The following is a 72,089-nucleotide window of genomic DNA, read 5'->3' as shown; positions in this document are numbered from 1 at the left end:
TTCTTTATAAAGTCAGTATAAAAGAAACGACCTCTAATGGTCCTACTCAATACACTCTAAGTGTACTAGTGTAATTATATAGTTAAGATAAACTAATACCTAATTACACTACGACCTTCCAATGGTTTGTTCCTTTCCATTATGGTCGTGAGCTACTGTTTATAATTTATAAGGTACTGATAACATGATCTTCTGTGTGTGACACCACACACCATGTTATCTACAATATAAATTAATTGAACAACTACATTTATCATAAATGTAGACATTTGACCAATGTGATTCTTATTTCTAGATAAATGTTTATATCAAAAGCTAGGCTTTTAGTATACACTCTAACATATCTCCCCTGTACGGGTGACAATCTGAAACTTTTCTACAATGCCCTCTGGGCCACATATACATCAACCAACACAGCCGGAACAATAACAACAATATAAGCACAACACACAGACATCCACGCAGTTTAATAGTTAACAAACTAGCACAGTAATAATAAGACTCAAAAACAACCCTACTCAACTACACCCATAAAGCACAAAACCGATGTCATACTCCACTACACTCATAAAGCTCAAATCTGACGATAAAATCAACTTACCTCTTCTGCCGTCTAGGTAGGCGTGTAGTAAAACAAATCCAATAAAACTCATAGGCAATATCTAAAAATAAACTAATACAAGTCCAGATATCAAAAGCAGAATAAGTCTAAACACAGTCTAAACAAGAAAAACTAAAAGAGCAACACTCGTCTTTGTGGACTGTAGGGGACTAGCGACTGGAACCCTCCGGACAGCATCAACCTGAAAATAACAATGGAGGAGGGTGTGAGTCCAACACTCAGCAGGTATCAACTGATATGCATAATAAAGAAAATAACAGGCAGCACTAATCATGCGTACAATCTCCTGATACAAGAAGGATAAATGCAACTGAAACAAAATAGGAGAAAACTGTACTAACCAGGACAAAGGTATAAGTACAACAGGTCGTCAGACCGAGAGTGTCATAAATCCTGTATGCATGTCAATCATATGCATCCATACAAAATGCAGCAAATAAATGCAGCAAACACAAACAATAAATGCATCATTCATATAATGTAAATATCATGGTCACCCCTGACGCTAGTTAGTCATCTCACACACAATGGTGAAACCGAGTGGGTAAGGTTGTGACAATCGTGCTCTCTGCCATTACTACTCCTGATGAGTGACCGAGTGGACGGGATGCTGTCGGAGTATACCTATCCTCCTACCCCAAATAATAAATGGGGGAGCTCAATGTTCTCATCTCCCGGTACACGATGACGGGGAGGAATCTCTGTCGGCTACCACGCTGCGTCACACTACCCATGAGCGGACCAACGGAGCCAAACAGAGTCCAACCGTCTGTCGGCTACCACGCTGCTACACTAAACCAGCGGAGCCAAACAGAGCAGAACCGTCTGCGGGCTACCACGCTGAGTCACCAGACCAACGGAGCCAAACAGTAGAACTGCCACAGACCTGTCTGATATACCACTAACCCATGAGTGGTGGTGTGTACAGATACATGTAACTGGCGATGTGCTCGATAATAATGGAGCAAACTATCGCACAGCATGCAATCATGCGAGATGATGCATGACACTAAACATGACAATATCCCGAATAGCATAGCAATATGCATACATAAACATAAAATGTGTACCATAAGATAATGAATCAAATCAAGGTACATAGACCAGATAAGGTATTAAAAACCCTAGGTCCTGAACATGATAAATAACATGGTTGTGTCACTACCTCTATAAATATGCATAATCAGGTAAATACTAACATGAGGTGCATAGCAAATAAACAAACAAGCATGTAACAAAATAGGTAGTGATCAATCGAAGCAGATAAGAAAACACAATTGTTGCTATTTGTTAAAGACATTATTATGCATATCAAATGATATAAAGTCAAAGTACCCGCCTCCAAAGAAAAGGTTCAATCCGACGTCGAGATGCTCATCTCACGTCAAAGTCCTGTATCACCAATATATATATACTTTTATTTAGCTAACATTCAATGAACAGCTAAATAAAATCCTTAATCCTAAATTATTCTAAATTTCCATTTTTAGATGTAACTACAGCAAGAATAAAATTCCTCCTCTAGTCAAATCCAAATGGTTATCCCTTCTAAAACTCACCAAGATATAGGGATTCCTCAGTTAGTCAATGTTGAAGGTACACGCTGCGATACCGCTATCCAACACGGTTAAATGCCCGAAAATTAACAATCCATCACTGCATCACCTACTTTAGAGTCTAGGGTTAACGCTTACCTCAACTCACAGCCAAAGCTGGTTGCTGCCGGAAGAAATAGCTGCTGGAAAACCCTCCTCACTGCCCGGATCAAAAGAAATCATAAATCAACCTAGAAATCCATTCACCTCTACAATTCAGCCACAAAAAGAAATGCTTTTCCTTACCCTTCTCTGGATTTGATGAAAACCCAGGGTTCTTTGGTGTGGCAGAGGACGTCGGCTGGAGACCTCACACAAAAGGCGACTGAGGAACTAGGGCAAAAGAAGTCGCGACAACGTCGACTGTGGGTGACGCGAGGAAGGAGGAAAAGAAGGCGCGTTCCTGATCTCAGCGGCGGAGAGGGCTCAGCTGTCGGCGCTAGGGCTGAGGAGTGATCGGCGCTAGGCGGTGGCTCGGCTTCACGGAGAAGAGGAATAAGTAGGAGGTAGGCCGGCGGTGTCGTCGGGTAGAGAAGGCGCGAGTCCGGCGGTGCTAGTTCGGTACTGCTTCGTGCAGTGCCGGCTGTGATAATCTCGACAGCGAGGGCAACTGTCGGAAGAGGAGAGGAGAAGATGAAGAGGAAGAGTAGAAGATGTGTGGCGCGATCAAAGTAAAGGAGGGGAGGAGAAGAACCGCCTTTAACGGTTAGGGCACGAGAGGGCTTCGGCAGGGATCGGCGTCGGCCACGCGCACGGGGAAGGAGAAAAGCAAATTAAAGAAAAGAAGAAAAAGAAATAAAAAGGAAAAGAAAACTTTTCCTCGTTAAAAAATGGGGTAGCCTAAACAGGCTTTCCCGGGCCCTGTTTTCATCCCGTAAACTCGTCCATACGAGCTCCAAAAAAATTCTCAAAAAAATTTCTAAAAATTCCGGAAAATTCTCTTATCATTACCTGCCCTTTTCGGTATTTTACATGTGTTGGAGGAACCGTTTGAAGCTCCAACGGACAAGAAGGGAAAGCGCCTCCGACCTCGATATTGGACCAAGGAGCAAAGTGAGCAATCGGAGATGGACAAGGAGGTAACTAGAATATTGATTAATTTATTACCTCTTAATTTGGTATTGAATGTAGGTGAATACAAGAACACAAGTGACCTTTGGAAAAAGGTAATTGTGCTCCATGTGGATCTTACAAAACTCCAAGTATTGGAGGAGCCCAAGGAGAAGGGATCATTGGTTCAAAAGGAGAAGGATCAATCGGTTGTTGACACGTGCTCAACATCCGAGGAGGAGAAGGAAGATGAGGAGGTATCATCTACATCTTCAAGGGAGGAAGAAGTAGAACCGTCCACATCATCAAGTGAAGAGGAAGAAGTGGAATCTAAGGAAGAGGAGATCTTGGAAGCTCAACCCTCCATCTCAACTACCGAGAAGAGCACAAAGGACCACATCAAATGCTTTGAGTGTAGTAAGATGGGACACAACAAGAATAGGTGTCCAATGCTCCAAAAGGTAAGAGAGGTAAAGCCTAAACTCAAAAAGGTTGATTTAACTAATGTGAGTTGTAGGAAGGAGAAGAAACACATTAGGTGTTTCACGAGTGGTGAGTGGGTGTTAGGATCTCTTCGTACTCGGCTAGAGAGGGGGGTGTGAATAGCCGCCCCAAATCGATCGCGTTTCTTCCTACGATTAGGTTAGTGCAGCGGAAATACAAATAGAAACGAAAGGAGAAGAAAATCAAACCTTAACACAGCGATGTAACGAGGTTCGGAGATGATACTCCTACTCCTCGGCGTGTCCGTAAGGTGGACGAGCCCTATCAATCCGTCGGTGGATGAGTCCCCGGAGAACCGGCTAATGTCGAACTCCTTGTGGGTGGAGAAACCTCGCCACAAAGTCTCTTGCAACAGCAAGATAAGTGTACAAGAAATACAACAAGAAGCAAGAACAATAAGAATGTAAAAACACACACTATCTTGCCTTCGACTGGTTTCCGTTGACGAAGCAGCAACTTCACGCAGCATGACCAGCCGGGAAGCTCACACGAAGCTTCACGCAGAAGAGCTCAAGAAAGCTCAAGCACGCAGAAGCCAAAGAGAAGAAGAAAAGGAGTTCACAGTAGCTTCTCAACCTCTTTATAACTGCGAAGAAGATGAAGAAACTAGTGTTGTATCAGGCTGACCTGATCGGTCCGTGGACCGATCGTGAAGAGGCCTGCTTGGTCCCCGATTGGTCCACGCATCGATCAGAACTTCTGATCGATGCGGGGACCGATCGAAGAAGCTTTGCTTGTTCCGTCCCGATCGGTCCATGGACCGATCAGAATCTCTGATCGGTCCATAGACCGATCAGGGCTCTGCGAGGGCCGATCAGCGTAGGGCCTGATCGGTCCCTTGACCGATCAGCCTCGCGCCCGCCTGCTCGGCTTCGATCGACTCGATCGGTCACCGACCTATCGCTTATCACACAAGATGCTATCGATAAGTACGATCGGTCACCGACCGATCGAATATTCATGATCACCGGATCGATCACGATCGATCCGGCTCATGGTTTTCGCCCAAACCAAGTTCAAACCAACATCCGGTCAATCTTGACCTGTTGGTACATCATGCTTAGCATCCGGCCACTCCTTGACCTGCTAAGACTCTCCACCAAGTGTCCGGTCAACCTTTGACCCACTTGGACTTTCCTCTTCGTGCAAGTATCCGATCACTCTTTAATCACTTGGATTTTCCCACCTAGCTTCACTCACTAGGATTTCATCACTGCCCAGCTTCACTCATTAGGACTTTTCACTAACTAGCTTCACTCATCGGGACTTTCCAACTACTTGGCTTCACTCACCAAAAATTTCTATCTACATGGTTTCACTCACTAAGACTTTCTATCTGCCAGACTTTACTCATCAGGACTTTCCATCTGCCTGGCTTCACTCACTAAGATTTTCTCATTGCCTAACTTCACTCACTAAGGCTTCCCAATTGTCTAATGTCACTCACCAGGACTTTCTCACTATTCGGCTTCACTCACCGTGACTTTTCACACCAAGTGTCTGATCACTATTGACCCATTAGGCTTTTCTCTTCTGCCAACTTCTCACTCATCAGGACTTTCCACCTGCCTAACATCCCAGTTAGGACTTTCCCTCGTGCCAAGCTCCCTGCTTGGACTTCTCCGTGCCAAGTCTCCATACTTGGACTTTTCCAGTGCCAAGTCTCCATACTTGGACTTTTCCCGTGCCAAGTCTCCATACTTGGACTTTTCGCATGCCAAGCTCCCTGCTTGGACCTTTCCAGTGCCAAGTCTCCATACTTGGACTTTTCAGGTCAACCAGGTCAACCTTGACCTACGGTTACACCAATAATCTCCCAAACATCTATTCTTGTCCCATATCAAGAATAGAACTCCCTCACGAGTGTCAAACATCAACATGCAACTCAACTAGGTCAACCTTGACCTAAAGTTGCATCAACAATCTTCCCAAGTCAAACATCAAAATACAACTCGAGTCAAGTCAACTTGAGTCGGGTCAACCAGGTCAACCTTGACCTAAGGTTGCACCAACAATCTCCCCCTTTTTGATGTTTGACAAAATCATAATCAAGTTAGGTTAACCCGATAACCTAACTTAGGTTTTCCAACCATCTTCCAATGTCCAATGTTCTTTCCTTGAACATTCTCCCCTTAGGTTAACCCGATAACCTAACTTGGGTTCTCCAATAATTCTCCCCCTTTTTGACACACATCAAAAAGAATTCCAATGTTCTTCCTCGAACATTCCTTGACATTCTTCCCCTAGCTTAGGTTAAACCGATAACCTAACTTGGGTTCTCCAATAACTCTCCAATGAGCACTCTCCCCTTTTTGACACACATCAAAAAGAAAAAGGAGGGTATCAAGGTCAAGAGTTTCTTCCTAATGAAAGTCCCATACCTTTCATTGAAACTCTTAATTTCCCCCTTGATACTAAACTCAACAATCAACTTAGTGATAATCCCATATCACTAATCCTTAAAAATCTTAAGGAGTAAAAACTCCCCCTAAAAGCCAACTCCCCCTTGACCATTGCACCAACAATGTCTCGGCGAGTTTCAAACCTTTAGAAATCCACAAAACCCAACTTCCAGCTGAAATTTCAGACCAACAGCTGAAATCAGAAACTGGCACGCTCTGATCGGTCCCCAGACCGATCAGAAACCCCATGGATCGGTCCCCAGACCGATCAGGCCTTCACCAGATCGCACCCGTGCTACTGGAACCTACTGGATCGGTCTGCAGACCGATCCATGCTTCACTGGATCGGTCCGCAGACCGATCAGGACTTACCTGGATCGGTCCCCAGACCGATCCAGACTCTGATAGGCAGATTTCTGAAATTTCCTTCCCGAAATTCAGAAACTCCTAGAAAATTCCAGAAAATTCGAAAAATTGTGAAATTCTGAGGATACATTCCTCATAACATATACTACCATGGAAAAATAGTTTTCTATGAAAGTAGTTTCCATTTTTCAATCTTGATACAAAGTTCAAAAACTTTGAAAAAGTTCAAGTTTAACTCAACTTTGTATCACAATGTTCAATGATGAATGCTATCACTAGGAAAGCTTCATCAAGGTTTTTCAAATCAATTTTAAAATGCTTTTAAAACCATTTGAATTTAGGACCATAATCTTAGGGCTATATGCACATAACTTGTACACAAGCTTTCCCTATGATCCTCCATATCTTGAATTAGGCTCATCTAGGTACAAGAACTATGCACCTTGATCCTAATTCATGATCCTAATATCTCACACACATCTAAAGTGTATCAAGCACATCCATGTCAATTTTGATGTGAGATATGGGTTTAGGTATCTTAGGCTAAGGTCTCATGCATTTTCTAAACACAAATTTGATCTCAATATCAAAATATGTTTTTCATCCTTAAATCAATTCAATTGATTATTAATGCAAGAGATGATGACATGGCATAAAATGGTATCATAAATGAGAACATGTGCCAATGTCATGATGTCATGGCATAAAGTTTGAAACTAAACTAACACATGACATATAAACTAGCCTAAGTATTATCATGACATTTCAAATGATAATAAAATAAATATGATGTCATGGCATGGCATATGGCAACCAATCATGGCAAGTTAGCTCAAATAAAATACCTAAATCCGTATCTAAGTATCCTTAGCCTTAGCTAACTTAAAATCTAACCCTAGATTGCCCATATATCCCTAAGAGAAACCAAAATCCCAATTATGGTATTTCTCTAGGTTTTCCTCAAATTGTGCCAATTAAAATCATTCTTTTCCATAATGGCACATTTTACTCTTTAAGGAGTAAATAATAATTCTTTTTCATTTCCAAAGGTTATCAAGACCTTGAAAATGCTCCTTGAGTGTCAATTTCCTCAAAGTTGGGTTAACTACCCTTCTAATTGAGTTGACACTCTCTAACCCATCTATGGGGTAGAGAAGATGCTCCTAGGAACCCAATACCTATTAGAGCTCATTGGGTTCACTAAATATTCACTAGGGATGACTTCCAGCAACTCTCCTAATGACCCTCTTAGGCTTTAAAGCCTTGGTCATTTGGGACTCATCAAGATCAACTCTAGGGTGACTCCTTGTGACCTTGGTGGTGGTCTTCCTAGCCCTAGGTTTTGTTCCATAATTGAATGGAACATTATGATAAGTGGGCTTGACCACTTGGGACTTAGGTTTGTGACCCAAACCCTTTTTGTCCTTGGACATTGGTTTTTGACCCTTAAACCCTAGAGATGACTTCTCCAAGTTCTTAAGAGCCTTTTCCAAAGTATCAAGTCTTGACCTCAAGACTTGATTCTCCTTCTCTAATACCTCAATATTTAATTTGTCATTTTTCTTTGAGGCATTCCTAGGCATGTGTCTAGTTGATTTGGGATTCCTACCTAGGTTCTCCTTAACCTTAGATGAGGTAATTCTAGGGTTGGCTTTCCTAGGGTTATCCTTATCTAGGCTCACATGTTTGGCACCTAAGCATGTGTATTGATTTCTAATGTTATCATGCTTATCATTATTGACTAGTGCAATAAAATTTCTAGCATGTATCTTACTAGTATTGCACGAATGAGACTTAAATGATACCTTAGGGTTTGCCTTAGCTCCCCTATAGAAGTGCTCGGTTTCTTGCCCTTGTGAGGTTGCCTCCCCTGGACAATGACTCCGATAATGTCCCCTTCGCTTGCATTGGAAGCACACCACGTGCTCCTTGCCCTTGCGTGTCGGGACTCCGGCTACCTTGACCTTTGGCGCGGTGGAGTCTTCCTTACCCTCTTTGGACACTTACTCTTGTAGTGCCCAAATTCCCTACACTCAAAGCATATTATATGTAACTTATTTGAAATTGAAATGCTTGAGTTACCTAGGTTTGGGGATGGGTGTGAGCTCTCTTCCTCATCCCTTCCGGAGGTAGATGTCTCTTCTTCTTGCTCGAACTTGAACAAGAGGAACTCTCCTCCTCTTCTTCCTTGGATGTTGAGTAGCCCTCAACTCCCAATTCGCTCCCTCCATGATGTGAGCTACTTGGCTCACTAGGCTCCTCTTCATGGCTTGAAGTGGAACTCTCCTCATGGTACTTGGCCAAGTTATCCCACAACTCCTTGGCATTGTTGTATTCACCTATCTTACGCAAAATATTAGTAGGTAATGAAAATTCAATTGTTTTAGTTACCTCATTGTTGATCGTGGATTGATGGACTTGTTCCTTTGTCCACTTGTTCTTCTCTAGAGGCTCTCCTTCTTTATCCATTGGAGGAGTAAACCCTTCTTGTACACAAAACCAGTTCCACATATTAGTCCTAAGAAAATACATCATCCTTACCTTCCAATATGCGAAGTTGTCATTGTAGAAGGGTGGAATGGTGATGTCTTCTCCGAATTGATCCATCTCTAGCTTTGCTCCCACGGGTGTTAATCCGATGAAGAGCGACCTCGCTCTGATACCACTTGTTAGGATCTCTTCGTACTCGGCTAGAGAGGGGGGTGTGAATAGCCGCCCCAAATCGATCGCGTTTCTTCCTACGATTAGGTTAGTGCAGCGGAAATACAAATAGAAACGAAAGGAGAAGAAAATCAAACCTTAACACAGCGATGTAACGAGGTTCGGAGATGATACTCCTACTCCTCGGCGTGTCCGTAAGGTGGACGAGCCCTATCAATCCGTCGGTGGATGAGTCCCCGGAGAACCGGCTAATGTCGAACTCCTTGTGGGTGGAGAAACCTCGCCACAAAGTCTCTTGCAACAGCAAGATAAGTGTACAAGAAATACAACAAGAAGCAAGAACAATAAGAATGTAAAAACACACACTATCTTGCCTTCGACTGGTTTCCGTTGACGAAGCAGCAACTTCACGGAACGATAGCAGCAGGCGGGGGAAGCTCACACGAAGCTTCACGAGGTAGAGAGCTCAGCAAAGCGGATGCAAGCGGGGCAAAGAGAAGAAGAAAAGGAGTTCAACAGTAGCTTCTCAACCTCTTTTATAACTGCGAAGAAGAAAGAAACTAGCCGTTGCGTCAGCTAGAACTCTGATCGGCGTGGACCGATCGGGAAGAGGCCTTTGCTCACGATTGGTCCGCCGATCGGAACTTCTGATCGGCGGGGACCGATCGGTGAAGAAGCTTTGCCGTCCCCGATCGGTCCATGGACCGATCAGGAACCTCTGATCGGTCCATAGACCGATCAGAACTCTGATCGGCCCGGGACCGATCGAGCTTGATCGGTCCTTGACCGATCAGCCCCTCGCGCCCGCCTCGCTCGCTTCGATCGACTCGATCGGTCACCGGACCTATCGGTTATCACACGATATGCTCGATGTTTCTGATCGGTCACCGACCGATCGAATATTCAGATCACCGGATCGATCACCGATCGATCCACTCATGGTTTTCGCCCAAACCAAGTTCAAACCAACATCCGGTCAATCTTGACTGTTGGTACATCATGCTTAGCATCCGGTCAGTCCCTTGACCGCTAAGACTCTCCACCAAGTGTCCGGTCAATCCTTTGACCCACTTGGACTTTCCTCTTCGTGCAAGTATCCGATCACTCCTTGATCTACTTGGACTTCCCAACACCGGATGTCCGATCACCCTTGATCCATCTGGATTTTCCTGCCTAGCTTCACTCACGGGACTTTCACCTAGCTTCACTCACTAGGGTTTCACCGGCTTCACTCACCAGAATTTCATCTAGCTTCACTCACGGGACTTCCAAACTGCCTGGCTTCACTCACCAGGACTTTCCCGAATGCCTGGCTTCACTCACCAGGACTTCCACTTTCACCTAGCTTCACTCACTAGGATTTTCACCTGGCTTCACTCACCAGGATTTCCCGACTGCCTGGCTTCACTCACCAGGACTTCTCCGACTGCCTGGCTTCACTCACCAGGACTTTCCCGACTGCCTGGCTTCACTCACCAGGACTTCTCCGACTGCCTGGCTTCACTCACCAGGACTTTCCACACTGCCTAACATCCCAGTTAGGACTTTCCCACTGCCTGGCTTCACTCACCAGGACTTTCCCTCGTGCCAAGCTCCCTGCTTGGACTTCTCCGTGCCAAGTCTCCATACTTGGACTTTTCCAGTGCCAAGTCTCCATACTTGGACTTTTCCCGTGCCAAGTCTCCATACTTGGACTTTTCGCATGCCAAGCTCCCTGCTTGGACCTTTCCAGTGCCAAGTCTCCATACTTGGACTTTTCAGGTCAACCAGGTCAACCTTGACCTACGGTTACACCAATAATCTCCCAAACATCTATTCTTGTCCCATATCAAGAATAGAACTCCCTCACGAGTGTCAAACATCAACATGCAACTCAACTAGGTCAACCTTGACCTAAAGTTGCATCAACAATCTTCCCAAGTCAAACATCAAAATACAACTCGAGTCAAGTCAACTTGAGTCGGGTCAACCAGGTCAACCTTGACCTAAGGTTGCACCAACAGTGGGGACACTACCACACAAAGTGCCCAAGGAGAGGAGAGCTCAAGAAATTGGTGCACTTGAAGAAGTGGGAGAAGAAGAGAGCTTCAAGGGTAAGGGAGGTAAACCCTAACTTGAATTCAAATTCAAATTCAAATTCAAATTCAAATTCAAATTCTTCCATGCATGTTAGAAATAATATGAATTATTTGTCCATGCATATTTATGGTTTTAGATATAATGATAGGAATAGAGTTAATATAGGTGATAATCCTAGGAAATCATTTTCAAATGATAAATCTAAAAGGAAACAACCTATCTTGGCTAAGGAGAAGAAGGTGGTTGAAACCCTAGGCATTAATTCCAAGAAGGGGAGACACATGCCTAGGAAGGGTAGATCTAGGAATGTTCATGATGGACATGTTGATTCTAGGGTTAGAATCCTAGAATTGGAAAATCAAGCCATGAAGGTAAAGCTTGAGGAAATAGAGAAAGTCCTAGAGAGGTTCATTATTAGACCTAAAGGACTTGACATGTATTTGGGTGGTTAAAGATCCAAAAATGTCAAATTGGGTCCCTCCAAGACCAAAAGGAGGTCAAGTGCTAAGATGACACATGACATTGGTAAGGGAGGAGTGACCAAGGACAAGGGAAAGTCATCCAAGGCCAATAAAAAGAAATATGCTAGGGTGACATATAATTATGGCAAGGATGAGGTGTCCAAAGTTAAGGACAAGAAGAAATTAACCAAAGACAATGTGTCTAATGTTAATATGGTGAGTTTTGTAGGCCAAGTGTCACCTGAGGTGCACCAAAGTGGCCTAGCCATAGTGGATGAGTCATCAAGAGAGGTGACTAAGGTTAAAATTCCTAAGGTTAGGAAGAGCCTTTTTGACTCATGGTAGATAGGTTATCAAATGTGCCAAGTGGTTAGGAGACGGACTTGAATATCTAACCTAGTGACTTGACACAATTAGGATGGTGTCATGCATGAAAATTTGACATTGGGGTCATATTGGATGAAAAATTAGTTTTTGATATATATATTTCATATAAACCCATGCTAGGGAAGTATTGTGGTTTAGTATGGGCAGATACATCAAGAGGAAGCCAAAACTAAGACTTTAGGTCAAGGTTCAATTGAACTATTTAGATAATTTTGAAATTTGTGTCATTCTTAGGATCTGTGATAAATATATATATATATATATATATTTCCCAAGTAGACAAGGATAAAATAGACCTCTCCACAAAATTTGAGATTTTTTTGGAAGTCTGTGAAATTTTTGGTGTATTTCTGAAAGTGGGTCAGAAAGGCTGATTTTTGCCAACGTAGAGTACAAGTCACTTGACGGGTGGAAAATTCTGGGTGCTCAACCTATAGTAAAGGTGGGTACTTCTTGTTGGATCGAGAGTTTCGCTAGGGGGGAGGGGGGGAGGGTAAATAGCGATTGGAAAAAATTTAGAGTACGCAGCGGAAAGGAATAAACGAAAAGACATAGCAACGCTAACACAAGTTGTTTTACTTGGTTCGGAGCCTTCGGCAACTCTTACTCCAAGGCCCACACTCGTTGAATGTTTTCGTTGGGCAATCACTAATAATTCGAAGAATAATTACAGAATTGAAGTATAGGAATTATGTATAGAAAACAAAATTGACAATAAAAAAGACAGAAAAAAGAAGCAGCACTTTGTCGGAGAGTTTTTGCAGCGTCGCAGGAGCACAGGAGAGCAGATTGTAAGTTGTTGTCGCGAATCCAGCCTTTACCCTCCTTATATAGGATGTTTGGGGCGCATGGATCCCTTCGGGTGCCCCGAATATGACGTAACCGAGCCAACCAGGGATCTCCACGTGGTGAGGTGACTTTTGTGGATAAAAATTACCTCCGGGCGCCTGGACCCTTGTTTTCCGGCAGCTTCCTACCTGCACGAAAACGTTAGTCTGAGGCAATTATATATCCTACAAAACAGAGTATTAGCACAGTTTATGATTAAATAAAATATTAATTAGATGTCGTCTCCTCGAGACCGGAATTTAGTCACAATCTCTACTTAGATATCCGAAATGGATCTAAGCCAGATCGACGCCTAATGTTCCCTACCCGGGAACGCGTCCTCACATCAAACTCCCCTCCAGTGACTTACCTTCACTTACCTGTCAGATGCTCGGTCAGCCCTTCGACCCGTCTGGACTTCGTGCCAGCTACTTGGTCAGCCCGTCGACCTAGCTGAGCTTCCCTGCAACACTGAGTTAGCACAATAGATAAAAACAGTGTTAACAGAACTCAAGTATAACCTAGGGTTACCTCCTAGGGTTGTCTAGCTTCACTCACTAAGACTTCCATTGTTTGGCTTCACTCACCAAGACTTCCTCCACATAGCTTCACTCACTAGGGTCTGGCTTCACTCACCATAACTTCCTCCACCTAGCTTCACTCACTAGGGCCCGACTTCATTCACCGGGACTTCCACCACCTAGCTTCAATCACTAGGCCCCGGCTTCACTCACCGAGACTTCCACCACTTAGCTTCACTCACTAGAACCCGGCTTTACTCACAGGGACTTCCACCACCTAGCTTCACTCACTAGGACCCGACTTCACTCACCGGGACTTCCACTTTGTCTAACCTTTGGTTAAGACTTACCTTTGCTAGTCATCTAGTTCTGACTAGACTTCTCTCTCCCAAACATCAGGTTCTGTTTGGGTTAACCCTTGGTCATATTGTCAAACATCGAAACCTTAGAGGTCGATTACACCAACAATCTCCCCTTTTTTATGTTTGACAATTTTCTTAAGTTAGGCTTGAGTCTTTTAAGGGTTAATTCTCAAGATTTGAGAAATTTGAAAAAGTTTGAGATAGGTTAGGAATGTTTTAACTTTTCTAACTTAAAATTTTTCTAACTTTAGATATCACTCTCCCCCTTTGGCACACATCAAAAGAATATGAACTCGAGGTTAGTTTCTATTAGGTTTTGCACCAACAATGTGCGAAAAAAACTTTCCAAAGTGTTTGTAAAAACACCTTTCAATGTATATTTTAACATATTTAATCACTTTTGAAAGTCTAAGTATATATTTTTTTTCAAAATATTTTTCAATGTGTTTTCTCGAAAAATTATAAAGTAAAGAGAGATTTCGTAAAAGATTATGAAAATAATTTTTCAAACTTAGTTTCAAAGATATGCCAAAGTAATTTTTAAAGATTACTTTTAGTCTTTCAATCAGGGCTCCCCCTTAACTTGACACATTCTTAGGACTTCTTTTTAACCACAAGTAAAGCTTCCTATGTGTCTAAGGGGTTAATCCAAATTAAAAGAACATAAAATTTAAAGGTGAGTTTTCAAAACATTTTTTTAAAAAATTTGAAAGTGATTGTGCACCAAAACCTTTTAAAAAGACCTTGTCAACTTAAGTTTTAAAATGTTTACTAAGTAACACAATAATTTTTCAAAATATGTTAAGCCGTAATGATTTTTCAAAAACATAGAGTTTATATATATATATATATATATATATATATATAAACTAAATTTGTAAAATAGTTTTCAAAAATGATTAAAAAATTTTGAAAATATTTTTAGAATATTTTTCAAATAAAGTGTGAGAAGGTTATTCAAAATATTTTTGTATTTATAGATTTTTCAAATTTTTTTACAAAAATAATTTTTCAAAAGATTTTACAAACATAATTCTCAAGAACATCTCCCCTGACGTCAACACTCCCCTTGAAGTCAACACTCTCCCTGAAGTCAACATTGAGGTTTGAGTACCTAAGTATTCTAGGGGATTTAGGGTTAGCAATATTTTCTAATACTTGGTATAATTGTTCATTATTAAGCAACTAGTCTAAAAGATAATTAATTTTATATTTAGATATATTAAAATAATTTGTTACTAATTTAATACATATTTGTTTAAAATAGCTTAAATTTTGCATTAATTGATTGAGTTAATTTAATGACAATCTTAGTTATAATATTTATTTTATTTCTTGTTTTAAATTTAATTTAAGAAGGATTAATTAAGTTTATAGTCACTATTAATTTGAAGATGAGTAAATTACTAGATTAATTAATATGTTTATTTTTTTAAAAAATAAGATTAGGAATTAAGTATATTAAATAAATTGTTAATTTCAAGTTGTTAAATTACATTTAAGTAACATAGACTTAGAATTAATTTTAAGTTAAAATAATTTTTAAGCTAAAATAATATTTTTTAAAATAATTTTTAAACAATTTTTAATATCATTTTAATAATTTTTTAAAAATTAAAAGATTTTTTAAAATCATTTTTAAATAATTTAAAATGATTTTTAAATATTTTTTTAAAAGATTTTTAAAGTGATCTTAAAATAATTTTTAAAATATTTTTTAAATAATTTAGAAAATAATGTTTAAATAATTCTTAAAAGATTTTCAAAGAATTTTTTAAAATGATTTTTAAAAGAATTTTTGAATAATTTTTAAAACAATTTTTAAATAACTTTTAAAGAGTTTTTAAAATAATTTTTTAAAAGAATTTTTAAAAAGCTTAAAATAATTTTTAAAGAGTTTTTCTGAAATAATTTTTATCGAATTTTTAAAATATTTTTTAAAGAATTTTTAAAATAATTTTTAAAGAGTTTTTAATCTAATTTTTAAAGATTTTTTAAAATAATTTTTAAAGAGTTTAAAATAATATTTAAACTGTTTTTAAAGAGTTTTTAAATAAATTTTAAAATAAATTTTAAAGAGTTTTTAAAGATTTTTTTTAAAGAGTTTAAACAAATTTTTAAAGAGTTTAAAATAATTGTTAAACCGTTTTAAAAATAATTTTTAAAGAGTTTAAAATAACTTTTAAAGAGTTTTTAAAGAATTTTCAAAATAATTTTTAAAGAGTTTTAAAAAAATAAAATAATTTTGAAAGAGTTTTTAAAAAATTATAAAATAAATTTTAAAGAATTTTTGAAATAATTTTTTTAAAGAGTTTAAAATATTTTTTTAAAAAAATTAAAATAATTTTTAAAGAGTTTTTAAAATAATTTTTAAAGAGTTTCTAAAAGAGTTAAAAATAATTTTAAAAGAGTTTTTAGACAATTTTTAAAATAATTTTTAAAGAGTTTAAAATAATTTTTAAAGATTTTGTAAAATAATTTTTAAAGAGTTTTTTAAAAAATTAAAATAATTTCTAAAGAGTTTTTTTTTAAAAAAATAATTTTTAAAGAATTTTTTTAAAAAAATTAAAATAATTTTTGAAGAGTTTTTAAAAAATTTTAAAATAATTTTTAAAGAGTTTAAAATAATTTTTAAAGAATTTTTAAATAATGTTTTTAAAGAGTTTAAAATAATTTTTAAAATAATTTTTAAAGAGTTTTTAAAATAATTTATAAAGAATTTTTAAAATAATTTTTAAAGGGTTTAAAATAATTTTCAAAGAATTTTGTTTTTAAAATAATATTTAATGAGTTTTAAAAAATATTTTAAAATAATTTTTAAAGAATTTTTAAAATAATTTTTCAAAGATTTTTTAAATAAATTTTTGAAATGATTTTTAGATAATTTTTTAATGAGTTTTTAAATAAAAATTTTAAAATGTTTTTTAAAAGAAATTTTAAATAAATTTTTTAAAATGATTTTCAAATAATTTTTTAAAAGAATTTTTAAATAAATTTTTTAAAATGATTTTTAGATAATTTTCTAAAAGAGTTTTTAAATAATTTTTAAAATAGTTTTGTTTTTATTTTGAAAAAAATAAATTTTAATATAATTTTTAAATAATTTTAAAAAGAATTTTTAAATAAATTTTTAAATTTATTTATCAAATAATTTTTAAAAGAATTTTTAAAAGAATTTTTAAAAGAATTTTGAAATAATTTTTAAAAGAATGTTTAAATAAATTTTTAAAATGATTTTTAAATAAATTTTTTAAAGAGTTATTAAATAAATTTTAAAATAATTTTTTAAAGGCGTTTTAAAAAGAATTTTTAAATAAATTTTTAAAAGATTTTTAAAATAATTTTTTAAAGATTTTTTAAATAAATTTTTAAAATTTTTTTTATATCATTTTTTAAAAGAATTTTTAAATAATTTTTAAAAGTGTTTTTAAAAGAACTTTTAAATAATTTTTTAAAGAATTTTTAAATAAATTTTTAAAATGATTTTTAAATAATTTTTTAAAAGAGTTTTAAAATAATTTTTAAATAATTTTTTAAAGATTTTTCAATTAATTTTAAAAATGATTTTAAAATTATTTTTAAAATAATTTTTTACAGATTTTTTAAATAAATTTGTAAAATGATTTTTAAATAATTTTTTTAATGAGTTTTTAAAAGAATTTTTATTTTTTAAAATAAATTTTTAAAATGATTTTTAAAACAATTTTTTAAAAGTTAATTTACTTTTGTTCAATTTGATTTTAATTCAATTTTTATTTTTATTTTATATTTTTAATTAGATTTAATTTGATTTGGTTCGATTCGAAGTTCTTAGTCATCTCACCCGATCTAGGTTTTCAATCAGGAAATCCTGTAATTTTTGTGAAATGAGTTTGATTCAATTTCAGGGTTTGATTTAACTTTGTGTTAGATTCAGGTTTAGCTTTGGGCTCAACAAATAGGCATTCTCTGGATAAACTTCTGGGTTATGATGAGTCACTTGGATATCATTAAAGTAATCATACATTCGAAGTTTTTCAAATAGTCCTATCCACTGAACTTAATACAAAACCTTGGTCTAACTGGTTAGGATCCGTAAAGGGTAGCTTCGGTAGTTCCACTGAGCCAAATGCACCAAGTCGAAGTCATATCTTTCTAGACATACATAGACACAGTTTCCCTAACGTACTATAATCCAAAACTTCACCAGTACCATAGGTCAAGTTAAACTATTGTCCCTTTTTAACTAGTCCTAATTATCCTGCCAGGTAGGTTGGTTTTGGTTACCCTGATGGGTAGATTAATTTTGGAAGTGTCGGCTATTCTAGAGTCTTCCCCTGAATTATTGGTCTGTTATTTTTAAGTTTTAGTTAAGATTTAATGTTTAATTTTGAATTTAAATTTAAGTTTTAATTTAATTTAAGTTTTAAGTTTTAATTTAATTTTGAATTAATTAAATTGTTTGAATTATATCTTTGATTAATTTCATAATAAAAAAAAACTTGATTATATCTTAGATTTGGTTTAGACTTGTAATTCAAGTATAGACTAAATGATTTAATTATCTGTTCTTATTTATAAATTTTATTTTTCAAAAGATTGATTTATTTTTCTAATTTCCTAAACCTTGAATAAGAGATTAAAGAATTACATTCTAAATTATTGCTTAGATTTTTATTTGTTAATTTATTTGGTTGAGCATGCACATCTAATTGTTGAGGTAAATCCAACCTAGAGCAATGATAATTATCTAATTTACTAACATACGTGGAAAAGATTGGATTGTCATGTATAGTAAACTCACTAACCTTTGCTCCCCTTGGATCCTTGGGTCTTCTTTCTGGGCATTCAAGTTTGTAGTGACTCATCTTTTTGCAATTGAAGCATTGGATATGCTCCTTCCCTTTTTGAACTTTAGGGGTCGGCTTCTCCTTTACCTCTGGTTGTGTGGTTCGAGTCTTATAGGTGGGGCACTTACTTTTGTAGTGTTCTCTTTCATTGCATTCAAAACATATTAAATGATATTTAAATTTTGAATTCACAATTTTACCTTTAGAATCCTTGTTCGAATTCTCCTCCTTGTCCATCGTCATCTCCGATTTGAATTCTAATTCAGATCCTCCTACCTCCTCTTGTGCCATTGAAGCCATAAAGTTGGTTTAGTCCGATTCTGAGGATGATTTTGGAGTTTCGGACTTTGATTCGAGCTCGAATTCGATTGTGACTTGATCGTTTAACTCCAACGGTTCCTCGTGAAGCTTGGTCAGACAAGTCCAAAACTCGTGGACATTCTTGACTTTTCTTATCCTTCAATTAACTTTGTTAGGTAATAAATCTGAAACTGACTTTATTACCTTTTGGTTTGCTTTCGAGTTTTGTGTTGATCTTCTCAGTGCCAAGCCACTATCAAAGTCGTTCATGAAGATGAAGCTTTCCATCTGCATCCTCCACAAATTGAATTCATGTCTCTCGTACATCTCATATAGAGGTGGTTCGTGAATGCTCCGTCTTTCTAGTTGGGCCATTTTTACCTTGCACGCACAAAAAAAATAAGGAATCTCAAGACTTGGTCTTGGATTAGTAGTGCAGGAGATAAGGAAAATATGCGTGTTTTTTTATTAATAAAATATTAAAAAAAATATTATTACAAAATTTTGAAAATACGATATTTTGCTAATATCGACCAATGGTGAAAAGATGAAAATGTATATTTCAAAAATAATTTTGGAAGGAAAAAAATGAAAGGCTTAAGGATATTTTTTAAACCCAAACGATATTTATTTTACTTTGAAAAATAACCCCCATTGCTCGATTAGTTGTTGCACCAATTCAGAGCGGTAGCGACTCTGATACCACTTGTTGGATCGAGAGTTTCGCTAGAGGGGGGTGAATAGCGATTAAAAAAAATTTAGAGTACGCAGCAGGAAGGAATAAACGAAAAGACAGAGCAACGCTAACACAAGTTGTTTGACTTGGTTCGGAGCTTTCGGCGACTCCTACTCCAAGGCCCGCACTCGTTGAGTACTTTCGTTGGGCAATCACTAATAATTCAAAAAATAATTACAGAATTGAAGTACAGAAATTATGTATAGAAAACAAAACCGACAATAAAAAAGACAGAAAAAAGAAGCAGCACTTTGTCGGAGAGTTTTCGCAGCGTCGCAAGAGCACAGGAGAGCAGATTGTAAGTTGTTGTCGTGACTCTAGCCTTTACCCTCCTTATATAGGAGGTTCGGGGCGCCTGGATCCCTTCGAGCGCCCTGAATATGACGTAACCGAGCCAACCAGGGATCTCCACATGGTGAGACGACGCTTGTGGATAAAAATTGCCTCTGGGCGCTCGGATCCCTTCCGGGCGCCCGGGCCCTTGTTTTCCGACAGCTTCCTACTTACACGAAAACATTAGTCAAAGGTAATTATATATCTTGCAAAACAGAGTGTTAGCACAGTTTATGATTAAATAAAATATTAATTAGATTCCGTCTCCTCGAGACCAGAATCTAGTCACAATCTCGACTTAGATATCCGAAATGAATCAGAGTCGGATCAACGCCTAATGTTCCCTTCCCGAGAACACGTCCTCATATCAAACTCCCCTCCAGTGACTTACCTTCACTTACCTGCCAGACGTTCGTTCAACCCTTCAACCCGTCTGGACTTCGTGCCAGCTACTTGGTCAGCCCGTCAACCTAGCTGAGCTTCCCTGCAACACTGAGTTAGCACAATAGATAAAAGCAGTATTAACAGAATTCAAGTATAACCTAGGGTTACCTCCTAGGGTTGTCTAGCTTCACTCACTAGGGCTTCCATTGCCTAGCTTCATTTATCAGAACTTCCTCCACCTAGGTCCGGCTTCACTCACCGGGACTTCCACCACCTAGCTTCACTCACTAGGGCCCGACTTCACTCCCCGGGACTTCCACCACCTAGCTTCACTCACTAGGGCCCGACTTCACTCACCGGGACTTCCACCACCTAGCTTCACTCACTATAGCCCGACTTCACTCATCGGGACTTCCACTTTGCCTAACATTTGGTTAAGACTTACTTTTGCTAGTCATATAGTCCTGACTAGACTTCTCTCTCCCAAACATCAGGTTCTGTTTGGGTCAACCCTTCATTTCTATATCTATACAGTCTCTTGTTGTCATCTATGATATTTAGCAAATATTAGATACCAATTTTGTATGCTTTGTTGTTTATTTATGTACCGTATTGAGCATGTTGACTTCATGTAGCATACCTGATTCTTGTTTATATGTATATGATGACTGTTGTATTTTACGCATCATATCATTGCATGCATGTTGACGACAAATTCTCCCTTGCGGTCGAGAGAGTCGTTGACCAGAGCCGCACGTTCGGCCACTCGAGAGAGTGGTAGCTGAAGCAGATGACGCTTGTCCTATCATGCCCCCACTTGCTCACTCATGAGTAGAGGAAGCTGGAGTTGCGAGCAGCAGGAACCCCCGTCGCAGATGTAGCTAGTTAGCTACTATGCAATTGTCCACTCGCCCACTCGAAAGAGTGGTAGCTGGAGTATTAAACAGTTTGTCACTGACTCGGTCTCTCGACCATACAGAGGTCATGGTGCAGAGGGGTGGGAGGGAGTGACCATCAGCGCATACACTTTTATTATTGTTATACCTGCATATGCTGTTACTTTCTTATGTTTACAATTGTTCATTTTGCCATGTGATACATTTACACTTGTTGCTTTCTTACTGTAACGTTATTATAGCAGTACTGTAGCGTTACTATAGCAGTCGATTGGTGTTTTCATTAGTCGACTGGTGCGGTCGACCGGGCAGTCGACTGGGCACGAACAGAATGCTTCTGTTCGTTCGGTTAGTGTGGAGTAGTCGACTGATGGAATTATCAGTCGATTGGTATATAGCCGTTGGGTTGTAACGGTCAAATCTCCACATAGGACAGTCGACTAATGGTTTTGGTAGTCGACTGGTAGGCGAGATTTTCCAACTCGTGGCCTATATAACCAAGCATTGGAAGGTTGGTTGAAGTTGATGAAATTAGTAGTGGTTAACCCTAATTAGTAGTCAATAAGTGCTCAAAGGTTTTCTTGTGTCCAAGTGTGATTGGCTGAAGTTGTGGTGAGGTTTCTTCACCCACAAGGAGGTTTGAGATAGCCCGAGTTTACCGGGGACTAATCCACCGATGGATCGGGATCGTCCACCTTACGAACAGCCGTGGAGTAGGTGTCACGTCCCGGAGGAGTCCCTGTCCGAAGAAATTTCGGTAACATCTCCCCTGTACGGCGGACAATCTGAAACTTCTACATAACACATATACCTCAGCCATAGGCGGCTGGAATCATAACAATAAATAAAAGCAAACACCACGCAGTTAATATAATTTAATCAGCCTCTGGCTGTTACAACCATGCAGTTAATAATAGTAAACAAAAATAATAGTACTCTGACTCAAATCCACCCTACTCCACTACACTCGTAATGCTCAAACCCGACGAACTCACCTCTTCTGCCGTCCAGGCAGGCATGTAGTAGAATAAAACCAAATCATACCAAAACCATCAACGATAAGAATCCATACCAAAACCATCAACGATAAGAATCCATACAAAATCCATAAGTAAAACCAACATAAGACTAAGGCTAAACATAGTCAAATAAGAAACAAAACAACACCAAAAGACAACTACAGCTGGTGGTCTGCAGGGGACTAGCAACTGGAACTCTCTCCTGACAGCATCATCCTGAAATATAACAACAATGGAGGCGGGGTGAGTCCAACACTCAGCAGGTACAATTGATATACAAAGTAAGGAAATAACACCTAGCACTAATCATGCGTACAGTCTCCTGATGTAATAAAGGTAAATGCAAACTGAAATAAACAGGAGTATACTGTACTAACCAGGACCTGAATATAAGGTCAAACAGTCCGAGAGATAGGGAAATCCTGTATGCATGTCAAACATAGGTATCCAAACAATATGCAGCATATAAATGCAGCAAACACAAACACAAGCAATAAATGCATCATGCATATGATGCCAATGATGCGTCCTGGTCACCCCTGACGTCAGTCGATCATCTCACACAATAGTGAGGCCGAGTGGGTAGGGTTGTGACAACCGTGCACTCTGTCGTCACTACTCCTGATGAGTGACCGAGTGGACGGGATGCTGTCGGAGTACACATATCCTCCTACCCCAAATCATAAATGGGGGAGTGCAATGCTCTCATCTCCCGGTACACGATAACGGGGAGGAATCCCTGCCGGATAACACGTTGTGTCACACTACCCATGAGCGGACCAACGGTGCCTAACAGAGTCCCTGCTGCAACACACTCTGCCTGAATCGACCACTAACCCATGAGTGGTGGTGTGTGTAGATCCATGTAACTGGCGATGTGCTCAATAATAATGGAGCGGACTATCGCACAACATGCAATCATGCAAATGGTGCATGGCAATAACCATAAAAACATCCTGACCTAATCCATATATATAGAAAAGTGCACCCTAGGTCAACGAATCATATCGAATCAAAGGTACACAGAAGGTATAAAAACCTAGGTCCTGAACATGGTGAAGCATGGTATATCACTACCCCCTATAAGCATGTATAAACAAATAAAGTATACATGGGATGCAAATCAAGCAATCAATCAATCATGTATCAGATGTTGGGTAGTGACTAACCGAAACAAATAAAGGACATAATTAATGCAACTTGTTAAATTCACTACTATGTATATCAAATGACATAAGTCAAAAGTACCCGCCTCAAATAGTAGGTTCAATCCAGTCAAGTCCAAGGTCGAGATGATCGTCTCGAATCAACATCCTGTAACAACATAATATATATATATTTAGCTAATTACGTATAAATTAATTAGCCAAACCAAATCCCCCAATCACTGTCCTACATCACATAGGTAACTTATCAATTACATATGTTATACATAACTAAATCACATTCTGCATGAATCCTACAAGAACAAGATATGAAACAAAATTTAAGGATCTACCATCAATGTATCCTCCTAATAACCAATTCAAATCCTCGTTCCAAATGAAAATTTCCAATTGGATCAACTCAGATGTAATCTAATAACCTATGCAGAATATGTACAGAATAAATCATCCTCAATAGGAATCTAAAGAAAATCACTGAACATGCTCACCTAAGTGTATGAAAAATGATCAGATTCCTCATCTCCACAACAGTTTAATCCTGTTGACACCAAACATATCCCGGAGTTGCTTATACATCCAACCAATAGGCAATTAGGGTTTTGAAATATTAGAGATCAAGAGCATAACTTACCCAAATTCGCAAGTGGTGGATGGTGGTACAAGCTGGCCACAGAGGTTTAAAATTCCTTCCTCCCTGCGTTCACTTCCTAGCCTTATTCCGATTCTCATCAGTGTAGAGAACAGAAAGGCGTGCAGTGCCAAAGATAAGCCCATGTCTGCCGGTGATAAATTTGAGACCACAACGCTTGCAAGGGACGAAAGAAGGTGATCCAGTGGCTTGAGGTGGATCTGCATCCCCTAGTGCTCGCGTGGTCGGAGAATGAAGGGAATCAGATCTAGGGCTAGGGCACAGAAAGGCTGCGCGCAGGTATCTGAGATGCTGGCCGTCGGTGATCGGCCATGGCGGTTAGCTTTGGCTAGGGCGCGGCGTCGCCGATCGGCTGAGAAGACGAGAGGAAGAGGGCGTCGGCGTGATGTGGCTAGGGCACAGCGGCGTCGACACTGTGCTAAGTCGAATCTGGTGGCCGGCGGTGCTCGGGCTGTGGCCGGCGGTAAGAGGTGAGGAGCTGGGTCGGCGACGGTGCTAAGGCACGGCGACGGCGGTGCTAGGGCACGCTGGAGAGGCGCCGGGCGAGGCGACTCGGGTGCGCGAGGGAGAGGCACGCACAGATTCGGGGGAGGAAAAAGAAACGGAGGAATAAAGAAAATAAAAAGAAATAAAAGAAAAGGAAATGTAAATATAAACATTTCCTCGCTTAAAGGGGTAGCCTAAACAGTCTTTCCCGGGCCCCGTTTTTTTTTATCCCCGTTAACTCGTCCGTACGAGCTCCGAAAAATTTCCAAAAATTCCGGAAAATTCCCTTATTAATATTCGTCTATTTCCGGTATTTTACAGTAGGAACCCTAATCTCCGAACCATGTAAACGCCTTATGTTACAGTTTGTTTTAGTTTATTGTCTTTCCTTATTTTTTATAGGATTTAGCTTTCTTCTTGTTAGTTTGTATTTTATTTTTCACTGCGTACTAATAAGTGTAGGAAGTGATGATTTGGGTGAGACGCTATTCCCCCCCCCCCCAGCGGACCTCAAGGTCCCAACAAGTGGTATCAGAGCCAGGTTAGCTCTTGTTGAACTAATCGCCAAGGGAGCAAGCGCTAGAGGAAGATGGAGTTTGAAGGACCTCTAGGATAGGATATTTGAATCCCTCCTCCATATGATTGAGATGATTTTGAGTATTGGAGGAAGCGGTTGGAGACTTGGTTCCAAATGGATTGGAACCAATGGATTGTGTTAGAGGAACCGTTTGAAGCTCCAACGGATAAAAAGGGAAAGCGTCTCCGACCTCGATATTGGACTGAGGAGCAAAGGGAGCAATCAGAGATGGACAAAGAGGTAATTAGAATTTTAATTAATTTATTAACTTCTAATGCGATATTGAATGTAGATGAATTCGAGAATGCAAGTAACCTTTGAAAAAAGGTAATTGCACTTCATGAGAGTCCTACACAAATCCAAGAAAAGGAGGAGCTCAAGGAGGACTCATTGGTCCAATCGGATGTTGACACGGGTTCAACATCCAAGGAGGAGAAGGAAGATGAGGAGGTATCATCCACATCTTTGAGGGAGGACGAAGTGGAATCATCCACATCTTCAAGTGAAGAAGAAGAAGAGTAATCCAAGGATGAGGAGGTCTTGGAAGCTCAACCCCCAACCTCAACTACCAAGAAGAGCGAGAAGAGCCACATCAAATGCTTTGAGTGTGGTAAGATGGGACACTACAAGAGTAGGTGTCCTTCGTTCAAGAAGGTAAAGGAAGTAAACTCTAAACTCACTAAAGTTAATTTAGAAACTAATGTGAGTTGTAGGAAGAAGAAGGAGAAGAAGTATATTCGATGCTTCACATGTGGTGAGTGGGGTCACTACCACACAAAGTGCCCAAGAAGAGGAGAGCTCAAGAAATTGGAGCACTTAAAGAAGTGAGAGAAGAAGAGAGCTTCAAGGGTAAGGGAGGTAAACTCTAACTTGAATTCAAGTTCAAATTCAAATATCTCCATGCATGTTAGAAATAATATGAATTATTTGCCCATGCATACTTATGGTTTTAGATATAATGATAGGAATATGGTTAATGTAGGTGATAACCCTAGGAAATCATTTTCAAATGATAGACCTAAAAGGAAAACCTAGTCATTAATCCCAAGAAGAAGAAAACCTAGGCATTAATCCCAAGAAGGGGATACATATGCCAAGGAAGGGTAGGTTTAAGAATGTCCATGATGGGCATGTTGATTCAGAACCCTAGAATTAGAAAATCAAGCCTTGAAGGCAAAGCTTAAGGAAATGGAGAAAGTCCTAGAGAGGTTCATTATTGGACCTAAAGGACTTGACATGTATTTGGGTGGTCAAAGATCCAAAAATATCAAATTGGGTCCCTCCAAGACCAAAAGGAGGTCAAGTGCTAAGGTGACACATGACATTGGTAAGGGAGGAGTGACCAAGGATAAGGGGAAGTCATCTAAGGCCAATAAGAAGGAATATACTAGGGTGACTTATAATTATGGTAAGGATGAGTTGTCCAAGGTTAAGGATAAGAAGAAATTAACCAAAGACAATGTATCTAAGGTTAAGAAGGTGAGTTTTGTAGGTCAAGTGTCACCCGAGGTGCACCAAAGTGGTCTAGCCATAATGGATGAGTCACCAAGGGAGGTGACTAAGGTTAATATTCCTAATTTTAGGAAGAGCCTTTGGGACCCATGGTAGATGGGTTATCAAATGTGTCAAGTGGTTAGGAGACAGACTTAAGTCTCTAACATAGTGGGTTGACACAATTGGGATGTATTTCATGCATTGAAATGTGAATTGGGTTCATATTGCATGAAAATTAGTTTTTGATGTATAGATTCCATATAAACTAATTCTAGGGATGCATTATGGTTTAGTATGGGCAGATACATCAATAGGAAGCCAAAACTAGGACTTTAGATCAAGGTTCAATTGAACCATTTAGCTAGTTTTGAATTTTATGTCAATCTGGGGATTTGTGCTAAATATATTTATATATATATTTTTTTCCAAGTAGACATGGATAAAATAGACCTCTCCACAAAATTTGGATTTTTTGGAGGTCTGTGGAATTTTTGGCGCATTTATAAAAGTGAGTCAGAAAGGTTGATTTTTGCCAACATAGAGTACGAGTTACCAGTCGACTGGTAACACTTTTCATGAGCACAAAATGTCTCTATAAGCTCATTTTGATGATGGCAGTTGACTGAGACTTATAACAGTTGACTGATACGATTTGAAAATATTTTTTCAGCATTAGAAAATGACCAAAAGAGTGGTGAACATGTATGTAATCTTATGAGGGATTAATACATGATGTTTATAGTCATTAGAGGTCAAAGAGTCTAATAATTGGGATATTGTTGGAGCTCTTTTTGATGTATAGCAAAGGGGGAGAAGTTTAGGTTTAAGTGGAAAACCTACACACTTTTGCAAGAAATTCTAGCTCAAGGGGAAGTTTAGGTGAAGGGGGAGTGATTGCTCATTTATTAGCAAAGGGGGAGAAGTTTACCTTTGCAAGAAATCCTAACTCAAGGGGGAGCTTAGGTGAAGGGGGAGCCTAGGATTAGGTTCCATGATTTATGAATGTGTAGATTGCATGTTTATTTGCATTATTATTGCTATATTGTTTCCCTAACTTAAATGGGTTGTCAAACATCAAAAAGGGGGAGATTGTTGGAGCAATCTGGGTACCCTAGGTTTTAATGTTTAGGCAAAGCTTTAAGTTAGGTTTATTGTTGTATTTGATATGCATTGTGAGTGTGCAGGATACAGGTACGACAAGGAAAGTCCAAGGGTGATCTTGGCAAATGTAAGTCAAAGCATGTAGTCTTGACAACGTAAGTCCAAGTGTGACTGACAATGGATGAAGTCCCGGAGGCGCAACCTATTGGCAAAGGAAGACCCGACAATAATGACAAGGTCGATGGAAGCTCCAGAAGGCAAGACATGAAGGATGGGAAGGCATTCGAGGGACGCAAGGCTGATGGAGGAAGTTAGAAGGCTAGGTCTAGGTTGGTCGGGCGAGAATTGCTGTAGCAGTACTGTAGTGTTTATGTAGCAGTCGACTGGTGCGGTCGACCGGGCAGTCGACTGAACGCGAACAGAATGCTTCTGTTCGTTTGATTAGTATGGAGCAGTCGACTGATGGAAGTATCAGTCGACTGGTATATAGCCGTTGGGTTGTAATGGTCGAATCTCCACAGTGGGCAGTCGACTGGTAGGCGGGATTTTCCAAGTCGTGGCCTATATAATCAAGTATTAGAAGCTTGGCTGAAGTTGATGAAATTAGTGGTGGTTAACCCTAATTAGTAGTCAACAAGTGCTCAAAGGTTTTCTTGTGTCCAACTGTGCTTGGTTGAAATTGTGGTGAGGTTTCTCCACCCACAAGGAGGTTTGAGATAGCTGGAATTTACCGGGGACTAATCCACCAATGGATCGGGATCGTCCACCTTACGGACAATCGTGGAGTAGGAGCCCTAATCTTCGAACCACGTAAACGCCTTGTGTTACGGTTTGTTTTGGTTTATTGTTTATAGGATTTAGCTTTCTTCTTGTTACTTTGTATTTTGTTTTTCGCTGTGTACTAATAAGTGTAGGAAGTGATGATTTGGGTGAGACGCTATTCACCCCCTCTAGCGGACGTCAAAGTCCCAACATTTACCTCACATGATACCCTCATATTGATGAACAGTTCACTAGTCAATCGGTATTACTCCTGATCTTTTAATACTTAGCCTAGGATATGGTTTCAGGTATGAGTATATATTATAATTTTCTTTTAGTATATGCTATTCTCCTTATGAGAATGTATATTATTGACTCACTCTCTATTTGTATATTATGTTCATGCACTATCTTTTCTTTACTCGCTGAATCTCAGCATTCACCACCCCACAAAATGGTTTTTCTTTCACCAGGTAGCAGGTAGATGAATCAAGGATGCTTGTGAGAGTCCTGGCTGCCAGTCCCACTATACATTCAAGGACAGTTTTCCTTTCGGTCTTATTTTCTGTTTGAGTGGTATAGTGCTTTCGCAAGTTTGCATTGTACCTAGTTGATGTGGATTTTGGAGTCTAGTCTGGTGATTGCAGGTATTTTGGGTAATTGATTTGTTGGTTTTATATTCGTATATTTTATTTTTGATTTTCGTTGTGTTTACTTTCAGCCGTGTGGGCTGCTTATAAACTGCGTGGTTGTGCTTATATCCAGCCGTGTGGACTGTTAAATATGTTTATATGTTGATGTATATATGATTCATATTATCATCGGTACAGGAAAGATGTTGTCGAAATTTTGTCGGTAGGGACTCTTCTGGGGCGTGACACAGAGGCGGCAAGAGAAGGCGGCAGCCATGCTCCGCCGCCGTTAGTCCTTTCTACGGAAGAGGATTCTTCCTGGCGAGGTTGTTGACCACGGCGGTGGAGTACTCATAGTCACCATCGGCACCGCCACCATAGAAAAAATGCGGCATTGACCCAGAAGGATTCCTCCACCGGGGCAAGGGAGGCGGCAAAAGTTGGTCATCGGGCTTTGCCACCATAGTTTGTAGAATCGCGATCCTACGCAGGATCGATTTAGAGTCAGGATCGGATCGGTCAGGATCGGATCTTAGAATCGTACGATCCTACCAAAAACCCTTAAAATCTTATCATACATGATTAATAATTAGAAAAAATACCTAAAAATCTCATTTATATATAAATAAATAATTAATTTTGTATATATATGCAATCATTTATACTCAATACCTCAAATTACATTACTACATGTATAAATTTAAATTAATTTGTAATTCAACTATCATTCTCTTATAATAATAATATTTATATTTTCATATCATAAAATGAAAAAAAATATAAAATTTATATTAATACAATAATAATAACACATTCAATGTAATAAATATTTTCTTGGTTTATAAGATAATTTAATTTACAGGCCAACAAAGCACCTAACGTATATAACAGAAGCTATTGAATCCTTTGATTCAAATATGAACGCCGGAAATAATCTTCTAAAGACTGGTTGATGTCACACAATACTAGATAATAGGCATCCAAAAACTCATTATTTTTGGGAAAAGAAATGACAGAATATTATTGATAAAAAACTAACTCAAAAATAGTTAAACATATGTTTAAATAATTTAAAACCCTAATAAGATGAAAAAAGATAATAAAAAAAAGATAAAATCTCCTAGACATCTGAAAATGATTTAAATGATATTTTTTGGCTTTGAAATAGGGTGGTTAAGGATAAACTTTAAAATTTATTAAAGATATCTGAACGAGCTTTGATTTGATATATTATAGGTCTCATGGTTCAATCCGAATCAAAAGTTATGACTTCTCAAAGCTTCCACCGATCCTGCTCTGATTCTGCTCCGATTCTACCGATTCTGTTCCGATCCTACCGATCCTGCTACGATTCTACTACAAAACTCGATTCTGCACGATCCTGGATCGATTTTAGATTTCCGGATCGTAGAATTATACGATCCTATGATCCGAATCGCGATTTTGCAAACTATGTTTGCCACCGTCAGTTCTTTCATCGTAGGCCTTGCTTCTAACATGGCCTCCAAGAACCGCCCTTTCTTCGGAAGAGGATTCTTCCCAGCAAGGCTGTTGACCACGGTCCAGTAAGGTTGTTGACTGGACTCCGCCGCCATCAGCTCTTTCATCGTGTTCCCTGCTTGTAACAAGGCTTCCAAGAACCGGCCATTCGCCGAAAGAGGTTCCTTTGCGACGAGCATGTCGATCACGGTGGCGGTGCGATCGTAGCCGACATCAACTCCTCCATTAGAGAAAATTTGCGACTTTGACATAGCAGGATTTCTCAATCGGGGCAATGGAGGCAGAAAAAGGTGGTCAGCGGACTCCACCACCGTAAGCTCTTTCATCATTGGCCTTGTAACGCTCCCACGGGCTGGATCAACTAGTTAGGTGCCTGCAACTTGTCAATGAAGTCGTGGGGTCGAAGGTCGCCAGTTGCACTCGGGGATAAAATCCTGGTTTGCTGCGCCAAAAATTCCTTCGACCCCCAGTTACCTATCCTGCCCAGCATTAACCGTGATTTACTCTCTCTGAAATCTTGTAAGACCGAGACCAGAGGACCGCTAGGACGACGGTTCCACCTTTTGACCATCATTAGCCTTGTAACACGACCTTCCAGAACCGGCCATTCGACGACAGAGGTTTCTTTGCGGTGAGCATGTCAATCACGGCGGCGATGTGATCGTGACATATATATATCTCAAAAGCAGGTTAAATATTAGCTATTATTTATTTCTAAATTTTATTTTTTTTCCCATTTTCTCTTCTTATTATTTTTGTGTCATTATTATTATGCCCTATAATTGAGTATTTAATTAAAATTAAATTTTTCAATAAAAATGATTAGCCAGTCAAAAATTAAATTAATTAAATTTTTTTAATAATAATGGTATCCTGAAAGATTTACCGATTAGTTAAGAATTATAGATTTACTTATTTATTTTTTATTTTTTTATTTTTTTATTTTTTATTTATTTGATTTAATTGGATAAGAGATTTTAAAATCTAAATCTAATCAAATTAATCAATATAACCAATTTTATTTTTAAAAATAAAATTAAAAAATAACCGAATGTATTTTTAAATTGGATTTGTTCAGTTGATTTATTCGGTTTAATTAAACTCACCCTACTTAGCTCCTCTACAAGGTATTATGCATACTTTTATATATATATATATATATATATATATAATCATCAATATTTATTAATAAAATATTTTTAACTAAATAAATTTAATTAATAATCTTTTGAAATTAAAATTAATAAAAAAAATAATTCAGAGGGCGAGGAAGAACCTATTATAATCTGTTACCTCTTATCTCTGAGTCGCGTAATAATCATTTTATCACTGAATTGATACTCACTTTCATTGAAATTAAAATTGATTAATAAAAAAATAATAATTAAAATATATATTAATATTATTATAATAATTTATTACTCTCTTTAGTATTTTTTAACTATGGAAGAAATTTAATTTAATTAATAAAAATGTTTATTAGATAAATATATTATTTTTATTAAATTATATTTTAAAGCTAAACATAAAAAAAATTATATTTTTAAATTTACTAATAAATATAAGATAAAATTTTTGCTATGTACTCGTTACCTCCCATTGAAAAAAATAATATCTTGCAAAACTATCCTTTGTAATTGTACAAATAAAATATCTCTAATAATATTTTATATAAAAATATATTTAAAAAAATAAATTTTATTTAAAAATGATATATTAAGGCCTTAAATATTTTTCTACCTGGGTGCTCGAGAATTGTTGAGTACCTGATTCGACCTCTCTCCCGAAGATCTTCGGAAGTCACAACATTGCTAGAGAAAAGTTGTGGCATTGGGGGAGGATGATTTCTTTATACTTTCGGTCATGTTTGCACCATGGTCTACAAGAATTAGCTATTCTCCTGTAGAGATTTTTCGTGATGAGGATATCGATCACAGTGTCACCGTGATCGTAGTTGGCATTGACAATATTGCCGGACAAAAGCTGCGGCATTGACGCAGGAGGAAGAACTCGGCTATCAAGCTCTTTATCATCAAATCTTTCATCACCGGCCACGCTTACACCCCATCTCCATAACCCTAGCTCTCTTCAGAAGACCTTCCACATGACATTGCTAGCTAGGTAGATCTGAACCAAGCCGGGTCTAAACTGGACCTAGCCCGAACCTATAATCAGGTCAATGGACTAATTAACCTTTGATCCGATTCAACAAGCTCAACCCGTAATCGACAGTTCCACTATCAGTCAGCTGCCGATGTGGACCAATGATTAACTACCAGTTCATTATTTTTTTTAATTTTATTTAATTATAATTTTTATTTTAATTATGCTCCGTCACATGTCCGACAGTGGCCTATAAGAACAGGGCTGTGTTATAAGAATCGATCCTAATAATATACACAATGTTGTCGATCTAATTCTCATATCGATATACATTTCCCGAAAAAAAAATCCAATTAAATGTTGAATATCTTCAGTTTCATATTAATGGAAAATTAAATTAAATTATTGAATAAGTACTTTAAAAAATGTATGAATTGTTTCTTTATTTGTAGAAATATAATTAAAAGATTGTTTAAATTTTTCAAAATGAAATTTAATTACTAAAAGGATCTTCAATAGGATGAGCAGGTCAATTAAATTGAAGTAATCAATCTAATCGAACAAAGTTAAAAATTTGTTTGATTAATTTAAAATTTTATTTTTTCCCCTTAGAATAAGGATTATTCTGGTCAAATTGATTTGGTTTCAATTTAAAAATTAGAATTCGGTTAGACTGATTAAATTGAATTGGAACTATGCCTGAATAAGTGTTTAAAATCCTTAATTCCTTAATTCATGACTTCCCTTCCAAGTCTCAATTTAATCAATTTTTTTTTTCAATCGATTTAACCGATGTGTTATGATTTGTATATGCAAGTTCAAAAAAGTCAATTGGTTGGATTTTGATTTAACCGATTGGAATGCTTGAAATTGCGGAAGAGAAAGTACTTAAATTTGGATTTTGGTATCAAGTAATGTTGAAACCGTGGTTTGTCAACAAATTGCATTCAAATTCAGATATAATTAGATCTGTCAGACTACCCGATATATTAACTGTTTAGGAACTCCATAACCACTGTTAATCCAACACGAATTAACATATCCATGTTAGACGTAAGGGTGAGTCAAAATTTAATTAAATAGAGTTAACCAACCGAACTGACTTCAGTTCAGTTATTTTAAAATTTTATTTTTTAAAAAAAATATCAATTATTTCAAGTAATTCGGTTTTAATATTAAAACTTTTAATTCGAATAAATTGAAATTTTTATTAGATGACATGACCTAGCTGTGTAAGTGCCAGAATGATCCTGAACACGTCCCGAGGATTGTGATTCAGTTATTTTAAATTTTTATTTTTTAAAAAAAAATCAATTATTTCAAATAATTCGGTTTTAATATTAAAACTTTTAATTCGAATAAATTGAAATTTTTATTAGATGACATGACCTAGCTGTGTAATTGCCAGAATGATCCTTAACACGTCCCGAGGATTGTGATATTATAATAGGATATTTAGATTATGTTTTAAGTATTTACGGTTCAATCCTTAGTTATAGTGTATTTATAAAAAATTTTACTTTAAATGAGGTGCAATCAAAGGATAATAAACTTCTGGGTTGTCTCCCGTGTACACTTCTTGATTTACCCTAGTGATCAGTGGAAAAATTCCATAGGATCTGACCGGTCACCCCAGGGATAGTCAATGAGGTTAACTGGAATTATCATTTTTTATTTTTTATTTAGAATGATCCTTAAGACGCGTCCGAACATATCTTTTTCCATGCTTTGACCACTTATACTAATGACTGGTAGTCATCCATGATTTACTTATTCGGTGTTAGTCTAAAGACGAGTTGATGGAAACGTTGAGAGAGAATCAATCATCTTTTACCATATGAAATGATCCTTAACACATTATTTTTTTATTATATAGAATGATCCTTAGCATGTTGGGTTTTTCGGGCCGCGAAAATCACTTTTTCGCGTCGCGGAAACCCCGAAACCCCCTAGCCATTGGATCCGTGCGAAGAAAACTTTCGAAAAATATGAGTACGAGTTTCAAACGACGATCTACAGTAGATCTACAAAGGAAAAATATTTTATACCTTTGATGCGTGCCCTTCGCGTTCCCGCAAGTCCAAGGTACGCCGGATCTCGAAGTTGTCAACGTAGACAACTTTCTAGTGATATCCACACGAACAAGATGTGTTCTCTAACACTTAAGGATGGAGAAGAGAGCACCCTAAGTGTGCTAGCATTTTCTAGGGCTCTCGGATGGGATTGGAAGATGAAGAAAGGAAAAGAAGAGAACACACTCCTTTAAAAACTCTATGTGACTTTCACTAACCTTTCTTCTTAGATTAGATTCACTCTCCTTTCTTCTCCCTTGCTTGAAACCCACGACCAAGAGAAGAGAAAGAGCAAGAAGAGAGCTTAGGAGGAGGAAGATCACTTGAATGAGATGTACACTTGCAAAATGAAACTCTTTTCATCTAATTAAGTGGTTTGTAACCTCCATGGGATACCAAGAGTCACAACTCTTGGTAACTCCCATGAGGTGGCATTTCACTTAAGTAACCATGATGATGTGGAGCATCATCATTGGTCCACTTAATGTCAACTCACCAATGATGTGGCATAAAGTCAAGTCAAACTTGACTCTTCATCTTCCTCTCAAGTCAAGTCAAACTTGACTTAATCTCTCTCATGGTTGATCTAATCCAACCATTTAATTCAAGCTAATTTAATATAATGAATCTAATTCATTTAATTAAATTGATTCAATGAGTCATAATCTAAATTAGACTCATTGAACACATGAATCAACTTGAGTCCAACTCAATTAGCCCAATTAGGATTACTCTTAATCCAATTTGATTCATCAAATGAATCTAATCCTCTTAGTTCATTATATGAACCTAATCTCCATCCACTTGTTCTTTGTGTGTGACCCAATAGGTTCTTGTAACGTTGGCAATGCCCCTAAACTCATTTAGAAACATAAGTAATGAGCGATATCTAGCAATACATCATTACTACCCAAGTTACAAGAATGTTGAGATCCAACATCACCTTGTGACTACTAATTGTGACTCCTCACAATATATGACAAGTGTCCTTCTATCCTAGACATCTAGATTGATCAATGTGAGGCATGAACCGTGTCATCCTCTAATCAATCTAAATCTTGAACTCCAAGTAGACTCACTCAATCAAATGAGCTCAATATCCTATATTGACTCATTTGGGCATGGCCATGCACTTCGTGGTCTCACTCTATCAAGAATACTGATGTCTCTCCCGTCATATAGGAGGGATAGATCTCATCTACATCACTCACATCCCTCCGCATAATTTGTTACATACACAGTAATCGCCTTTATGGTCCTGACGTTTGACGAAACCAAAGTACATAACTCCTTATGTAGGGAACCATGGTGACTTCAGGTCTAAGGACTAGTAGTCATACTAATAGCCACATGAGAAAGTATATGACACTCATATAACGATCCATGATACTTTCTCATGGCGGGTCATTCAGTATACATTCTCCAATGCATACCCATGTGTCAACTTGATATCTCTATATCCATGACTTGTGAGATCAAGTCATCGAGTTGACCTACATGCTAGTCTTATTGCATTAACATTGTCCCTGAATGTTAATACTCGACTAGGAATGATTAAGAGTAGTGTTTCCTATATCATCTCACTATCGGTTCAACTAACCGATTGATATAGGTGAGAACCTTCTACTCAAGGACGTTATTATACTTAGTTTATTTGGCACCAATACAAGTAAGTATAATAACCAAAAACCAAATGTCTTTATTTATATAGAATATGATACAACAAGTCCAAAATATAATCATCAAATGATTGGTTCTAGGGCTCTAGCTAACATAGCATAGGACATAGCCATACCAAGGGCACGATCAGCCTTTGTTCTCTATTGATTAATGTAAATTTGGATTAAAAATGACAATTAAAAAATAAATTAATCAATATTATATAGATTAAGCCGATCTTTGTTGAAAAGTTCGATTAATTAAAAAAAAATTATTCTATTTCAATTAAATTGTTATTATCGATTCAATTTTGAATAGATGATTGAACCCTACTCAAAAGTCATCCTTTGTTTATAAAGATTGATTTACCTTATTTTCTATTATTGGGTTGCAATAATTGTAAAACAAAGTTCCATAATAAAAATATAGGAAAATGATAATGAACTTCGAAAAAAAAAACATATCAAACTTTGAAGTAAATTAAAAAAAATCATAAAGATTTATCTCTAAAATGGATAATATTATTTTATTATGAAGATATCTTCGTGTGTGAGACCTTAAAATAAAACTTAAAAGGTCACATCTCCACTACTTGTAACATGGGCCATAGGCGATATTGAGTCCCTAATTTTTAATACTAATTATATTGATTTTCTTTTTAAAAGTTTATTTTTAATTTTATATTATTAAAAAAATAATCAGCTTTAATTTTAGATTATTTTAATTTTATTTATAATATATTCTTTTTAATTGTATATTTTACTTTTTTGAAACTAATCCACTCTTGTTTTTTTAATACTGTTAATAAATTTTTACAATATAAAATATGAATATTATTATTACATTTGATCAATTAAAAAGTCTTATTTTTAAAAAATATTTATAGAGAAAACAAATTCACAGTTTCTGTAAAAAACACGATTTCGTAAAAAAAAAAATGAAATAAATATAAAATTAATTTTTTATAAAAAAAATATATAATTAAAATAATAAATAATTTAATCAAAATGAAACTAATGAAACGAAATTCAGATGTCAATCCGATTGGCACTCCATGGAGAGCTAGCCAAGCACGCTATCTCCGAGGGTACAAAGGCGGTGAAGTTCATGAGTTATTAACCGCAAGTGCGTGCTGAGATGTTAGTCTTCTAGCCCGCGGACTTTCTTCCTCCTTTTTGGTTATACAATTGGTATGATTCTCACGATCGATGCATCACAAACCATCTAACAGCTTCACAATGGCGAATTTGGATCGATATCTATGTTTCCGGTTCCTAAATCTATACCTAGTATTACATAGTAGCAACTGCAGTGACCAGTTCTTCGTTCAGGCTTCCTTCCATCCATTTCTCGAGCATCTGCAGTGCCGCCTTAGGCTGATCCATGGGAACCATGTGACCAGCATCATGAACCTACATACGAAAAATACACCTTTAATTTCCTAGAAGCAATAGCTAACATCATGCGAATCGGAGAGCAACGCTCCGAAGGAGACAAATGAACTTGATGATCATACAACTACTCACCTTCAGGAAAGTCAGAGGCCCAAAAGTTTTGAAGAGGCCTGCTTCTTTGCCATCGACTTTAAATTGTGTCAACGCAGTTTCATTGAAAATCTGACTACCTGACCATTCCATCGAACTAACCCACCTAAAATTCCCTGCATAAAGCTATCTTCTCAGTTTATTTGATAAATTTGATAAAGATGCAGTTCAATGTATGTACTAACGTTCTGGTCAATCAAAGATCTAAGAGATACAAGTATACAATCAAGTTTCGAGTTGAACATTATCTCACTTTTGTGTGCTTGCTCCTAAATTTTATTCAAGCACATCTTAGAAAGCGTTTTCTAATGTTCAATCTTGCACAGATAAGAAAAATATGTTCTTCTTTCAGATTGGCAGCCTTAAATTGTTCAACTCGAGGATGTACATTAAGTTTTAACTTAATCGATGTAGCATAAGTACTTACCGAGCCAATTACAAATGAGATCATATTCACCAGCATAGACCATCAATTTGACGCCATCCTCGAGAAGAGCTGGAATTCCCACTTCTAAGTTCTTCATCCAATCTGTAATCATGGCTCCGTACACCAGAGGACTGCATGATACAAATTTCCTATTACCAACACCAAGCACCTTCCTTACAGACTCCTGGTTCAGAAATTTCTCCATGTTTGAGAAATCATAACAAAGGCTCCCTTCACATTTTTTCCTGATATCATAGTACTGCAACGGAAACTGAAGTGTTCAGACATGCAAAACTAAATACTGCATAATGAAACTGAAAAGAGGAATGAATAAAGTAAAAACCTACATTGATATCTCCAGCAAGAAGCATAATTGAATTGAAGATGGATTCACAAACAACCAAAGAAGCAGCACAAGATATAACTCCAGAAGAACCTGAGGATATAATAGTTGGAAAGGTGCCCATGCTTTAGTACTAAAATTGCATTATCGCAGAAAAAGAAAGTACCACAGAGTTTAATTCCGAGCTGGCAAAGAGGATATATCTTGTCGATGCTATTATGTGCTCTTTCAGTGATGATACCCATTTCAAGTGCATAATCAGCATAAGCACCATATTGTATTGAAGGATCCGTTAACCCATTGCCGATTGCAAAACCCTATTAGAATGTAACCAATGTGTTTGTGCATTATTTCTTTCACTAAGCAGAAAAAACTCTAATCAAAATGAATTTACAATATATGACTTCTATACTGAGAGAAGAGAGACAGTGCCATAATGCATAGCAAGAGCAAATTTAATACACTTAAATATTTTTGTCAATGTTGCTCTTAACTTGGGATTTTGAAGACCAACTATCATATATCCATATGCCAAATGCACTAGAGTCTAAAGGATTGTCTCATTACAAACATGAACAACATTAGCGTACCTTTAGGTTTAACTTGAGGCCTTGTCTCTCTTTGTTTCCTGTATGAACTCTTTCAGCAGCAGCAGGAATGTAGTGGCCAGCATATGACTCTCCAGTTATATAAAAGTCATTATTTAAGAAATCTTGATGCTCCTTGAAAAAGGCCTATACAAGCTCAAGGAGGATAGTTAGTACAACTTCAAAGTAAACATAATCAATATCAGTATATCGAAATTGTTCAGAACTCCCTTATGATACAAAGAAAGAAACTAATTTAAACTATCTAAATCATTTACCTGCAAAAAATCGTAGAGATCATTACTAACACCTTTTTCACCATATCGAAGGTCCCGTAAGTCTGTACTATAACTAAAGCCAGTTCCAGTTGGTTGGTCGACAAAGATGATATTTGAAACCTGGGGAACAACTCAGCATGATGAATACATGCATGGATGATAAAATGATGCTGTAACATTATGGAAGGAAAGGGAGTAGAACAAAAAAAAGAGAGTTCTAGTTAAGTAGTGATGGCTTCGAATGATTAAAAACTACCAAGGTTGGAATGGTATGTTTGCCTTGATTAGTCACCTCCGTTAAACCAGAGGAAGCTGTGTGTTAATTTATTTAGACATCTAATCTTCTCAAGAGGTTACGACTAAGCTGGTGCCTATATGATTCTCTTTGAATTAGCACAAATCAGAAATAAAACCAGGTTGCTGACAGTGGAGAACAACCTCAGAGATATGGAATGATATTAGATGTAATAAAACTTTAACATGCGAAAAAAGGAACTTGGATATAATGATTTTCACACTATTTAATATTAGGAAACGGTGAAAAATAAATATTTACCTGGATCCATAATGACTTGCTTCCTCTATCTATTCTCTCTATCGTTCCTATTCTAGAATTTGTTTTCTCTTTCTCTTCTCTCTCTCTTTTCTCTTCTTGATATCTTTGATGATAAAGATATATCCCTTATATATCTTATCCACGATTAGGGCTGTAAATGAACCAAGCGTTAATGAACAAGCTTGGTGTTTGGCTTGGTAAGAGCTTGTTTATGTTCGTTCAATATACATAAGATTAATTAAACAAACAAACTTGAACAGCTCGTTAAGCTAAACAAACAAGCTTGAACACATAAGTGTTCAGCTCGTTGAACAACGTTCGTGAACAATGTTCATGAACAACGTTCACAAACTATATTTATTAATAAAACTCTTTTCAATATGTCAAATAAATAATAAAATAAAATAAAATTAATAAATAAATTTAAATTAGCAATCTTAATAATCAATCAAACAATTAAAAGTTTCAAACAATCAAACAAACTTGAATTGAGAGCTTGATAACATCTAAACGAACCAAGCTCAAGCCAAGCTCAAACCAAGCTCAAACCAAGCTTGAATTGAGAGCTTGATAACATCTAAATGAACCAAGCTCAAGCCAAGCTTCAAACAAGCTCAAGCTCATAAAAAATAAACCAAGCCAAGCTTGAACACTCATTTCAAAAGCTTGGTTCATTTTAAACTCGGCTCGGCTCGGCTCGGTTATCTTATCAAACAAGCTTGAACACCCCAAAGCTCGGCTCGGCTCAGCTTATTTACAGCCCTATCCACGATGAGAAGTTATGAGAAGTTATCTCACAATAAGTTCTCTTGGGAGTTATAATAACTTCCAATTACTATTCTTTTGACAACTCATTTTGGATAAATACTTTTATAAAAGTGAGAGAAGAGGGATTAAATATAAAATAAAACCCCTTGACTTTAATTACCTTTTTGCCCAACAATCATCACATTAGGCTCTTTTATATTAAAGTCAAATATATACGTTACATGGGCCATAATAGAAAATAATCCAACAATCTCCCACTTGGTCCATGTGATGACTTAAAAAATTCAACAATAACTATAATTGCGCATTATACGTTGAAATTAACAAGTCATCGTCTTTAATTGAATTGATATGATTGGATCATGGCAGGCACAAGTCATTTAACGACGTGATTCCTTCCATGTACCTCAAAAGCAACACAACCCAACATATTTAATTAATGCTATAATTATCTTTAATATCTTTTCACAGACATATTCTGTTATCACATCAAAACAGTATAAGTATACTCTATATATATATATGTGGATAACAGGAAACAAGCAAAAACATAGCCTTAATTGAATTCAGAAGTGTCATATAATATGAGCATCTTTTCATACATATGTATTCATATTACTATGACATTAACAAGGACTTATCCATAATACCCATCCTTTCTACATAGCCAATAAACATTTTGGGTGATAATCCTTTAGTTAACAGATCCGCTATCATTAAATCAGTTCTAATATACTCAATTGACACCTTTTGTTTCTGCACTTCTTCTTTGACAAATAAGTATTTCGAATCCATGTGCTTTGCACCTTTTGAGTACTTGTCATTTTTAGAGAAAAACACAACTGCAGTATTATTACAGTAAATTCTTAGCGGCCTGTCTATGTTATCAATAATGTTAAGCCCCAAGGTAAAGTTTCGCATCCACAATGCGTGAACCGTGATCTCAAAGTATGCCACAAATTCAGCCTCCATGGTGGAAGTAGCAATTAGGGATTGTTTTCCACTTTTCCATGAAACTGCTCCACCTGCTAGGAGAAAAATATACCCAAATGTGGATTTCCTTGAGTCCATACATCCAGCATAGTCTGAATCCGAGTAGCCAATCACTTCAAGTTGATCTGATTTTCTATACGTGAGCATGTAATCTTTGGTGCCTTGTAAGTACCTAAGAACTTTCTTTGCAGTTTTTCAGTGGTTCATCCCAGGATTACTTTGATATCGGCCTAACATTCCAACAGCAAAACTGATATCCGGTGGAGTACATGTCTGTGCATACATTAAACTTCCAACCACTGATGCATAGGGAATTGACTCCATTTCCTTTCGTTCCAAGTCATTTTTAGGACATTGCATTTCACTAAATTTGTCCCCTTTTTGAATTGGAACTATTCCTGCGAAGCAATTTTCCATTCTGAATCTCTCTAATACTTTGTTAATATAGTTCTTCTGTGACAATCCTAGCAATCCTTGTGATTTGTCACGGAATATTTCTATTCCTATCACATAGGATGTCTCACCCATATCTTTCATTTCAAAGTTATTTAGAGAGAAATTTCTTTACATCATGTAACAATGCGATATCATTGGTAACAAGAAGAATGTCATCAACATATAAAACTAAAATAGTAAACTTACTCCCACTAATCTTCATATACCATTGTCTGGAAGCTTGTTTCAGTCCATGTATCGACTTCTTTAATTTACACACTAGATTTTTTTTTCCAGTGGTTATAAAACCTTCAGGTTGATCCATATAAACTTTTTCTTCTAAGTTACCATTTAAAAAAACGGTCTTTACGTCCATTTGGTGAAGCTCTAAGTCATAATGAGCCACTAAAGCCAAAATAATCCTCAAAGAGTCCTTTTTAGAAACTGGAGAGAATGTCTCTTTATAGTCAATGACATCCTCTTGAGTTTATCCTTTGGCGACAAGTCTAGCTTTATATCTTTCCATATTGCCTTTTGAGTCATGTTTGGTCTTAAAGACCCATTTATAACCAACTCGTTTTGAACCTTTAGGCAATTCAATTAGATCCCATACTTTATTGTTATCCATGGAAATTAACTCTCTTTTCATAGCATTGAGTCATTTTTCGGAATTGTCACTTTTAATGGCTTGTATAAACGAGACTGGGTCTTCATCAATGCTTAAGTCACATTCATGTCCAAGTGAATATACGATAGAATCATTTGAAATAGTTGGTCTTCTTTGCCTTTCAGACCTCCTTAATGCTATTTCTTGAGTCTCTTCTATCATTTGTTCATTTATGACTTGCACATTGTTAGTTGGTTCATCATTTATATATTCATTTTGTGGGTTTTGGATATTATTATTTTGTTGTCTTGATGTGTTGTGTAACTGTGATACAACAAATGGAACAACAACTTTATGAGAAACATCAAGTGAAGAGGATTCACCACAAGCCTCTCTAATATTCACTTTTCGTGATTTTTTACTCCCACTAAACTGGTCATTCTCAATGAATCGAGCATTACTAGACTCTATTATTCTCATACTGTGGTTAGGACAATAAAATTTATACCCTTTTGACTTTTCAGAATAACCAAAGAAATGACTGCTAATGGTTCTTGCATCAAGTTTTTTTTCATATGGATTATATACTTTTATTTCTGGGCACCCCCAAACATGGAGGTGCCTCAAACTAGGTTTCCTTCCCGTCCACAGTTCATAAGGAGTCTTAGGAACTGCTTTGCTAGGAACTCTATTAAGCAGATATGCAGCAGTCTTTAATGCATGCATCCACAATGAAAAAGGTACGGTACTATAACTTAACATACTCCTAACCATATCCATAAGAGTACGATTCCGCCTTTCAGCTACACCATTCTGTTGTGATGTACCAAACATAGTATACTGTGCACATATGCCTCGACTTTGAAGGAATTTTGCAAATGGACCCGGACATTGTCCATTCTCATTATATTTTCCATAATATTCACCACCTCTATCGTACCTTATAACTTTCACTTTTCTATAACTGCCTTTCAACCTCATCAACGAACACCTCAAGGATGTTCGCTGCTTGAGATTTTTCATACAGTAAATATAAATAACAATAAAGGTGATAAAATATTTTTCACCTCTCCAAGATGGAGTGTCAAAAGGACCACAAATATCAGTGTGTATAATTTCAAATGGTTGACTGCTTCTTGTGGTTGGATTTCTTGATATATGTTTTGTTTGCTTTCCCTTAATACAATTCAAACATATGTCCCAATCATCAAAATCCAATTGAGATAATATTTCACTTTTCGTTAATCTCATTATCCTTTCTTTGGATATATGACCTAATATTTGATGCCACAAATAAGCAGAATTCTCATTATGTGCATTATGTTTACTACCAATTATGTGTTCAACATAAAACAGAGATTCAACAAAATTAACATCCAGATTGAAACGATATAAACCATCTATTAAAGTACCAGAACCATAATAGTACTCATGTTTATATAAAGAAAATACACCATCTCCAATCTTAAAGTTAAAACCTACATCATCCAACTTTCCAATAGAAATTAAATTCCTAGCACATATTGGAACATAAAGACAGTTTTCTAGATCTAAAGAACATCCAATGTCCAAGATCAATCTATACGTCCCAATTCCTTCTATTCGTGCCTTCATTCTGTTCCCCATATACAAAAACTTTTCAGTTCCGTTTATAGTTTGGATCGAAAGAAATCCCTGCATAATATGTGACACATGAGTAGTTGCACCAGAATTCAACCATCAAGTATTAACAGACACTTCAATAAGATTTGATTTGAAATTTATTAAAACATAGTATTTACCTTTCTTTTCGAACCAACTCTTTCTTTTCAGACAGTTCTTTTTTTAAAGTGACCACTTTTATTGCAAAAATAGTACTTCTTTTCTTTATGGACTCCACTTTCTTTAACTTTCATAAGAGCCTTGCCTTTATTTTTACCCTTCTTGCCTGGTCTAGCCATGTTGCTATCGACTTTATCATAGGTCAACAAATGGATGGAGTGATCTCTTATTTTCTTCAACCTCCCTTCCTCCTGAACCAACATAGCCTTAACTTCTTAAAAATTTCATTTCTCTTTAATAGTGTTGTAATTCACTTGGAACTGTCCAAACTCAGAAGGAAGTGAGTTGATGATAAACTATACTAGGAATGACTCACTCACATCCATTCCCATCAACTTCAACTTTGCTGCTAGATTTGTCATACTTGTCACATGATCATGAATGGGCTGAGACCAATTAAACTTCTTAGTCGTCAACTCACTCATTAAGGTTCCCACAATAGATTTATCAGTAATCTCTAATTGTGAGTATTCCTTAATTAATTTAATAAATTCCCTTGCATTATCGGTCTTGGGCATAGATGGCTTGATATTTTCAGCCATCGTCATCTTCATTAAGTTCAAACTAAGCCTATTAGACCGCACCCAAGCCTCATAAAGAGTCTTGTTAGCTTCTGTACTGATCTCTGTAATGGTTGTGGGTCTTTGTTCCATTACCAATGCCATATCAAGACCCATGACACCCAGTTGAAACTGGATTTGTTCAGACCAGTCAACATAATTCAGGTCATTGAACTTAATCATTCCATTTCCCAATGTAAACATATTATTGAGAGCTGCAAATATTTACACAAACTCATGCATTAATACTTCGAGTAGATTTAATGGATCATATTTAGATCAACTTTAATAATGTATTTAAGTTCACCTTTGGGTGATACTCAAATGCATGATTATAATGACAATAATGCAAAATGAACATATTTTAATGGGCTAACATCCATACTTAAAATAACATGCATACCATCTTTGGATATACAAGCACTTATCAAGTATGTTAATAAATTCTTTAATATCATTAATTAAAAACAATGATACACCTTTGGGTGATCATGCTGTATAATAATGAAATTTAATTAACCCAAAATATGTCATTCATATTATTTCATGTATAATTATTTAATGTTAGAATTATAAATTTTACAGAATTGATCACTTTGGAGATTAACAAACCCCAATCCATAATATATAATTCCAAAAATGCATTTGATCAAATCAATTACCTACAATACTATGAATTAGTTTAAATTCACAGTATATAGGATTTAAATCACGCATTCAATCAAAATGAGATTTAATTCACAATTAGGAATTAATCAAATAAATGCTAATAAAGCAAAAGTTAGAAATTGTGTGTTATAAACCGCACAACAATTCATTTTGCTACGCTAGAATTCGTGGGAATGTGGGAATGTGCTTGTGCGGGACTTGATTGCACAACAATTCATAAACCGCATTGTAATTTCTACGTAGAATTCTTAAACAACAACAATTCATATATTGAAATTAATTTATGGAAAATCATAAATATCCATAAACTTGGCTCTGATATCAATATTAGATGTAATAAAACTTTAACATGGGAAAAAGGAACTTGGATATAATGATTTTCACACTATTTAATATTAGGAAATGATGAAAAATAAATATTTACCTGGATCCCTAACGACTTGCATCCTCTATCTATTCTCTCTATCGTTCCTATTCCAGAATTTGTTTCCTCTTTCTCTTCTCTCTCTCTCTTTTCTCTTCTTGATGATAAAGATATATCCTTTATATATATCTTGAAGTTATGAGAAGTTATTTCACTATAAGTTCTCTTGGGAGTTATAATAACTTCCAATTACTATTCTTTTGACAAATCATTTTAGATAAATACTTTTATAAAAGTGAGAGAAGAGGGATTAAATATAAAATAAAACCCCTCGACTTAAATTACATTTTTGCCCAACAATCATCACATTAGGCTCTTTTATATTAAAGTCAAATATATACGTTACATGGGCCATAATAGAAAATAATCCAACAAATGAAGGTTGCAAAACTTAGTATAACAGCTAATGGTTCACAAATTAAGTTAATTATTATTCAATAGTACTTGCTTGAAAGTGCTGAGAACATCAAAAGTGAGAAAGATGATTTAGTTACCCTGGTATGTATAACACTACCTTGTCCCATCCATAGTCATTCCATACAAGCGACAGATTATTAGCAATCTTGAAAGGACCATTTTCATAGAAAAGGGCTAATTCACTGCTGCATCCAGGACCTCCAGTCAGCCAAATTACAACAGGATCAGTACTTTTGCCTCGAGATTCAAAGAAGAAATAAAACATTCTGCCGAACAGGAAGATAGGTAAGAACCTCTGAAGCATCAACTCGAGCTTTACAAGGTGTGCACAGAAAATATGGATGCACAAGACATATACAGCAGTCGTAATGTTGGTGCAAGTTCCTTGTACGGCCACCAAGTTATAGACACATTATACTTAGATCATAAATTCACTTCCATGGCTTTAGGAAAACATACAATACACCATAGACTAACCTACTATTGAACCACGGATAACAAAATCATTTCACTCAAGTCAAGGAAACAAACAGCAATTCCGTATTGTCCAAGGCAGTTTAAATCAGACAGGCAAATCAAATTTCTAAGTCTGCCTCAAAGGATTTGATTGACTGATCGACTTGAATATGAGCAATCCAAAAAGGCTGTAATCCCTGCATTTTCTAAGATCCCTTTCCAAATGATCAAGAATCTTCAGATCATTGCACCATCATTACATCTAAAAAGAGAGTTTTATCACGAATTGCTTGCCAATAGCTTATCCATAATAAGCACCAGTTAGGAACAAAATTGACAAACATATAGAAAATCCAACTTGCAAGACTATGATTTCAAGTATCGCCTCAAAGTTTCACATTCTTGCGGCAGAAACCATTAATAAAACCTTTTTTAAAAAAAACCAAAATTAACTTAAAACACAGTTGAGCAGCTAAACAAGCCCAAGTTGATAAAGAGGAATATCTAATCCCAATTAGTATGCATCAGAAAGCTCGAACAAAATGGGAAAAAAAAATGTAGGGTTCGAAGAATCATACTTGGCAGCATGAGTGTGTTCGAGCCGATAGTAGCCAGCATAATGGCCAAGCTGCTCGACGGGTACCTCCGATCCGCTTTCCCCTAAAATTGGGAGGTTCAGCCTCCTCTCGACGAGGCGAGGGCTCGAGAGATTTTCCACCTCGATCTCAGCTCCCAATTCCTGAATTCCAGGGAGAAGATTGAGGTCGCGGATGAGGCTTTCCGCGGACCGGAACAAGCTACGAGCACGAGCTCGATGGCGGCCGCCGATTGAAGAAGACGGAGAAAGGAAGAAGAGCAGAAAGAGAAAGAACAAGCAGCAGGTTGATCGAAGCTCCATGAGAAGAGGGAAACGGAGACTGAAGCGGAGAAAAGAGGCGCAACGCAAGTACCACGTCGACGCTCTTCTAGTAAATTTCATTTTGACCCCTGAGAGTAGAATTCATAATTTTATTTTGCCCCCTAACATTTAATCACATTTTAAATAGTTCCTAGACTTTCATTATTTACAGGATTAAGCCCCTGATGCTAATCTAATACTGGCTTAAGCCAAAGTTCCAAAGCAATGTTGCAAGAAAGTCAAACTGTCATTGACAAGAGCTAGAAATCAAATCTTCATATTAATTTCTCGTTTGTTGAGCTCCCAACAAGGGGAAAAGTAGAATTACCAAATTCATGTTGAAAAAAAAACCCATCCAATTTGAGCTTAAAATTCAGTAAACATGCAGCAAAGTACAGGGAATCCTCAAGGCTGCCCACATGATCCATCTCTCCCGAATCAGCTTCACAAATCTCCATTGACTAAGAGGAATCTGTCGATGGCCGTCGAAGCTGAGCGAGCAGCCAATGATCAGTATAAAACAGGGGCGATGGCAGCCATGGAGCTTGCACATCCAGTTAATTCAATTTCAATGGCGTTAGCTTGCTTGTTCGTTTTCGTCTCCCTCTTCTTCTCCTGCTCCTCCTCCGCCAGCACCTACCTTGGCCACCACTGCAGCCACCGGCGCCGCCCCCACCGACAGCCGTCCGCCAACGTCAGCTTCGCTCTCGATGACCTCGTCGCCAAGGCCTCCGCCGGCGGCTTCGCCACCGGAAGCTACTGCAACGGCTCCGGCGGCGGCGACGCCGTCTACGGCCTCGCGCAATGCCGCGGGGACGTCGGGTGGGAGGACTGCGCGACTTGCCTGTTGGACGCGGCGGGGGTGCTGCGCGCCCACTGCGCCGACCTCGCCGACGCCATGGTCGGGTTCGACTACTGCGTCATGCGCTTCGACGACCGAGACTTCATCGGCGAGGGCGACACCCAACTGTACGTGCTGTACCCGAACCCGCAGTTCGCGGAGGAGCCGGAGCCGTTCGACAGGGCGGTGGGGGAGGTGATGCGTGGGGTGAGAGCGCAGGCGGCGGCGCCTGGGAGTGGGGAACTGGGGAGGGGGAAGGTGGATGTGGGGGCGAAGACGGGGAAAGACGAAGAGGTGGAGGTGTACGGGCTGGCGCAGTGCACGCGAGACCTCCAGCCGCTGACGTGCGCTCGGTGCCTGGCGGCGGCGGAGGAGAAGCTCCGGGAAGGGTGCCGCTACAGGAAGGGGTGCCAGGTGGTGTTAGGGAGCTGCATTGCGAGGTACGAGACGTACCCGTTCTTCTTCCCGCTGACCGGCGACGAAGCTGCTCGAGAATATTCCAAGGCCATGATGCATCCATGAGAGCTTATACGTGTTGAGCTTGGAGACTTATAAGTGATATGAATAATAAGAATACAATAACCACAAATATCTTCACCTAAATAAATTAAATTGGATGATCGAACCACAGATATTAATGTTTTTAACGAACACAACCAAACAAAGTCAAACGACAGTAAACAGATGAGTTATTAGATATTCAGATGATAATGACAACAGAACACTGCAGCAAATCAAGCCCAAATTTACACTACAATATAAAGAAACAAGGAATCTATGAAACACTACTTCCTCAGGCTTAATCACGCAGTCTTTGATTTTGAGAGAGCCTTCTTTCTTTGCCCAAGCATATATCCATACATGTGAGGGCTCCCTGAAGAAATATGGTTAAAGCAGTTAGGCAAACAATCTTTGTTAACTTGGATGATTAGAAGCATAAGAAACATGCCTGGGACATAGATTGCTAGAGCAATAATCGATGCATAAAAGTAGTCAAAAGTGAAGTTCCATTTGTTGGGCATCCTGATGCAGTACTTCTCGGATGCCTGCAAGAATTCACATCGAAACTTTAGTTGGGAGAAAAGAAAAATATGAAAATGATACAGTTCGATTTGATTTAAATACCTTAATGAAGGGCAAAGCAACATATATGAGGCCAACCTCACTGGTAATTCCAGTTGGGTACAGTATCAGGAATGTGCTATACCTACAAATGGTAAATGCCATTGCTTGAATATGAAAATTGAAGCAGGATAAGAACAATGTTTTAATCTACAAGGATAGCGAGTGACGCATTTTCTATTACCCACATCAAACTTTACCTGAGCCACAACAACCAGGAAGGTGCAAAGCCAAGTGCTTCTTTCATACCAAAAAAGGAGTATCTAATAATCTGCAAAAGCAGTATAGGAAAAGAAAAATACTGTATCAAATTCTAGAATTTGGTAATTAATTTAAGATGGCACGGCCTCAAATATGATGTCCATGTCATGTGCTAAATCGCTGCAGGAATATACTCCATTTAAGTATTTAAAAGTGTAAACTAGAACATCCATGAAGCCGATAAACATGTGATGCCATGCATTGGAAGGTAGCAGTAAAGACTGAAGTACGCATCGCTTTTGTTGGCAAGTTTTTGCCATACATAAGTTCATAGATTTATCAATAAGTATCTAAATGCAAACTCCTAAATCGTTTACCTCAAATCTGAGGCGTCTTTTACATTTAGAACCCAAATAAAAGTTACACGCAGCTGAAACACACTTTACTCCTAGATCTAAGATTAATTTGCAATATTTTGTTATGCAAGTGGAACCTTCTCTGCTCTGAACCATCATGAATGTTTCTCTTATGAGTACAATCAAATGATCGACAATATCACTTACAGTCAATATGCATGTTGTGATGTTGCTAAAACAAGCTCAAAACACCACTATGTTTCAATATACAGAATGTAGTGTAATAATGCTACTGATTGCCAAAAGAATTCCAACCTCTGTAATAGACCAGCTGATAACCAAGGAGCTAACAAGAACATGTGTCCTCGTCTGCATCAATGTTTTTTGAAGTTAGTCCAAAGTTGACCAATAAGCTACACTGTCTTCACTCCATCTTCCATCTTTACTGAATCAATCTCGATGACAAAGAAAAAAAATACATGGTATAAGGATTACCTCCGGAATGCTCCACAAGATTCCCCAAACAAGAAATAATCTCGATCCAATTTGAGGCAAAGTCGCTGACACTGGCGATCTCACCAATCCTACAGTCCAAAAAGAGAGAAAAAAAAATCGTTTTTTGTTTCTCAGAATTGTATATTCTCAAATCAAGAAGCAAAGGGGGGTCAGCTCCTAACCTACAATCCCATGCAGTATCTGAAACATTTTTTTTTTAAAAAAAAATAAAAAGTGGAGATAAATCAGTGCCAGGTACAAGCAAATAATTGAAAAGGAAACACCTTCATGGCAAAGAATAAACACTAAAACCTCCAAGACGGCAGCAGTCTGTGCTAGCTGCAGCGGTTTCTCAACGGCATCGTACACCGTCGTAGGCCCTCCTTCTCGCAAGGCCTTAACAGCAAAGTAAAGCACTTGAAACCTACAACGATCAGAAACCAAACCACATCGCGGAGGGGGTGAAAAAACCGCGATCAAAAATCGCACCAAAAGGGGAATCAAAGAAAAACTCAAGGCGATTCGATTACCAGCCAATAAACACGGTCCAGTTGTAGAGAGAGAGGTAGATTCTGCGGAGGGCGGAGAGGAATCCAGCCATGGAGCTAGGAGATGGGATCCGGATCGAAAATGGAGGCGGAGATGCGAGATCTAGGGTTTTTTAAATAAGTGAGACAAAGATCGAGGGAGGAGGCAGGGGAGATATGTGGCCTTTACGTTCGCATTGATGCAGCTTAATTAGGTGGGCGGACGAACCACCGAAGTGAGCATAAATGCCGTCGACGTCTTCCACGGCCATATTTTGGGAAACTATTTCGGAACATTTTTAAAAATGACCCCGAATATATTTTTTTTAATGTTTTTCAAATATGTCATTCATCCTATCCGAAAATCGAAGAAACGGAAAGTTAGAGATGTGATACTCACATTGATCTCCTATAGACTTTTTACGGACCTGCAACACAGACTACATCAGTACTGAGACAGAGAAGCAGTCCCCGGTGTTGGCTCTCCGATGCTCAAGTCAATCACTGATAATGTAATGGAAAGTGGAGCAATAAGAAGACTAGCACAAATAGTAAATATCGTATACCTCCGTTGATACTTGGACCCCCTTTATTTAGAGCTCCGGTAGTACGCATACCTCCGTCGGTGTGGTTAGCACTAACGACCTAACTCAGTTTTGATGAATGATAAAGTAGGTTAAGTTAGTTTCATATTGATCTAACACTTCTACGAAGTGTACAGGAGAAGTCCAGATGGGTCGACGGGATGACCTGACGTCTGACACGAAGTCCAGCTAGGTCGATGGGCCGACCGGATAGCTGGCACGAAGTCTAGACGGGTCGACGGACTGACCATATATTTGGCACGAAGTCCAGCTAGGTCAAAGGGTCGACTGGATAGCTGGCACGAAGTCCAGACGAGTCGAAGGGCTGACCGGATGTCTGACAGATAAGTTGAGGTAAGTCACTAGAAGGGAGTGACTGTGAGGAGACATTCTCAGGAAGGGAACATTAGGCGTTGATCCAACTTAGATCCATTTCGGAAACTCTAAGTTGAGATCGTGACAAGATTCCGGTCTCGAGGAGACGGAATCTAACTACTACTTTTATTACTCTTATAACTTAAATGTGCTAACACTTTATTTTGCAGGGTAGTTTTTCATTTTGCCTCAGACTAATGTTTTTTGCAGGTTGCTGAAAAAACAAAGGTTCGGGCGCCCCGAAGGGATCCGGACGCCCGGGATGCAAAAAATTATCCCCAGTCGCGTCACCACATGGAGCTTCATGTGTGGACGAGTTACGTCACACTCCAGGCGTCCGGAAGGGATTAGGGCGCCCCGAGCCTCCTATATAAGGAGGGTGAGGCCTGGAGCGAAGAACAACGAACGACAAGATCTCCCATCGATTGCTCTGCTGTGCTCCTGGGACGCTGCGAAGACTCTCCGATAAGTGCTGTTTTTTCCCCCTTTCTTCTAAATTATTGTCGGTATTATTTTTACTATTATTTCTGTACTTTACTTTTGTAATCAACTTTTCGAATTGCTAGTGGATTGTCCAATGAAAACACTCAACGAGTGCAGGCCTTGGAGTAGGAGTCGTTGAATGCTCTGAACCAAGTAAAAATTACTTGTGTTAGCATTGTTGTTTTCGTGTTTATTCCATTGCGTACTCTCGTTAAATTTTAATCGCTATTCACCCCCTAGCGAATTCACAATCCAACAGTGCGGAGGGCCTATAATACGTTGGGGAGTTCATCGATCTAGCTACCTCCGAAGTGGTCAAGTCGAGCATGCAAAACTTTGAGGATCTCCCAATTGGCGATTTCGGCTTGCCCGTTGTCCTGGGGGTAGACCACAGAGGTGAAGGCTTGTTAGATGTCATAGCCCTCGCACCACTCTCTGAGCCTCTGACCGATGAACTGTCTTCCATTGTCAGATATAAGTTGGCGTGGGATGCCGAACTTGAAAATGATGTTCTGCCAAACAAATTTGATGACCATCTGTTCGGTGATTCTTGCAAGCGGCTCGCCTTCCACCCACTTCGAGAAGTAGTCCACTACAACGAGTAAAAATTTTCGCTGACCGGTAGCCATTGGAAATGGCCCAACGATATCCATTCCCTATTAGTTGAACGGGCATGATACCCTGGATGGCTTCATTTCATTGGTCGATCGGTGTGGCATGTTGTGATACTTCTGGTAGGACAGGTAGGTGGCCACCGTCCGAGCGACATCCTCTTGGAGGGTCGACCAAAAATATACGGCTAGGAGTATCTTTCGGGCTAACTCACAGTCGTCTGGATGGCATCCGCAGGAGCCTTGGTGCACCTCCCACAGGATGTACTCGACGTCCTCCGATCTGACGCACTTGAGCACCAGGTCTTTCCATCTGCCTAGCTTCACTCACTAGGACTTCCCATCTGTCTGGCTTCACTCACCAGGACTTTCACCTAACTTCACTCACTAGGATTTTCCCACTACCCAGATTCACTCACCGAGACTTTCACCTGCCTGGCTTCACTCACTAGAACTTTTACCTAGCTTCACTCACTAGGATTTTCAATTGTCTAGCTTCACTTAATAGGTCTTTCACCTGGCTTCACTCACCAGGATTTTCTAACTACCTGACTTCACTCACCAGGACTTTTAGCTGCCTAACCTCCAGTTAGGACTTTCCCAGTCAAGTATCTGGTCAACTCTTTGACCTACTTGACTCTTCTATTTGGGCAATTTCCCTAGGTCATATTTGGCCAGTTTGACTAAGCTTGAGTTGGGTCAAGCTTGAGTTAGGAATTGAGTTTTGATGTTTGACAATGTATGGAGATTGCTGGAGCAATCGTCCGATTGTGGAGATGGTCAAGGGATTGACCAGGTTGATGAAAAAACAAGTCAAGTGGGTCAGTGTTGACTGGAGACTTGACCGGGTAAGTCATAACTGGAGTTTAGGCAATGGGAAAGTCCTAACTGAAGTTTAGGCATCTGGGAAAGTCCTAATTGGAGGTTAGGCAAGAGAGGAGTCAAGTAAGTCAAGGTTGACAGGAGACTTGACTGGGAAAGTCCTAATTGGAGATTAGGCAAAGGTAAGTCCAACAGGAAGGTTGGCAAGAGTGAAAATCCAAGTAGGTCAGTGTTGACTAGACTTGGTGGTGAAAGTCCTGATAAGTGAGATCAGGCAATTGAAAAGTCCAAGTGTGATCTTAGCAAAGGAAGAAAGTCCTGGTGAGGAGCCAGGCAATTGGGAAAGTCCAAGTGTGATCTTGGCATAGGTTGAAATTTCAAGCATGTGGTCTTAGCAAGGTAAGTCCTAGTATGACTTGGCAAGGAGAACTCGATAACTAGGATGAGGCCGAAGGAAACTCCTGAAGGCAAGGCGTGAAGGATGGGAGATATCCGAGGGACGCAAGACTGATGGAGGAGGCTAGAAAGCTAGTTCGAGGTTGATCGAGTGTGGTGTATAATCTGACAACTAGGATGAGGCCGAAGTAAGCTCCTGAAGGCAAGGCGTGAAGGATGGGAGATATCCAAGGGACGTAAGGCTGATGGAGGAGGCTAGAAGGCTAGTTCGAGGTCGGTCGGGTGTTGGCCAAATGCAAGGCATGGATACCCAATAGGTCATGGTTGACCAGGAGTTGGGTTTGAGACCTTGAACTTAAGTTTGAGGCAAGTTCAGGGTGTTTAATTGATCGGTCGATCGATTGAACCAGTGTCCAATCGATCGGTCGATCGATTGAACCAGTGTTCAATCAATCGGTCGATCGATTGGAGTGTGCTGCGAGTGTGGGATGACTCCAATCGATCGACCGATCGATTGGGAGCATTACTCGCAAGAACAGAAGTTTTCCCAATCGATTGGGGAGGAGAAGCTCTCGCGCGGACGCGAGAGCACAGAATGGGTTTGAATCGATCGGTCGATCGATTCAGATGGTCCCAATCTATCGGTCGATCGATTGGGAAGTCACCGTTGAGCAGGAAACGAGCAATGGATGGCTAGGATTGTGCAGATGTGACGTGACAATCGATTGAGACTAATTTGGATCAATTGGGAGCATTGTATAAAGCCTAGGCGGAGCGTTTTCTTTGCCAGAACTTTGCGTTCTTTCCTGTAACTCTTCTGCGACATTCACAGCGATCTTCTCCAAGCTTGCAATGCAGTTCTTGAAGGTTATTGGAAGCACGTCCAAGTCAAGAGGCGAGTTACAACAAGAAGAAGAAGCTAGAGTTAGGGTTTGGTGTACAAATCTTGTAAAATTTCCCTTGTATCTGTTTCTCTTTGTATTTGTGTTGTATTGTGAGCTTTTAAGGCTTCTCCGCCTTCGATAGTTACCGTAAAGGAGTGATTTCATAGTGGAGGGTGCGTGAGTGTGTGGATCTTTGGACTAGTTACCTCTTTTTGAGGTGGATACCAAGTAAATGTTGGTCCCTTTAGAGGCCGGCAAGAGGGGAGGGGTGAATTGCCCTACAAAATAAAACTCGAACCTTTCTCAGATTTCAACTATATCATAAACACTTGTAATAAAAAGTAGAGACTAAGTAAAGAAATCATACACCAAAGATTTACTTGGTTGCAATTAGAGGATTGCTAATCGAAGGAAAGTAAGCGCACTATGATCTCCTCTGGGCGGAGAAGCCTCTTTACAACGTTGACAGCACAAATGTAAAGAACACAACTGAAAGCACAGAAAGAATTGATTACAAGTGAGTTGTTCTGAATGTGCAGACCAGTACTATATTTATAGTACTGATCCGGGCGCCTGGAAGGAGTTCCGGGCGCCCTGGAGGGGATAAAATTCTATCCCCAACGATCAGATCGTGTTTGACGCGATCCTGGTCAAAATCTAGCTCCGGGCGCCCCGGAGCCCAAAGTCAACAATGTTGACTTTTTCGCCTCCGGTTCAGCTCGTCTCGGTCCGGGTCTTGTTTGCTCCGGCTCCGCTAGCTTGGGTGATCTCGGCCATCCGGAATAGGGCTCACCCGAACCCAACTTCCGGCCTTCTCCTCGAGCAGCCTTCCTTCCCGGTTTCTTGTCCCTCGAACGCCGTGCACGTTCTTCTCGTCCACCGGTGTACTCTTCCGCAGTCACCTCGTCCCTCGGACGCACCGAGCCCGTCAGCTCTCTCCCCGTGCCGTCCTTCTCGCTAGCCGCGTCTTCCGCTCGACTTCCTGTGTTCCTAAGCTCCTGCACACTTAGACACAAGGGTTAAACAAACGCAGGACCTAACTTAACTTGTTTGATCACATCAAAACACCTTGGGGTTCCAACAGTAAATCCCTAGAGTTAGCAGTGCTTGTGTTTGTATTGTATTTTCCGCTGCATATCAAGACGAAGCAAGCACAAGCGCGCGACGAGACGCTATTCACCCCCCCTCTAGCGGGCATATCGGTCCCAATAATTGGTATCAGAGCGAGGTTGCTCTTCTACGGACTAATCGCCAAGAGAGCAAGAAGCTAGAGGAAGAAGAAGATGGACTTGGGAGGTCCACTTGGATGGGACATCCGGATTCCTCCGCCATATGACAAGGAAGACTTCACCTTTTGGAGGAATCGGATGGAGACATGGTTCCAAATGGATTGGAACCAATGGATGGTCTTGGAGGACCCATTTGAAGCTCCAACGGACAAGAAGGGGAAGCGCCTCCGACCTCGACATTGGACCGAGGAACAAAAGGAGCAAGCGGAGGCAGATAAGGAGGTAACGAATATATTGTTAAATTTATTACCTTCTAATATCATTGTGAGTGTAGGTGAATACGCAAGTGCAAGTGATCTTTGAAAAAAGATCATTGCTTATCATGAGACCCCTACACGACTCCAAGGAGTGGAGGAGCCCAAGGAGAAGGGCTCATTGGTCCAAAAAGAGAAGGACCAATTGGATGTTGACACGAGTGCAACATTCAAGGAAGAAAAAGAAGAGGAGAAGGAAGAAGATGAGAGACCCTTTACATCTTCAAGAGAGGAAGAGATGGAAGCATCCACATCCTCAAGAGTTGAAGAGGTGGAAGCGCCCACACCCTCAAGAGAAGAAGAAGAAGAAGATGATGCAACCTCCACAATGCAAGCTACATCAAATGGAGAATCAAGCATCATCCCTACAAGCAAAGGTATAGGAACTCCAATTGTAAATAACAAAAATCATATCATTTGCTTTGAGTGTAGGGAGCATAGACACTACAAGCGCAAGTGTCCCAAGTTGGCAAAAAAGAAGAGCCAAGTAGTACCCAAGGGCAAGGAGAAGCCCAAGGAGACAATCCCCACAACAAAAAGAGCAAGGAACACATTGTGTGTTTCTTGTGTAATCAAAATGGACATTATCGAAGTCAATGTCCAAAGGAGAAGAAGTCAATCAAGGTCAAAGGAGGAAGCACAAGTTTAGTGGGAGCTTCTAAGGTAAAAACTAAGGTATCATTTAATAAACCTATTCTTTTGACACATGATAAGAAGCATGCTAGAAATAATTCTTATTATTTTAATGCTAATTATCATGAAAGTAGGAAGCACGATGACACTAAGGGTAAATACATTCCTCCTCATGCTAGAACTATCACACCTAAGGTTAGGAAGGTAGATAACCATGTAGGCAATAACTCTAAGGACTTTAGATATATGCCTAAAAATAGAAATGCTCATAGGGGTCAAGAAAAATACAAACCTATGGATTTAATGACGGAGAACCAAGTCTTGAGGTTAAGACTTGATAACTTATAAAGAACCCTAGCAAGAATAGAAAATATGCTTAAGGGTCAAAATGAGCATAATCTAGGTTTAAGGAACCAAGAAACATCAAATGGTAAGATGGGTGAGAGATACAAACCTAAATCTAGTAACCATAAAGGTTTGGGATACAAACCTAAAACTAAGAAAAATGTTCCTTCTTATCATAGGGTTTCATATAGCTATGAAACAAAATCTAGGTCTAGTGGTCAAGCCAAAAATACAAGGGAAGTCATCCCTAAGAGCACTTTTGTCAAGACCAAGGTGACTAAGGCTCCAAAAAGGTCTAGTAAAGTCACAAAGAAGGTTACAAGGGAAGCAATCCCTAGAGTTGACCTAGTAGAAGTGACCAAGGCTTCTAAGAAGTCTAGAAAGGTCCTTAAGAAGGTATCTAGGGAAGTTATCCCTATTGAGTACCTAGAGCATCCAAGGAGCACCAATAGGTTTTGGGTTCCTAGGAGCATATTCTCTACACCCTAGATGAATTTAGAGAATGTCAACTCAAATTGGAAGGGTAGTTAACCCAACCTTGTTAAAGTTGACATTTGAGAGCATTTTCAAGGTTATTATTAACCTTTGAAAATGAAAAGGATTATTCGTGTTACTCCTTGAAAGAGCAATATATGTGCTAAAATTTGAAGAGTTGAACTTAATCTAAATTGACACACTTAAGAAAAGTATAAGAAAAATAAAGTTAAAATTTTGATATTTTCTTAAGGAATTAAGAGAAAACCCATGCTTTAATCAAATGTGATTAAGCCTTGAAGGGCAAAAAGATGCCAAGTGTTGAGGATTTGAAATTAATTTTAATTGACACACTTGAGAGAAGAAAAAGTAATGCCAAATTTGGAATTCGACATTTTCTTATGGAATCAAGGAAAATGTAAACCTTAATCCAAAATTGGCACACTTGGAAAGAGTAACATGTGCCAAATCTTAAGGAATTATGTTTAATTTAACTTGGCACAATTGGGAAAACATAAGAAATACCAAATTGGGGTGTTGGTATTGTCTTAGGATAATTAAAGGAAAATCTATGTCCTAATGTAAGATGTTCACTCTTTAGGAGAGTAAAATGTGTCAAACTTTGAGGACTTAAACTTAAGTTAAATGGACACATTTAGAAAAGGATAAGAAATGCTAAGTTAGGGGGTTTGACATTTTTCTTAGAAGGTTAAAGGTGAATCTACACCTTAATTTGATTTCATTTACTCTTTGAAAGAGTAAAATATGCCATACTTTGAGGAATTTGTTTAATTTAAAATGACACAAATTTAGAAAGGGAAAAAGAAATGTCAAAATTGGGTTTGGCACACTCTTGATGAAATTGAGCAATCAAGGATTTAATTTTAAGGTTTAGCTAAGAATTAAGGATACTTAGATAGATTATCTAGGTATATTTTGTCTATGCTAAAATGCCATGATTGTTTGCCCATCATATGTCATGACATCATATTTATTTTTGCATTCATAATTATTATAAAAAATATAAAAATACCATGTCATGTCATACATACATCATGTAGCTATAGCATGTTTTTCTTTTGAAAATTGCTTATTTTGATGTATGCCATTGATCATCATGCATTATATTAATTTCTTTGTAATTAAGGACAAAAGACATTTATTAAGAACGGTAAATATCCCAACAAGTGGGATTATACCAAATGACATCCTAGGTGGATGATAATAAGTTTCTTAATGCCTAAATAGATATGCATGATCCCTTAGTTTAGGGCAAAAACAAATATACATCTCACAAAGAATCATAAGGTGACTTGTATGTGTTTTAGTACACATTAGATACAAGTGAGATGTTAGGATGATGAACAAAACTCAAGATGTTGATTAGTGCATCTTGTTAAGTTTTAGGTTCATCAAAACACATAGTTATGTGTCTTCCCATCATTGGGAAAGCTAATGTACAAGTCATGTGCATTGAACCCAAAGAACATGGCTGGATATTGGTTTTGAAAATCTTTTAAAATGCTTTTGGAAAACTTTAGTGAAGACTATCTTTTGATAGTGACCACCATTGAATAGTTAAACACAAACTTGAAAAAAACACTAAAGTTTTTATAAGTTTTCAAATTTGTGTCAATATTTGAAAATAAGAAGTATTTTCATAGAAAACTATTTTTTTCTTGATAAAGTATACCCTAAATAATGTCTACATGAATTTTTCATGATTTTTAGAATTTTATAGAATTTTTGGGGAGTTTCTGAATTTCGCTAAAATTGAATTACAGGAAATCAGAAACCCAATCAATCAGTCGATCGATTGGAAGCCATTTCCCATGACCAAAAGGGTATTAAATCGATCAGCCGATTGATTGACCCAGGCTGGATCGATCAGTGGATCGATTTAGAGGGTATTTCTGCGAGCAGTAGCTTGCGGAATCGATCAATGGATCGATTGAAGTGATTTCAATCGATTGAGTCTCAACTTCAATCGATTGGGAAGTCTGATTTTGGCCTGAAAAACCTGATTTCAGCACTTCAAGTCACTTCGAGTCCCAATAACCATTCCAAACCCCTTGGAATACATTTGTAGACATTTAGGGGAGTTTTCATGATGAAAATAAGTATGGATTGGTTAATTTAGGATAAGGTTTAGTTTCAATTCTGAATTTTGGAACCTTAAAACTTCAAGTTTTGGTTTTCAAGGGTCATTAACCATTCCTAACCCTTTGGCATACACTTGTATCCATTTAGGGGGAGTTTTCATGTTGAAAGCAAGTATGGATTGGTTAAGGTAGATTTAGGTGAAGTTTAGGTTGAGGTTTAGCTTCTTTATTGAATTTTAAACCTCAAAATTTTGAGTTTTGGTTTTCCTAATTATTTAGGAACCCCAAGTCATTGTTGGTGCAATGATAGAAATTTGACCATGTTTTTAGGGGGAGTTACTCTTTGAAAACATAAAAATCTTTTTAAAGACCTTGGAAGGTGGGCTAAACCTTCATGATGAATTAATACTCAGGGTCGAGTATTGGGGAGCAATGGAAGATTGGTTATCTTCATTGCTAGGATAATAAATGCTCTCGGCTGAGCATTGTGGAGTAGATTACTGCTCAAGGGGGAGCATTAGGTTAATGAAGGGGATCAGACCTTCATTGGTAAAGTGAAACATGCTCTTGGATGAGCATTGAGAAGAAGATTACTGCTCAAGGGGGAGCATTGAATAAAATGAATAGGAGTTTCATTGGGAAGTTGATGCATGCTCTAGGATAAGCATTGTGAAGTGAAGTAGAGCTCAAGGGGGAGCTTTGGCGGCAATGAAGACTATGAGATCTTCATTGTGGGGTTGTTAACAACATGTAAGGTTGTAAACAATGAAGAGTTAACTCTTATGGAGAAGAGTTTGTTTTCTGATTTGATGTGTGACAAAGGAGGAGAATGGAAGGTTAAGTTAGACCTTCATCCTAAGCAGAGGGAGTTTGCCCTCTAGGAAAGGGAGAGAATGAAGGAAACCTTCATTTATGCTTTGTCATGAGAGATTAAGGCTATGAGATTTAGCCTTAGTATAAAGAAGAGATTAAGGTTATGAGATTTAACCTTGGTATAAAGAAGAGATTAAGGCTATGGGATTTAGCCTTGGTATAAAGAAGAGGTTAAGGCTATTAGATTTAGCCTAACTTAGAGGAATTGTCAAACATCAAAAAGGGGGAGATTGTTAGGGCAATTTCCCTAGGTCATGTTTGACCAGTTTGATTAAGCTTGAGTTGGATCAAGCTTGAGTCAGGAATTGAGTTTTGATGTTTGACAATGTATGGAGATTGCTGGAGCAATCGTCCGATTGTGGAGATGGTCAAGGGATTGACCAGGTTGATGAAAAGACAAGTCAAGTGGGTCAGTGTTGACCGGAGACTTGACCGGGTAAGTCCTAACTGGAGTTTAGGCATCTGAAAAAGTCCTAACTGGAGGTTAGGCAAGAGAGGAGTCAAGTAGGTTAAGGTTGACAGGAGACTTGACTGGGAAAGTCCTAATTGGAGATTAGGCAAAGGTAAGTCCAACAGGAAGGTTGGCAAGAGTGAAAATCCAAGTAAGTCAGTGTTGACTAGACTTGGTAGTGAAAGTCCTGATAAGTGAGATCAGGCAATTGAAAAGTCCAAGTGTGATATTGGCAAAGGGAGAAAGTCCTGGTGAGGAGCCAGGCAATTGGGAAAGTCCAAGTGTGATCTTGGCATAGGTTGAAAGTCCAAGCATGTAGTCTTGGCAAGGTAAATCCTAGTATGACTTGGTAAGGAGAACTCGATAACTAGGATGAGACCGAAGGAAGCTCCTGAAGGCAAGGCGTGAAGGATGGGAGATATCCGAGGGACGCGAGGCTGATGGCAGAAGCTAGAAGGCTAGTTCGAGGTTGATCCAGTGTGGTGTATAATCCGACAACTAGGATGAGGCCGAAGGAAGCTCCTGAAGGCAAGGCGTGAAGGATGGGAGATATCCGAGGGATGTAAGGCTGATGGAGGAGGCTAGAAGGCTAATTCGAGGTCGGTCGGGTGTTGGCCAAATGCAAGGCATGGATACCCAATAGGTCATGGTTGACTGGGAGTTGGGTTTGAGACCTTGAACTTAAGTTTGAGGCAAGTTCAGGGTGTTTAATTGATCGGTCGATCGATTGAACTAGTGTCTAATTGATCGGTCGATCAATTGAACAAGTGTCTAATTGATCGGTCGATCAATTGAACCATTATCCAATCGATCAGTCGATCGATTGAACTAGTGTTCAATCGATCGGTCGATCAATTGGAGTGTACTGCGAGTGTGGGATAACTCCAATCGATCGGCTGATCGATTGGGAGCATTACTCGCAAGCACAAAAGCTTTCCCAATCGATCAGGCGATCGATTGGGATCTACCAATCGATCGGTCAATCGATTGGGGAGGAGAAGCTCTCGCGCGGACGCGAGAGCACAGAATGGGTTTGAATCGATCGACCGATCAATTCAGATGGTCTCAATCGATCGGTTGATCGATTTGGAAGTGACCATTGAGCATAAAACGAGCAATGAATGGCTGAGATTGTGCAAATGTGACGTGGCAATCGATTGGGACTAATTTGGATCGATTGGGAATACTGTAATAATTCTGGGCGGAGCGTTTTCTTCGCCAGAACTTTGCGTTCTTTCCTGCGACTCTTCTGCGACATTCACAACGATCTTCTCCAAGCTTGCAGCGCAGTTCTTGAAGTTTCTTGGAGGCACGTCCAAGTCAAGAGGCGAGTTACAACAAGAAGAAGAAGCTGGGATTAGGGTTTGGTGTACAAATCTTGTAAAATTTCCCTTGTATCTGTTTCTCTTTGTATTTGTGTTGTATTGTGAGCTTGTAAGACTTCTCCGCATTCATTAGTTACCGTAAAGGAGTGATTTCATAGTGAAGGGTGCGTGAGTGTGTGGATCCTTGGACTAGTCACCTCTTTTTGAGGTGGATGCCAAGTAAATCCCTAGAGTTAGTGGTCTTTGTATTGTATTTTCCGCTGCATTTCAAGACGAAGCAATCACAAGCGTGCGATAAGACGCTATTCACCCCCCTCTAGCGGACATATCAGTCCCAACATCTTCTTCACATCTAACTGGTCAACCTTGACCAAAGGGGAATTGTATCAGCAATCTTCCCAAATGGACGATTGCATCTGTAACCTCCATGTATTGTCAAACATCGAAATCCAAATATCAAAACTCAAGCTTAGTCAACTAGGTCAACTTTGACCTAGGGTTATTGTACCAACAATCTCCCCCTTTTTGATGTTTGGCAATACATTTAAAATAGGCTAATCTCATAGCCTCAACTTACTTTCATGCTAAAGCATGAATGAGAGTTTCCTTTATTCTCCCCCTTTCCTAGAGGGTAAACTCCCTCTTTAGGTAATGAATGCCTAACTTAAATTCTACATTCTCCCCCTATTGGCTTATATAAAAAAAATCCTCTCCCTAAAGTGTTACTCATCGTTGTTCACAACTTCACTCGTTATTCACAACACCATAATGAAGGTCTCATACCCTTCATTATCTCCAATGCTCACCCTTGAGCATTAACCAATCCAACAATGAAGGTCACATACCCTTCATTATCTTCAATGTCCACCCTTGAGCATTAAATCTCTTCACAAACACAATGAAGGTCTCATACCCTTCATTATCTCCAATGCTTATCCTTGAGCATTTTTCAAGCGAAGGATATACTACCTTCCATGGTTTAGGAAAATAATTTTCATATCCTTAGCAAGTGACTCCTCCTAAAGACATACTCCAAACTTCTGTCATTGCACCAACAATGACTTGAGATCCCTAAACCTTTAGGAAACTCAAAATTAGAAGTTTTGAGATTTAAGTATCAATATTTGAATGTAAACCTCAACCTAAACTTCAACTTAGTCTTCCTTAACCAATCTATCATTGTTTTCATCATGAACCGCCCTCCCCCCCCCCCGACCCCCAACCCCCCAAAATATGTTTTAAGGGGTTATGAATGATTTCTTAGACTAAAAATAGTGTAAAGTGCTGAAATTAGACATTTATAGTCGAAATCAGCCTTCTCAATCGATTGGGGTTGGGTCTCAATCGATTGACACCATTTCAATCGATCCACTGATCGATTCCGCGAGCTTCTGTTCTCAGAATTTAACCTTGAATCGATCGGCTGATCGATCCAACCAAGGTCAATCGATCGGTTGATCGATTCAACGAGCTTTTGCTCGCGACAAATGCATTCTCAATCAATCAGCTGATCGATTGAGACCCTCCAATTGATCGGCTGATCGATTGGATTTCTGATTTCCTGAAATCTAATTTCAGCGAAATTCAGAAATATCCTAAAAATTCTACAAAATTCTAAAAATTATGAAAGTTCATGTAGACATTATTTAGGGTATATACTATCATGAAAAAATAGTTTTCTATGAAAATAGTTTTAATTTTTAAAGATTGACACAAACTTGAAAACTTACAAAAACTTCAATGTTTCTTCCAAGTTTATATCTAACTTTCATGCTCAAAGCATATGTAAAATCATTTTCAAAACCAATTTCCAACCATGTTCTTTGGGCTTAATGCACATGACTTGTACATTAGCTTTCCCAATGATTGGAGTACACATAACTATATGTTTTGATGAACCTAAAACTCAAAAAGAATGCACTAAATCAATATATTGAGTTTTGTTCATCATCCTAACACCTCACCTGTATCTAATGTTTATTAAAACACATACAAGTCACCTTATAGTTCTTTGTGAACTGTAAAGTTTGATTTTGCCCTAAACTAGGGATCATGCATATCTATCTAGGTATTTTAGAAATTTTGAGCATCCACCTAGGATATCACTTGTTAGTAAATGTCATTTGTCCTTAATTGCAAGTAAATTAAATAATGCATGATGATATATGACACACATCAAAATAAATAATTTTTAAAAGAAAATCTTCTATAACTACATGATCTATGTATGACATGATATGATATTTTATGTTTTTCATAATAAGCATGAATGCAAAATATGATGTTATGGCATATAATGGGCAAACAATCATAGCAAGTTTTAGTATAAATAAAATATACCTAGATTATCTATCTAAGTATCCTTAATCCTTAGCTAAACCTAAAATTTATCTAGATTGCCCCCATTTTCTTCAAGAAAATGCCAAATCTCAAATTGACATTTATTTTGTTCTTTTCCTTTTTGTGCCAATGAAAATTAAATCCATTTCCTTAAATTATGGCACATTTTACTCTTCCAAAGAGTAAAAATAATCCATTTCATTTTCAAAAGTTAACAATAACCTTGAAAATGCTCTCCGAGTGTCAACTTCATCAAGGTTGGGTTAACTACCCTTCCAATTTGAGTTTACACTCTCTAACCCATTTAAGAGGTAGAGAAGATGCTTCTAGGAACCCAACTGTTGGGATCTTAGATGGCTAGAGGGGGGTGAATAGCCCCTTAAAAAACTTAGACAGAGAGTTCTACACAAAAACTAGTTAGCACAGCAGAAGTGGAAAAACTAAAACGAAGGAAGAAAAACACACACACAGCAGACACAAAGATATACGAGGTTCGGGGATAACTTGCCCCTACTCCTCGGCGTGTCCGTAAGGTGGACGACTCCTTGATCTTCGGTAGATCGCACCCCGGATAACTTCCGGCTAAAGATGTCTCCTTCTCGGTGGAGCAACCTCTCAACAGAGTCTCAAGAAAGATCTAAATTAAAGCACGAGACTTACAGAAACTCGGTGGCAAAGGAGAATGGAAATGCTTACAACCACGCGAGTATCAGTAGCAGAAAACAGAGATCGCAGTTCACCCGAGAGCTCAAGAACTTCGCACAACAGCACAGACTTTTCTTTCAAGCTTTCTTCGTTGTTTTTGTTCTTGTTCCCCTCTCGCTGTTTTTACTGCTTCTCAAATCTGATCTCTGCTGTCACAGATCTGGTCAAAACTGCGCAAATCAGCGCTGCAGCCAATCCCTCTTTCTCCTTACCTGGTTCTCTGAACTCACACCAATGATATCACAGTCATCACTGGCGTCTTCTGAGCTCGAACCAATCCCCAGGAGTCAAGCAGATCGCAGCCCAATCGCAATCAGAAACCCAGTGAACGTTGATGCCTCAAATGCATCTGTTGCAGCAAATCACAGTGTAAAGAGCACTTGTCTTCTTCTCTTAATGAAGCTCAATTTGAAATTAACCACGAGAATGTGACCTGCAACCTGCAAGCTCAAAAGACTCACAGCAGATGGTTAAAAACAGATGGTGAAGACAAATACGGCAATCAGAAAAAGTACATGCAAAACAAACAATACTGTGGATCGGTCTGCAGACCGATCCACGCTTTCTGGATCATCGCTGATCGGTGCGGACCGATCAGAACTAATCTGATCGGTCCCGGATCCGATCGATAGCGCTTGAAAATACGCGCGCTCGATCGATGCGGACCGATCAGCACTAATCTGATCGGTCCCGAGACCGATCGATAGCGTTCTTCCCAAACGCTTACGATCGGTCTCCGCATCGATCGAATATCATGAGCTATCGATCGATTTCGATCGGTCCGCACCGATCGATGGCGTTCGAGCCACCGATCAATTCCGATCGATCGGCGGACCGATCGGTATAAAATTTCCGGATCGGTCTGCAGACCGATCCAGACTATTCTGGATCGGTCTGCGACCTAGTCCGGAGAAATGAGCTCCTAGCCTCTCCGACTTCATCTGGTCCTAGAGAACGAGCTACCGAACCCTCTCTGACTCCGCATGCCAAGTTTCCTTCTTGGACTTTTCAACACCAGATGTCCGATCACCCTTGATCCATCTGGATTTTCTCTTGCCCGGCTTCACTCACCAGGACTTGCACCTAGCTTCACTCACTAGGGTTTTCACCTGGCTTCACTCACCAGGACTTGCACCTAGCTTCACTCACTAGGGTTTTCGCCTGGCTTCACTCACCAGGACTTGCACCTAGCTTCACTCAGGTCAACCTAGTCAACCTGGATTAGTAATTAATCTGAGTTAATTATCTGATACAAACTTAAATCAGTGTCAACAGCAAAACAACATTCAGGTCAGACTGTATCAACACCAACACCTATTGGTGCTCCTTGGATGTTCTAGGTATTCACTAGGGATAACTTCCCTTGATACCTTCCTAATGACTTTTCTATTATTCTTAGAAGCCTTGGTCACTTCCTCTAGGTCAACTCTAGGGATAACTTCCCTTGTGACATTCTTAATGACTTTCTTAGGCTTCTTAGAAGTCTTAGTCACACTTGCAAAGATACTCCTAGGGATAACTTTCCTTGTATCCTTGACTTGACCCCTAGACCTAGGATTGGTTCCATATTTATATGGAACCCTATGATAAGATATTACATCCTTCTTAGCCTTGGGTTTGTATCCCAAACCTCTATGGTCATTGGATAACCTTTGATGTCTTAAATCTAGGTTATGCCCATTTTGACCCTTAAGAAAAGTTTTGATTTTCTTTAAGGTCTTTTCCATGTTATTAAGCTTTGACCTCAAGACTTGATTTTCTATCATTAAATACTTAGTTTTGGATTTTTCTTTAAATCCTTGAGCATTTCTATTTTTGGGCTCGTATCTACTATCCTTAGTGGTTTTGCTCAAGTAGTTATCTACCTTCCAAACCTTAGGTGAGGTAGTTTTAGCATGAAGAGCTACATGTTTTTCCTTAATGCTATCATACATTCTATTTTTATGGTAAATGACATTAAAATGATATAAATTAGAATTAACATGCTCTTTACTATTTCTAAGAGGAATTGCATCAATAAATGTTACATTGGGTTTGTTCTTAAGAGCTCCCCCTTGACTTGTGCTTCCTCTTTTGGGCTTGACCGACTTCTTCCCCTTTGGACATTGGCTCCGGTAATGTCCTTTTTGATTACACAAGAAACATACTATATGCTCCTTGCTCTTCTTTATTGTAGGGGTGGTCTCCTTGGACTTCTCCTTGCCCTTTGGTGCCACTTGTCCCTGCTTCTTGGTCAATTTAGGGCACTTGCTCTTATAGTGCTCATGTTCCCTACACTCAAAATATATAATATGATTTTTATTTTTACTTGAGCTAATTATACCTTCATGGGTAGGGATGACACTTAATTCTCCATTTGATTTTCCTTGTGTTGTAGAGGTTACCCCATCTTCTTCTTCTCTTGACCTGGAAGTAGAAGCTTCTCCTTTTTCTTGATCTGGTGTCAACGAAGGTCGTTCCCCCTCAATCCTTAAGGTGAATGCCTCTTTATCTTTATCCTCTACATGGAACAAAGAGTATACTCCCTCTTTGCCCTTCTCATTGCACTCCGTTGAGGATGAAGCTTCTTCTTCTTCCGATATTGAGCATCTCTCAACCTCGGTGTCCTCCTCCTTTTGGTCTTGCTCCAATGAGTTGCCCTCTTTGGATTTCTCTTGATTTGGTGTAGTGGAGGGTTCTCCATGAAGCTTGACTAATTTACTCCATAATTCTTTTGCATCTTCAAATTCTCCAATTTTACATAGAATTGTGTTTGACAATAGACTAACCAATAATTTGATTACCTTGTCATTCGCCATGCACCTTTGGATTTGCTCTTAACTCCATTTTCTCTTCTTGAGGATCTTGCATTTTGAATTCTTTGGAGCTTTGAAGCCTTTCATTAGAGCAAACCATTGTTCTATCTCCATTATATGAAAATTTTCGATTCTTGATTTCTAAGAACCGAAGCTTGTTAATATGAATGGTGGAGGCACCCTTGTGTCGAATCCGAGTCCATCTCGAAATTCCATCTTGAAGTTGAGCTCTTGATGAATTCTTTGACTTGATGAATTTTGCTCCAACTTCTTCACCCTCTAGCCTTTTTTCCCCTTCCGGCAATGATTCAGGTAAAGAGCAACCTCACTCTAATATCACTTGTTATGGTCGTTTGGTGCTAGAGGGGGTGAATAGCTCGTCGCGTGCTCGTTGCTTACTTCTTTGATGATGATATGCAGTGGAGAATACTCAAGCAATACTAATACTTAGGATTTACTTGGTATCCACCTCAAGAAGAGGTGACTAATCCAAGGATCCACACACGACACGCTCTCCACTAATAAAAACACTCATTCTCGATCGCAGCCGGAGGTGGAGAAACCTCGTACAAATTCACACAACAAAATACAACACACACGAGAAGAAAACACACAAGAATACAAATGAACACCATTTCTTCTTGCTTACTTGTTGCTTGTTGTTGCCTTTTAAATATTGGAAGTGCACCAGTACCTTTCCCCAAGAGCCTTCAAGAATTGGCGGAGAAGTAGTGGAGAAATCGTGTGAAGTCATCAGAGAAGAATCGGGCGAAAAGGTGTTGAGGAAATAGCTCGCAACGACTATATACTGTGCTCCCAATCAATTGGGCTTCATCCCAATCGATTGCCACGTCACATCTAAGCCATCGCAGCCATCCATCACCTGCATCCTGAGCAACGGTCATATCCCAATCGATTGGGGAGGCTTGAATCGATCGACTGATCGATTCAGAGCGCCACCTCTGTGCTCTTTGCAGAAAATCCAGAATCGATTGATCATTCGATTCCGTCTGCCTCGCATTCTCGTGAGAAAAACTGAGCCCAATAGATTGTCTAATCAATTGGTAGCTTTCAATCGATCAACTGATTGATTCAAAAGCTCACTGTTCACTCAAAAACTCTCCCAATTGATTGACCAATCGATTGGAGAAATTTTGATCGATTACCCAATCAATCAAGATAATTTCTGCACCAAATCATGTCAGCCAATCGATTGGCTGATTAATTGACCCCTCCAATCGATTGACAAGTAGAAAAATCTAGAGCTTAAAACGAGCTTTGTTTCACATCCGAGATCACCTCATTCCGATATCCGAGGAAAAAGTTACGACCTTCCGAAGTTTACTACGTCCGAACTTCCTAGTTCCATGCCAACTCCCTATTGGACTTACGACAGCTAAGTGTTCGATCAACTTTTGACCTATCTGGACTTTCTCTTTATTAACTTCTCGTTGGACTTCTGATCACCAAGTGTGGTCCTCCTTGACCCACTTAAATTTATCATCTCATGCCAAGTATCTGGTCCTCCATGACCCACTTGGACTTCCTTCCACCAGATGTCAATTCACCATTGACCCATCTGGATTTCCTTGTGCCAAGTATCTGGTCAATCCTTTGACCTACTTAGACTTCTCAATACCAGGTGTCTGGTCAACCTTGACCCACCTGGATTTCCATGTGACTGGCTTCACTCACCAGGTCTTTCCATCTGCCTAGCTTCACTCATTAGGACTTCTCATCTGTCTGGCTTCACTCACCAAGACTTTCACCTAGCTTCACTCACTAGGGTTTTCACTTGGCTTCACTCACTAGGATTTTTCCACTGCCCGACTTCACTCACCGGGACTTTCACCTGTCTGACTTCACTCACCAAGACTTTCACCTATCTTCCCTCACTAGGATTTTTCAACTGCCTTCACTCACTAGGTCTTTCACCTGACTTCACTCACCAGGATTTCCTAACTGCCTGGATTCACTCACCAGGACTTTTAACTATCTAACCTCCAGTTAGGATTTTCCCAGTCAAGTATCCAGTCAACCCTTTGACCTACTTGACTCTTCTTCACATCTAACTGGTCAACCTTGACCAGAGGGGAATTGTATCAACAATCTCCCCAAACAGATGATTGCATCTGCAATCTACATATATTGTCAAAAATCAAAATCCAAACATCAAGACTCAAGTTTAAGCCAACTCAAGCTTAGCCAACCAGGTCAACCTTGACATAGGGATATTGCAGCAACAATACGCCAGTTTTTCGAGACCAGTGTAGCAAAATTCAGCATTATTCAATATATGGTTCAATAAATATATAGGCTGTTGCTCTTGGCCATTCTGCCTAACCAGAGCTGATCCAACAACATGTTCGTTGGACGATAGATAAATCCAAAGAGGCTCACCAACAACTGCTTGGCTAGCACAGGCAGAGAATTTAGAATATTCCTTCACTTCTTCTAGCGCTCGGTCACACTCGGCGTCCTATTGAA

The 72,089-nt window shown here is 38.6% G+C and overlaps 3 protein-coding genes across 3 annotated transcripts; 1 reads left to right on the top strand and 2 right to left on the bottom strand.

Annotated features, from left to right (window-relative positions):
• Positions 1-37,553: 37,553 nt before the first annotated feature.
• On the bottom strand, positions 37,554-48,374 carry LOC122009652 (serine carboxypeptidase-like). The gene is made up of 9 exons (XM_042565899.1): positions 48,000-48,374; positions 47,063-47,231; positions 39,716-39,835; positions 39,441-39,584; positions 39,017-39,167; positions 38,855-38,943; positions 38,508-38,766; positions 38,063-38,196; positions 37,554-37,948 (listed from the first exon to the last, which is right to left on the bottom strand). Exons 1-9 carry the CDS (start codon positions 48,317-48,319, stop codon positions 37,829-37,831), a joined length of 1,506 nt encoding a protein of 501 aa, XP_042421833.1. The 5' UTR covers positions 48,320-48,374; the 3' UTR covers positions 37,554-37,828.
• A 327-nt stretch (positions 48,375-48,701) lies between these two features.
• LOC122010996 (cysteine-rich repeat secretory protein 55-like) lies at positions 48,702-49,682 on the top strand. The gene has a single exon (XM_042567446.1). It carries the CDS (start codon positions 48,702-48,704, stop codon positions 49,680-49,682), a length of 981 nt encoding a protein of 326 aa, XP_042423380.1.
• Positions 49,683-49,739: 57 nt separating this feature from the next.
• LOC122009651 (very-long-chain (3R)-3-hydroxyacyl-CoA dehydratase PASTICCINO 2A-like) lies at positions 49,740-52,107 on the bottom strand. The gene is made up of 9 exons (XM_042565898.1): positions 51,865-52,107; positions 51,647-51,758; positions 51,517-51,535; positions 51,335-51,423; positions 51,155-51,208; positions 50,483-50,553; positions 50,286-50,367; positions 50,110-50,206; positions 49,740-50,034 (listed from the first exon to the last, which is right to left on the bottom strand). The coding sequence occupies exons 1-9, from the start codon at positions 51,933-51,935 to the stop codon at positions 49,964-49,966; spliced, it is 666 nt and encodes a 221-aa protein (XP_042421832.1). The 5' UTR covers positions 51,936-52,107; the 3' UTR covers positions 49,740-49,963.
• Between the last annotated feature and the right edge of the window lie 19,982 nt (positions 52,108-72,089).

Source organism: Zingiber officinale, chromosome 8A, assembly GCF_018446385.1.
Source record: "Zingiber officinale cultivar Zhangliang chromosome 8A, Zo_v1.1, whole genome shotgun sequence".
NCBI lineage: Eukaryota > Viridiplantae > Streptophyta > Magnoliopsida > Zingiberales > Zingiberaceae > Zingiber > Zingiber officinale.
This window is presented reverse-complemented; position numbering and strand designations above follow the sequence as displayed.

Excerpts from the sequence above, each read along its gene's own strand:
- LOC122009652 (XM_042565899.1), bottom strand. The coding sequence starts at position 48,319 with ATGGAGCTTCGATCAACCTGCTGCTTGTTCTTTCTCTTTCTGCTCTTC. Across the intron at positions 39,585-39,715 it reads ATCTCTACGATTTTTTGCAG|GCCTTTTTCAAGGAGCATCA; the intron begins GTAAATGATTTA and ends GAGCTTGTATAG. Across the intron at positions 38,767-38,854 it reads TTCTTGCTGGAGATATCAAT|TACTATGATATCAGGAAAAA; the intron begins GTAGGTTTTTAC and ends TTTCCGTTGCAG.
- LOC122010996 (XM_042567446.1), top strand. The coding sequence starts at position 48,702 with ATGCAGCAAAGTACAGGGAATCCTCAAGGCTGCCCACATGATCCATCT.
- LOC122009651 (XM_042565898.1), bottom strand. The coding sequence starts at position 51,935 with ATGGCTGGATTCCTCTCCGCCCTCCGCAGAATCTACCTCTCTCTCTAC. Across the intron at positions 50,368-50,482 it reads TCCTGGTTGTTGTGGCTCAG|GTATAGCACATTCCTGATAC; the intron begins GTAAAGTTTGAT and ends TACCATTTGTAG. Across the intron at positions 50,035-50,109 it reads TCTAGCAATCTATGTCCCAG|GGAGCCCTCACATGTATGGA; the intron begins GCATGTTTCTTA and ends ATATTTCTTCAG.